At 39.0% G+C, this 72089-nt stretch overlaps 1 long non-coding RNA gene across 3 annotated transcripts; it reads right to left on the bottom strand.

Moving 5' to 3' along the window:
* Positions 1 to 21477: 21477 nt before the first annotated feature.
* LOC140630403 (uncharacterized) lies at positions 21478 to 63374 on the bottom strand. 3 transcript variants are annotated; one of them, XR_012028178.1, is made up of 5 exons: positions 63246 to 63349; positions 59037 to 59120; positions 44384 to 44472; positions 44092 to 44220; positions 21478 to 21752 (listed from the first exon to the last, which is right to left on the bottom strand). It is a non-coding gene; the product is annotated as an uncharacterized lncRNA (long non-coding RNA). The 3 variants fall into 3 exon arrangements; XR_012028176.1 differs by lacking the exon at positions 59037 to 59120 and having other exon boundaries at positions 63246 to 63374; XR_012028177.1 differs by lacking the exons at positions 21478 to 21752; positions 59037 to 59120 and adding an exon at positions 40447 to 40770 and having other exon boundaries at positions 63246 to 63374.
* Positions 63375 to 72089: the final 8715 nt, after the last annotated feature.

Below are 72089 nucleotides of genomic sequence, written 5' to 3'. Positions count from 1 at the left end.
AATCACAAGTTAAAAGACACATGTATACACATACCCACAACCACCTTTACTCAAAGGTCCTTAGGATGGACACACTGTACCCCGAGAGCAGCCGAATAGAATCCTGCAGTAGCTCACTTTTAATAGTCTCTCAGTCCTCAGAATTCCTAAAACTTGCCCAAATGATACCACCATTGGTCCAGGAAGGGGAAAGGAGAACTCTTTCCGCAGATCATGCAATGAAACCGACCATGTCCTGTCTTGTAATTCCATTCGCCAGTCTCTCCCTTCAACATCACTCTCTCTCTCTCTCTCTCTCTCTCTCTCCTTTTTTTTTTTTTTTTTCTTAAACTGATATCTATGTGAAATGAGCTGAAGTTCACGGTCCAGTTAGGAACGGATAATACATTCATTGTCCTGGCAGCAAACTTTTTTTTCACTCCCTGGAAGAATTCACGCTTGCCACAAGAATAATAATTACGGAAAACTAGAAATGCTCTGCTAACGAAGTAATCCTTAACGGACACCACCCTAACGAGGGCAGTGACGATGTGAGGACTCTCTTCCTCACAGGACTCGCATCTCCCGTGACAATAAACCATTGTGCTCCCTCCCAACTCACTCTACCTCGTAGAGATCCAAGATGTCAAAGGTTGTCTGGCCTGGTTGACCATGACATGTGAGTTAACTCATTCTGCGGCTTCATGGTAGAACTTTATTAAAACTTTATTTGGACCCAGAAAAACGGAAAGATAGAGAGTGTGGGTCTTTTCCAACTCAGAGCTAGAGTTCCTTAGGGATTTAAGACCTGCTCTGAGATAAACAAATGGGGGAAAAGTTAGATGAGAGCTACGGGTCCCTGGATGGAAAACAGGGAGTGGGGACCCAGAGTTCTCCCACAGGTGACTTCAGGCACTCCAATTATTGGGCAGGATGGGAATTCACCCAGGGCTTGCATCTCCCCAGCTCCAACACTCGTCCTCAGAAAATACCCCAGCCAAGGAAAAACCAAGCACCCCACAGTCCCTGAAAACAAAAGTAAAGGGGGTTGCAAAGCTAGAGAGAGAGAGAGAGAGAGAGAGAGAAACCTGATGGGGCCAGGACAAATGTTTCTTTTCCTTTTTCTTTTTTTTTTAACCCCAAGACCGACTTGGCTAAAATACCCACCTCCACCTTAAAACTTCTGCTACTTAAAAAATAAAGAAAGAAATAAAAGAATAATAATAATAAAAAACAACAAAAAACAAAACCCAACAATTCTCAAACACTGTCCCATGGAAATCCAGGGTAAGCATTGCTGGGAACTCGAGTCGCAGAGTGGCAGAGAGAGGATGGCAAGAGGAAGCAGTGTGAGGCTGCTTCACTGAAGAGTGTGAAAAAAATCAAATGTGAATTTGATGAATGTGAGGTCTGGGACATTTTGTCAAAGAGGGAGGGAAAGTAGAAAAGGGAAAAAAAAAAAAAAAAAAAAAAGCAGCCCCGGCTGCCAACTCACCATCCACCAAGTTCTGGCCGAGATGTCGTAGCAGAGCTGCCATTTGATGGAGCCGTCGGAAGCTTTCCCTGCCATTACGCTGTCAGCAAGCTTCATCTGATGCTAACTCACGGGAGATAAGACACCTAATTGAGAAAACATTTGCAGTGGCATGTGGGGCAACATGTAGTCCGGTCCATACCATATGGAATCATGGGTAAAAAAAAAAATCTCCTTGACAATGAACCAATCTCTCACAGACCCAGTGGCAAGGTGAAGTGGAGATGAAAAGTCTTCTGCTCCTAGCACTGTCTTCTCTCTCCTTTTTAAAAAACAAGGACCCACTGCTACACATCAAAGAGAGGCGGTTAAAATTAGGGCTTCATCACTCAGATGATTTTGGTCTGCAAGGTTTTTCCTTTCCTTCCAACAACCAATCCCCCTCTCTTTTTTTTTTCCTTCTTTCTTTCTTTCTTTCTTTCTTTCTTTTTCTTTTTCTTTTTTTTTTTTAAGGAGAATAAAGAGATTTAATAGGACAAAGGCAGGTAGTGGACTGCGGAGGGAGATCGCCACAGGCTATTAGCCTAAAATTTCTGCTTGACAGATGGAACTGCTTAGAGACTATCATGCGATGTTTTGGGCTTTTTTTTTTTTCCTGTCCCCCCCCCCCCCCCCTTCGACTTTAGGTCTGATTCAGTATCTGTTTTTCACAGCCACTTCTCTCAAGAACGTGAGCTGTGCATTTAAAAAAATGTTTAGTTCAGTTTTCCTGTCTTACACATCTCATTGGAAGCAAAGCGAAAAGTCTAAAACTAAATCTGGGAACAGCTGAACAGGTTTTCCAAGGAGTGAAAAAAAAAAATTCTAGGGAAAAATATTTCTCCTTTCTTACCTTATTTTAAAAAGATTAACTCATTAGTTAATTTAGTTGTGAAGAATATAAACATGAAACAACAGTGGTTGAGTCCTTTGATTTTTGGTTCGGCTGGCATCGTATTTAGGTGTGTGTTTTTATGTGAGGAAATACATTACTTATATTTCACAAGTTCTAACCTAGGCTAGGCTGCACGCCATCTCTATTTTTTGGTGTTCTATTTTTTTTTTAATTGATTCTGAGCTTTTCTCTGTGAATAAAGTGATCAGTCATTATCAATTCAGTTTCACACAATTCAGGCTAAACTTGACATGAGTACTTCCTTATTCAGGGAAAATCACATCTGATTTCCTTATTGTAACCAAGCCATGTTCTTCACAGGGGTTTTTAACCACACATCCTCTCTTTAGAGGAAAAAAATAAACCACAGCACGGTCCTACCAATAAGAGTGACTGTAAAAATGATTTTTTTTTTTAAGTGAGAAGTTCAGGCAACTGCTGAATTTCAAGTCATTTTACTTAAGGACTAAGAGGGGAGAAGAACTAGAGAGAATACCTTGTATTTGTTATATTTTATTCTTTCAAACTGTGTGAAACTAGGAACTGCAGAAATACCTTTATAAGAGCCGTGTACCAGACACATCCTTTTTTTTTTTTTTTCCTCTGGATACAAGTGGTTTCTTGATCCCCAAGAACCTAGCAGTGATATTACAGTTCTCTACACTGCAGGTCTTCTGTATAGGCACTCCCGAGCCTGGGGGAATTTATCCACAGCATTTTTCAGGGTGATTGAATTGTGATTATTTAAAAAGTTGTACATTTACAGCCCAACTATCCTGTGGATTTTTTTCTAGTCACATTTTCAACTGAATAATATTTAGATGTACTTATTCAGGACACCTTTTATAAAAGGTGAAATTTGGTGGCATTTGCTTTCCTATTTCTAACCTTTTCCTGAGTAGGTGTTATTTTAACCATTTAGCATAAGGTAAATAGCTGTTTTGACAAAAATAACTTCAGTAAAGTGAATTTTATCCTGTTGCATCTGAAATGTTTTATAATTTAAAGCACGATGCACAGACTGCTTTTACCAAATGAGCCGCAAATGTAACAAAAAGACATTTTTCTCTCTCCCATCCCTCATCGTGATGGGATTTTTTTTCCTAATAATATGGGAGTAGGAAGTGGTATTGAGAATTATTATCAACTATGGCTATTGCCGTCACTCTTAGAAACATCTTTACGTTCTTTATTACTCTGGACTTAGCTCTCTTTTCAGAAAGAGTCTGCAGCAGCATAGGAAATGTTAAGTTACCTTCAGTGTCCACAAGCAAATGTACCTTCTGCTAGGATCTTGCCCTGAGCTTGCCAGCCAAAACATTTATTGCCTTGTGTAGCTGCAGTGTCATTAAAATGACCTGGCCTTTCTGCAGTTTACCAGTTAGAGAAAGAGAAGGAAAAATGCTGGAAATTCTACATAGAATGTAAAATAACATAAACCAGAAAAAAAAGGGGGGGGGGAGAGGGAATAAGAAAAGAAATGAAGCAGCATTCTGCACTTGAATCAACCTCCTATTTCATTTCATCTTCTCTTACTTGCTTCTGAAAAGCGGACAAAACCAAAGCGTCTTCGCTTTAGGGTCTTCTCAGCATTCTCCAGGGCATGAAGGCATATGGGCATTTTGGATTCCTGAGCCCACAGCCTGAACAATTTCTAAGTATGTCCTACAGTAGGCTCTGAAATTGGAGGTATCCCTTATCTGAGCTCTTGCGTTTCTGAGACTCGGAACACCCTGTGCGTGTCCATTATTTATGAATGAATGGGGCACAAGGTACACTGGAGTCCAGATTTTACTTTGTGAATGATGGAGGCACCCAGGAAGGCTTTACAGGAGATGGTACAGTAGTTTTGAACAAAGAAATGAGAAATATTATTGGATAATAGTGTTTTAAATCCAGAACAATTAGGTGCATTTAACTTTATCATTGTTCTCTAAGAGGCTGGTGGAAGCTGTCCTTTCTCATACAGCAATCAGTCTTTTCACAGTGTGGCCCGTTGTTAATAGCCTTAAAACAAGATTAAATAAAACATGTTAAATATTGCAATTATTGTGGGAAATAAAATTATTTGGTGAGCATAATAGGGAGCAATTCAAGCATTTAACATGATCCAGGAAATGCTACTCCAAACAATTGCATTTGCTTTATGCATTTTTCCCCTTTGATTGCTGACAGATGCCTTTTTGGAAACAAACATCTAAATGGTTTGCTTTCAGTCAGAAAAAAAATATAACAGAAAGTGGCTACATGTTTTGAATTTAACTCTTGTCATTTGAATACTTCTTTCCACGGCACGTGAATGAATCTGAGGCAAAAAAGGGACCGTCATCAAGAAATAGCCCCATCAGGATTTGGACTTTCTTCCTTCCCTTGAGCAGGTTTTATAAGAAGTGGGAATCCTCTGGCTCCGAAGTCAAGTGGTAGGTTAAACCGCTGGGCATTCCGCGCGGCATGAGGAATACGGCCTGGTGACTGGGGGAGCATTGGAGAGGGAATCGTTTTCTCCTAGCATGAAACCTCTGGCAAAGAGCAAATCACTCTCCGGACTCCTGGCTCTTGTGGCCAACGCGCCCCAAATCGCTACCTCCTTCTGATGAATGGGAAGAACCCCGGACTGCTGAGGGGTGGGGGAGTCCCATCTGTATCTGCTACAGTGCACTTGGATAAAGGCCCCAAAGCCTCCGCTGCCGACAGGTGTACAGTGCTAAGGAGGGGCTTGCGTTTGTCAGATGCTGCTAAAAGGCAACATGAAATGGAATATTAATGATTTTCAGAGGCTGGACAGTAAGTAGAGTGGTTGAGAACACTGTTTCTGAAGTTCAATTGTCCTTATCCTGGCTTGGCTGGTTACTAACTGTGTGACCACTCCCAAATCACTTAACCTCTCTGATTCTCTGTGTCCTAAATAGGAAACTGAAGATAATTTGTTAGTTAAGTAGATAGATGGATAGATAGTTACTTAGCAAAAATATGCATAAATTCAACAGTTCCTCATATGTTATGAGTGCTCAAGCAATGTTACTATTTTGTTATTGATGTTTTGTTATTATTATTCATCTGTTGAGCTAAATCCCCTCCTTTTTTCCTTCTGATCCTGCCTGGTGAGGCTGGGTTAGGTCCCTTCTCTTTGATCTGAGGATCTAACAACAGCCTAATAAATCTAATAGTCTTTTAATTATCTGTACCTTGCCCTGTTGCAGCTCTTAGCACCCTGTATGTATTCTTCTCATATTTACACAACCTTTTCTTTCTGGCTCTAACTATTGCCTCTCCTAGTGCATCGTCTGCCTTTGCAAGTTAACTTCTCTCTTTGAGACCCGGGCCACAGTGATCTCTAGCACGTTTGAATTTCTGTTGCCTTCCTTATCTGTATCATTCATTGGTACTTCATGTAAATTCACTGCATTGTTATTAATCTTTAATGAATATGTCATTCATTCAGTCATTCACTTACCCATTTAACAACAACCTCTGCAACGTAGGCAATTCATGTTTTTTCTTCTTTTTTCAAGCTTTGTTTCTAGAGCCACTGGAAAATTGAAACTCTAGAAGAGTAACCTGATTTTCAACGCATCATATAATGACAACTGACATGTATTGAGTACTTTCCTTTAGAGCCAGGTGCTGTTCTGAGATCTTTTTTATTTTCAGAGAGGTCCTCATGGTGTAGGATCTATCATTAACCCCATTTACAAATTAAAAAACAACAACAACCCAGGCTCCAAGAGTTGAAGCAATTTGTTTAGGGTCCTGGAGTTAGAGATGGAAGGATTTAGGAATTATGACTTTGGAGTTTCACCACTCTGGTGTTGCCTCTCAAACTATGAAAGCGGAAATAACAGAACTTAGCACCTGCTATGTGCCAGGTACTTTTTAAGGTGACTTTGGGTATGATAAGTCACTTAACCTTCACAAAAATCCCAGAAGTTCGTATTATTATTTTGAATTTGCAGATCAGGGTCAAAAAGTAAGAGTCTTGCCTACTGACACCTACTCAGCAGGGAGAGCAAAGATTCAACCCTATGTCTATTTGCCTAAAAGATTTTTCCTACTCTAATAAGGTAGCTCTCAGAAGACTTTAAAAAATTTCTTTCGTAGAGTTGGATGCTAGGCTTAACAAATGTTTATGGCTTTGGATATCTAGGCTGTTGGAAATCATGAAATTGGAAATGTATACTTTTGCTGACACTGTAGAGAAGTTTAGTTTAGGGCAAGGGGTATTTAAGACCTCTTTTTAAAAGCCTGTATTGAAGAAGGATTATCTACTATTAATACCTAGGTCTTTTTTCTAACCTTAATCAGGTGGAAAATCCTAAAATGGTGTTCAGGACATCAGTGTCTAACCCTGAAAATGAATGTGGACTCACACGGAAGCTTTGGAATAAGAGGAAGAATCTACACAAAAGGATAGATAGTCTAATTCCTCCAGAGCCCAGAAAAATGCCAAGGTCTTCGGTGGCAGATTTATCCCTACTTGATGAAAAGTATCGAAGTCTTCTGAACAGGTACACATCATTACTGGGCATGAGTGTGGGGACTTAAATAAAACCAGTGTCCCAAGTCACCTGGCATGGTTTTCTCACCGTATGGCAGAAGCAAATGCTACAAAGCTGAAAAGGGCAGAATTGAAGAAAATGCCAGGGGGTCCAGACAGCCCCATCCGTTTTAATGATATGCCCAGAGATTGCCCAGATTTTTGAACTAGGATATATAGATATTTTTTTTTCTCAAGAAAAATATTGATGTTTTTTTTTTCAGCAGAAACTCACCCTCCATGCCCTGTGAAGAATTCATTTGCTTCCTAGTGGCAGTTCTTATACTTCGTTTTCATTTAGAAATTCTTTGACTTGGACTTTCTCTGCATTTTCTGTTAACCAGCTGCCACCCAAGATTGAACTAAACCCTCTGCCCCCTGTTAAAAAAGAAAAAAAAAGGAAAACTGCATACCCTCTAATAAGTATATTCACAACTTCTATGCAAGGCGCTTAAGAAAACTAAAAGGTTAATATATTCTAACTAGATGTTGGGTGTAGAATGTCAGATCTGTCAAATTTCATTATAACTTGCTGCTCATTGAAAAAGATTTGATTTCTTTTGCCACTGTCCTACTATGTTCAAGTCACAGACTGCCAGCAGCAGCCCACTGAAGACCACAGGCTGGCAGTGAGCGGGCTCGAGTGGGAAACCAGCCGCAAGGACCATCTGTTTCCGATTTCTAGCTGAGCCAAGATGTGCGGTGAAGTGCATTCCATTCACCAGGCCAGCTTCTCCCCTGCTCAAGTTATTAGTGTTACAAGTGAAATTATCTTTTCCAAACAGCAGGGGAGCTATAATCCTTATGGAACAGGACCTTAAAACGCACACTCGCACTCACAAAACACACACCCACATACACATGCGTGCACAACATTCAGACATCTTTTGTTAAAGTTGTGTGTAAGGCTGCTTGTAAATCTAATTACAGTCTTCATGGGGTTTATAAAGTATGTTTTATTAAGCATGATAACCTCTGAGGCAGCAGCTTATACATTGGCCTCATTTAATCTAATTGAATGATCAAATATCTTTAGGATGCTTTTGTGGGCATGGTTGAAAAAGACAAGACGGATGTATTTAAACCATCTTAAAATGTAACAGCTTTCAGAAGCATAATGGGTTTTTAGGAATAATCAATGGGAGCCCTTGCTTGGTGGGCCCAAGTGAGCCAATCATGTACAAATAAGACAGTGCTGAGGCGAATTGGCCAGTTATTAAATCCTCAAGGTGCCAAGTGACTGGTTGTCACCATGTAAGTTGGAAGACTATACGTGTTTGTTATTTGGGGTTGATCTTTCTCAAGGCTGACCACTTTTTAAAAAAATATGGAAGTGAATTAGCACAGCTGATTGTGCGATAGTGTAATAGAAATAGCAAGAGAAGTCAGGAGGGTTTAATTAATTAATGTAGTAAACACGCATCTAGTAACTCATGTTTGCCATTGGGCTAGGTGGTCAGGATACAAATAAGAAAGACTTGGGAGCTGCCCTCAAGGAGCTTTTGGGTGCTTCTATTACAGTGTGATGGAAACATGGTGGTGGCCTAGTGGTGGTTCTTCCACATTTGATGCATGACTCTGGATTGTCACATGCCCTCTACAGGCTGGTCTGTAAAATGGAGATGGCAATGGCTGACTTTTAGGGAGTGTTGTCAGAATTAAATGAACTAACATATGTAAGAGGACAAAGCCGGTGATAAGAATTTAGCCGGTGTTCAATATATGTTAGTTTCTATTCCCTTGTAGTTATTCTGGGAATACTCAAGAACCTTGAGTGACCTTCCAATAGATTTCTCCTTGGTGGATGAGTAGCTCAGTGGATCTGGGGAGGTGGCCTCGGTTGTGGGTCTCCGGTCATGCCAGCTAGCCCTAGACCATTTCAGAAGGCAGGGCCTGCAGAGGGCGCCATACAGAGTCATGAATAATTAGGAAACTAATTTGGTTCATGGTGAATGAGAGACTGATTGAGTCTGATTTCTCCAAAAATGAACTTTTTTTTTCTTTTCAAAGCAAAGACCACATACATTTATTTCACATGAGAGGAGGGAGGTAACATGACAAAACTTGTTAGTTTGTAGATTAAGAAAATGAGGCCCAACAGAGAGAATTACCTGGAATTACCCAGCTAGTTCTGAGATCTCCAATCGAGACATCCAAATATTCAGTGTCTCTGTTTGCTGCTGTATCACTTGTTTCCCAATGTTTGAAGAGCTATGTCCTGAATTCTGTAATCAGTTGGATTCAGATGCACATGAGACCCTGCCACAGCTGCGCCTGCTGATTATATTATACACCTGGCAGTTGCGTCATTGCGCTTTACTTGTGTTTACAGACAGAAATGGAGGCTTCTAGCAAAGCTCTCTTACTGGATCAATGCGAAAACTAAGGACCAGTGTCCTTGGTAGAGTACCCAAAAGCAAACTTTGATTCTTGTGTGAGACTTGGGGAAATTTGTGTGTAAGAATTTTATTGGGGTGGCTGTCAGGATCAATACCTACAGAGAAGTAAAAGAAGGAGGAGTTACAAATCCATGCAGTCCCAACAGAGGTCTAGGTAATCCTATAGGGAACCCAGAGGCTGGAATGGCCCTGCAGAACTGTTCCAAATTGGGCAAGTGGGCCAAGCCTTTGTACTCTCACAATGACTGGTTGTTGAATGTGAGCCATCTCAGGCAAAAAGAAGAGACTTTTGACTAGATGGACCTTTCAGCCAAAGACAAAATCCAGAGGGGTATTAGCTGAGAGCTGTCAGGCTCCAATGTTTCCAATAGCTGGAGGGGATCTAGGTGGTGTGCCAGAGGATCCATTGGTACCCAGAGAAATCAAATGGCTTGCATAAAGACACCTGCCAAGTTAGTGGCGACTCGGGCCTGAAATGAATGGGTCCCAGTCCATACCTCTATTAGATTCCCAAATGACGAGGAGAAGGTTTTATGTCCTATTTGAGCAGAATCTACACAGTATATCCAGGAGCACCCCTTCTCATTGAGGAACAATGGGAGGTAGGGAAAGAAAGCCAAGACAATGAGGACACTGTTGAGCATTTCTTGGCTTTTTCTCCAGTTGTCCAGTGGCAGGTACCTTCCTTGGCATACACAAGAGTTCAGAGAGTGAATGAAAGAGAGATCGGGAGTGTGACTCTAAACTCATGCGGTCAGATCACTATTTGAATCACCAAAAAGCATCCTGGAAGAAGCATTCCAGGATGTGTTGGCATCTCACTGTTTCAGTGGAGAAAGAGTTTGGGTGAGAGAAGGTGGAAGCAAAGGGCAGCAGTGAAGTGAAAAATTGGTGTTTCATAGTCCCTGTATTTTCATCTCAAAGAAGCTCTTCCACAGAGTACCTAGTCAAGAAAAGAAAAGAAAAAACCTGAAGTATGAATGGTGGGGGATGATTAAATTCTTTGCTTTACAGGAGAGCTTGGAGAATAAATCTAAGCTCCCATAATCTTTTAAAAAGAGCAAATTTGCCAGTGGCAAGATTTCATTGTTTTTGATGGCTGAGAATTTTCCATATTATATATATGTGTGTGTATAAAATATACATATACATATATGATCATATATATATCATCTTTATCCATTCATCTGTCAATGGACATCTAGGCTCTTTCTGTATTGTGGGTATTGTGGACATTGCTGCTATAAACATTGGGGGTGCATGCACCTCTTTGAATCACTAGTTTTGAGTCCTCTGGTTAATACCTAATAATGCAATTGCTGGGTTGTAGGGTAGTTCTATTTTTAACTTTTTGAGGAACCTCCATACTGTTTTCCATTTGCAACGATGTGGGTAGAACTAGAGGGTATTATACTAGGTGAAATAAGTCAGTCAGAGAGAGACAGATACTATATGATTTCACCCATATGTGGAATTTAAGAAACAAAACATATGAACACAGGAGAAGGGAAGGAAAAATAAAATAAGATGAAAACAGAGAGGGAGGCAAACCATAAGAGATTCTTTTTTTTTTTTTTTAAGAGATTCTTAACTATAGGGAACAAACTGAGGGTTTCTGGAGGGGAGGTGGCTGGGGGGATGGGGTAACTGGGTGATGAGCATTAAGGAGGGCCCATCACCCAGTGGAATGAGCACTGGGTGTTATATGAAACCAATGAATCACTACTACCGCTGGAACTAATAATACACTCACTGTATGTTAACTAAATTGAAATTTATTTATTTATTTATTTATTTATTTATTTATTTATTTATTTATTTATTTATTTATATTTTATTTATTCATGAGAGACACAGAGTGGTAGAGACATAGGCAGAGGGAAAAGCAGGCTCCCTACAGGGAGCCTGATGTGGGACTCGATCCAGAACTCTGACCACAACCTGAGCCAAAGGCAGATGCTCAACCACTGAGTCACCCCAGCGCCCCCTAAATGGAATTTAAATTAAAAAAAATTCCCCAAAAACAAAAATTTAAAATGAAGCACAAATGCAAACCACCAGAAAAAAAAAAAGTAAATTTGTTTAGCATTGAAAGAAGGCTTTTAGCTCTCTTCTACCCCAACTAATCCTGGCTCTTTCTGTTCCCATTACACCATCAATTGGATTCTTTTATTTGCTATAACATTTAAAAATATATATGAGAATATAACATATTTAGAAGAAGCCATCTTGATTTTTGAGACATTGTCCTTTCTCTGTTCCACTAGCAGAGAACATGATGTAAATGACTTGGGAATCCATGGGGCACAGAAAATCTCTAAGTTGGTACCTTTTCCCTGGACCTTGATGGGACAATTCAAGAGACTTATTTCTGCCTTGTTCTTCACTGTCCCAACACGATGGTCAGCCATTTCTACAGGGGATCGTGGACTGCCCCTTGTGAGAAGCAAATATAGGATTTCCACATGCACTTTGGGAACTTTTCCTTTCACTTCTTTCCTAATGGTTGGTGTAGACTCTTTCCCTACTCTCCTGCCTTCCTATATCCTCTTACAGAGCCTGTATTTATAGTTGAGAACTTTTTTCATTTTTCTCCATCCCTCTCTTCCTCCTTTCCTCTTGTCCTTCCTTCCAACATTTATGGAGCAGCTCTTATATTCCAAATACTGTGCTAGTTACTAAGCAGGTTCAATTATAATTAAGACAGGAACCCACTTTCATGGCACTTGCCCTTAGGGCAGGTTAAGCAAGGCATCCCAATTGCAGTGTGATAGCCACTGTGATGGGAACCTACAGGGTGCTAAGGGAGGACAGAGAAAGGACACCCAGCTTATTATAGGGCTGGTGGTAGGGTGGGTTGGTTGCATTTCCTGCAAGAAGTGACAGTGATGTTTGGTTTGAAGAATGAAAAAGTATGGCAGACAAAGGCAGCTATGAGAAGGAGGATGATGGCAGGAGTTTTTTTCTAGAAAAGAATAATATAGCAAAGACCTGAGGGAGAGCCTGGTAAGCTGAAAATAGCCCAGTGTGCTTGGAGAGTCTCACATTACCTGATCTTCACATTCTCTCTGTAGATGGATCTACAGCTCACCATCTGTTTTTGTATGGCCCACAAGCTAAGAATAATTCTTACTTTTTAAATGTTTGGGAAAAAATGAAAAGAATAATAACATAGTGTAACATGGAAATGATATGAAATTGAGTTTTCAGTATCCATAATAAAGTTTTATTGGACACAGGCATGCTTATTTGTTTGCATGTTGCTTATGGCTGCTTTCGCACTACATTTGCAGAGTAGAGTACTTTAGGGCCATATGGTGTACGTCATATGGCCCTAAAAACCTAAAATATTTACTATCTGCCCTTACAGAGAAAGGTTTGCTGACTCCTGGCCTGGTGGTTGGGGCTTAGGGCCTGCAGTCTGTGGGCTTGGATTCAGACCCTGAGTCTTCAACTTCTAGTGATGTGACCTTTAGCAAATTTCTTAAATTGTCTATATGCCAGTTTACTCACTTGAAAACTGGTAATAATAAAACTTTAAGGCTTATGAAAATTGAAAGAGATATTGCCATGTAAAGTTCCTGAGAATAGGAAATGCTGGAATAAAATTATTTATTAAAATAATTAAAGGGATCCCTGGGTGGCGCAGCGGTTTAGCGCCTGCCTTTGGCCCAGGGCGCGATCCTGGAGACCTGGGATCGAATCCCACATCGGGCTCCCGGTGCATGGAGCCTGCTTCTCCCTCTGCCTGTGTCTCTGACTCTCTCTCTCTCATTCTGTGTGACTATCATAAATAAATAAAAAATAAAATAAAATTTAAAAAAAAATAATTAATGACGATTTCAACCATTTTAAGATATTAATAACATTTGTGATAAGATAAATATGATAACATTGTGAGTTGCCATATTCATTGCTGGAATAACTGCCTTGGGAATTCTCAATTAAAAAATATTTCCTGTTAATAGATTAATGGGGAAAGAGAAAGTCATATTTGTGAGTGAGAAGAGAAAGCTGTGAGTTGCCAGAACTTCTCAAATAATTATAGCTAAAATTGATTGAGAGCCTGCCATGACGTGTGTTACTAAGCACTCTATGTGCATAGTCTTCATCTGATCATCATTTCAGACATATGAGGTAGCTACTCCTGTCGCTCGGTTTTGCAGGTGAGAAGAACAAAGCTTGGAGCAGTTAAGTTAATCCAAGCCAAACAGCCAGAAGGAGGTAGATTCATGATTTGAACCCAAAGTGGTCTGATGCCAAAGTTTCTGTTTTAACTACTGTGCTTTTGGAAAAATCTTCTAATGAAAACCAGTGACCTACATTACAGGGCCCAGAGATGTGGCTGTGGCTGGCACATCGGAGCATCACTCTGAGCTGAGCTCTGCAGAAATGCTGGTTGCTATTGCTACTGCCCAGGGTCCATTCTAGGGTCAATTTCTCAGAAACTTCCCATGAGAACTACAACCAACATTATTCCTTGAGGATTGTCCTATTAGGAGTGGTCCTGCATGTAATCTGTTATTTGGGTACGGGGATATGGGTATGGTTGCACTTGGGGTAGACAAGAACGAGTTTGGGTATGTAATGGGGATAAAATGTTATGATTAACAAAGAAAATCTATTTTCTTTGAGAAAGAAATTGGAAATCTGTTGACTGGTGCTTTCTTTGAGAAAGAAAATAGATTTTCTTTGTTAATCATAACAAAATCTATTTGGTCTTCAAGTATTATTTAGTGACATGGGAATTTGCTCACAAATTCTTTTACCAAAAACCAAACCCATACCATGATTGCAGTTCAGTAATAATGTGTATACATGTATGTATTTTCAAAAAGATAGGGAAAGAATATACCAGGATAATCAGTAGTTTCTCTCTGTGTGTTGAGGGAATAATGGTGAATATAATTACTATTAATCACTACTTTCTTTTTCTGGAATTCTAAAACAATGAAAATAAGAAAATAAGATAAGAAAATAATAAGATAAATGATGTGGAACTATTTATCAAAAAACTTAAAAAATCTTTAAATTCTTCAATGTCATAATTTTACTGTGGTACACTATCATAAACATGGATCAACTATTATATATACAGATATATGTTCATTTTAGCATTATTTGAAATAGTAAAAAAAATTTTAAAAATGTCCTGCATGGCACAACTACATCAAAGCATATTAGGTAGCCATGAAAGAAAATGTTTACAAATGGAAAATGCTTATGCTATTATACTGTACTCCACTTGATCTTAGCCAAAAGGCCGAGAAGCAATTGCTATTATACTGTAAGTAAAGCAGGGTATAAAATTGAACATATAGTATGAGCACAGTTCAGTGAAAGCTCAGTGATCTACTCATTAAAAGACAGAAAGAAAACACATGCAAACGTTAATGGTTGTGTATATAATTGGTAGGATTATACATTTTTCTCCTTTTCCTGCTTCTCTGCAATTTCAAAATCTCCTTTAATAAATGGATATTATTTCTATAATGAAAACAAATAGGCATTAAAAAACTATGGAAATTGGAAATCTGTTGACTGGTGCTTAGTCTTAAATATGTCCCCCTCTCTCCATGACCCACTGCCTGACCCTTTATCTCTCCTCATTTTCCAGATAAGCCTCAAGTGGCTTAATGAGAACTCGAAGAACATCAAGTTGGGAACTGGGAGATGTGGATTCTAGCCAGGAATGCCACTAACTCACCGCATACTCTGGGGTGAGTCCCTTTTCCTTTTGGAGCTGCAAGTTCTTTATCCATAAAAGGAGGAGAGCTTAGATTACATCAGGGCTTCTTAAGGGACTGGGCTGAGAGGGAGTGAGATCTCAGTGGTAGTGTGTGTTGTCTGAAATCTGGATTCCTCTCCTCCAACCCAACACAATACAAGTTGTTCTCCTTTTATAGTTTCTTTAATGAGTTTACTGGACAAGTTAAGTGAAGAATGATTCCAATGTTAATTGAAGTTTCAAAACCATTGTATGGGACACTCTAGATTGTTGATATCTAGATCATCGACTACTTACAGGGTGTAGCTACTGTTCATGACTCTATTTTAATTTTAAATTTTTTATTGTGATAAAAAAACATATAACATGAAACCTAGATTCTCAAGTTTTTTAAGTGTACAGTACAGTATTGTGAGCTATATGCATGGTGCTGTAGATCTCTAGAACTTTTTCATCTTGCATGATAGAAACTCTATACTCTTTAAATAACAACTTCCTGTTTCTCCCTTCCCATAGCCCCTGGCAACCACCTGTTTACTTTCTGCTTCTAAGAGTTTGACTACTTCAGATATTTCACATAAGTGGGATCATGCAGTATTTGTCTTTCTGTGACTGGCACAGCAGAATGTCTCCAAGTTTCATCCATATTGTGGCATATGACAAGATTTTTTTTAATTTTTTTTTTAAAATTTTTATTTATTTATGATAGTCACACACACAGAGAGAGAGAGAGAGAGAGAGGCAGAGACACAGGCAGAGGGAGAAGCAGGCTCCATGCACCAGGAGCCCGACGTGGGATTTGATCCCGGGTCTCCAGGATTGCGCCCTGGGCCAAAGGCAGGCGCCAAACCGCTGCCACCCAGTTCCATTCTTTTACATGTAGATGACCCATTACCCCAGGATCATTTGTTTAAGAGACTATCCTTTCCCCGTTGTATAGTTTTGGCATCTTTGTCAAAGACCATTTGCCATATATGCAAGGGTTTATTTTCTGGCTCTCTGTTCTGTTCTATTGATCTATAGGTCTGTCCTTATGCCAATACCATACTGTTTTGGTCACTGTAGCTTTGTATTATGTTTTGAAGTAGAAACATGTGAAGCCTCAAGCTTTGTTCTACTTTCTCAAGAATATTTTGGTTATTTGGGATCTTTTGTGTTTCCATATGAATTCAAGAATTGTTTTTCTCACTTTGGAAAAAAACCCCAACCATTTGGATTTTGATAGGGCTTGCATTGAATCTATAGATTGCTTTGGGTAGTATGGATATTTTAACAATATTAAGCCTCCAATTTATGAACTTGGGATCTCTTTCTATTTATTTACGTCTACTTTCTCTCAGCAATATTTTGTAGTTTTTAAAGTTTTTCACCTCCTTAAATTTATTACTGAGTGTTTTATTCTTATTATTGCTATTTTAATTGGGATTGTTTTCTTAATTTCCATTTCAGGTTGTTTGTTGTTAACATATAAGAACACAATGGATTTTTGTATGTTGATTTTTGTATCTTGCAACTCTGCTGAATTTGTTTATTAGTTTAACAGGTTTTTTTGTGTGTGTGTATGGAATCCTTAGGGTTTTCTACATATAAGATTATGTCATCGGCAAAAAGAGACAATTTTACTTCTTCCTTCATAATTTGGATGTCTTTTATTTCTCTTTCTTTTTTTAAAAATGATTTTATTTATTTATTCATGAGAGACACACAGAGAGAGGCAGAGACATAGGCAGAGGGAGAAGTAGTCTCCTTGTGAGGAGCCTGATGTGGAACTTGATCCCAGAACCCCAGGACCATAACCTGAGCTAAAGGCAGACTCTCAACCACTGAGCCACCCTGGTGCCCCTTTTACTTCTCTTTCTTGTCTAGTTGCTCTGGCTAGGATTTCCAGTATTATGTCAAATAGAAGTGGTGAGATTGGGTATTCTTGTCTTGTTCCTGATCTTAGATAAAGTTTTTTTTGTTTTGTTTTGTTTTGTTTTGCACTGTTGAGTTTTTCACTATAGGATTGTTATATATGGCCTTTATTATGTTGAGGTAATTTGTTTCTATTTTCAGTCTGTTGGGCGTTTTTATCATGAAAGGATGTTGAAGTTTGTCAAATGCTTTTTCTTCGCCTATTGAGATGGTCATGTGATTTTTATCCTCTTTATGTTAATGTGTTGTATCATGTTGGTTGATTTTTGTATGTTGGATCATCCTTGTGTGCCAGGGATAAGTCCTATTTAGTCATGGGCATTATTCTTTTAATATATTGTTGCATTTTATTTGCTAGTATTTTATAGAGGATTTTTACACCAGGGATATTGGCCTATAGTCTTCTTTTCTTGTAATGTCTCTATTTGTCTTCACTATCAACATAATGCTGGCCTCATAAAATGAGTTTGGAAGTGTTCTCTCTTCTTCAATTTTTTGGAAGAGTTTGAGGAGGGTTGGTGCTAAGTCTTCTTTGAATGTTCTCTGTGGTCCCCAAGTACCCAAGGTATGCCAGTTCCATAAGCACTCTAAGTCAAGCAAAACAAAACAGCCCCCTGAAAAGCTGGAATGTGGGATGTACATTTCACTCTTTTCTTTCCCTCTCAAGGGAGATGCTGCCAGAGTGCCTACTTCTGATCATGATGAACTGTGTTGATTTCTTACTGTTGTATTACAAGTTCCATGGAGTTCCATAAACTGCTGAGCTCTCTTTTGTTCTCCGTGGCCCCCAGGCATCCAAGATATGCTGGTTCCCCATCAGCATTCCAAATCAGGCGAGATAGAAACCAATCCCTCAGGCATCCCTGTGAAAAACCGATACATTGGACATACATTCCACTCTTCTTTTCCTTCCTAAAGGAGAAGCTGTGAGTTGGACTTTTCATCTTAATTGTAAACTGTGCTGTCTTGGGGAGGGGCAGATGTGGTTCCAATGAAATGGCTTTACGTACCCACTTTAATGAAACTGTTCTTGGCTTTGAGATAGCCTGGGGGTATTGTGACTCCCTAACTGATTTTTGGAGCTCTCATAAAGGCTTTTTTGGATCATATACATTATTGTTAAGTCAAGGAATAAGAAGGTCTGGGCCTTTCTACTCTGCTACCTTGGTCATGTTGCTTTCTCATGTAAGTAGTGGAAGCTTGATCACAGTACACTCATACATGCAAAGACACACACCTCCTACCCCCTGATTCTCCTACCTCTGCCTCCCTTATTTCCACAATCCTTCCACCAAAGTACCTTCTTCCCCAATATTGCCTAGCCAGTCACCATTGAGGTTTCATGAATAGATTTTAGTGCTACCTGTATACCCAAGTCATAGGGACTACTTCTCTGAGCTTTGTTTTGGAGGGCTGTGCATAATTCAAACACAAAGGACAGTTTTTTTCCTAGAACATATGGGCACCTCTGTAGCTCAAGATCTGTTGCTGAGGGTTGACATTCACAATCTTTAACTCTCATATATCTGCTCTCATAACGAATACTTTTCAGACCTCAAATAAAAACTCCTTTATATCTCTTGCTGTATGTCCTCTTTAAAGACTTGTGGTTTGTGCCATTGCAATATCTCAGATAATTTCCTCTTCAGAATGTAGGGAATATTTATTTTTCTCAGTTTTATTGAGATATAGTTGACATATAACCTTCTTAAGTTTAAGATATGTAGCATAATGATTTGATATATGTATATGTTGGGAAATTATTACTAAAATAAGTTCAGTTAACATTCCATCACCCCACATAGTCAAAAGGTTTTTTTTCTTTGTGGTAAGAATGTTTAAGATCTATTGTCTTACCAACTTCCAAATATACAATACAGTATTGTTAACTGTAGTCATCTGCTGTACATTATATTCCCAGAACTTATTCATGTTAGAACTGGATGTTTGTGCCTTTTGACCATATTCACCAATTTCTCCTACTACCACCACCACCTGTGTTGGGATACCACCAATCTGCTCTCTGTTTCTATGAGGGTTTTTGTTTATTTGTTTGTTTGGTTTTTGTTTTTAGATTCCACATCTAAGTGGAATCATACAGTGTTTGTCATTCTCTGTCTTATTTTATTTAGCATAATGCCCTCCATATCTATCAAATGGCAGGATTTCCTTCTCTTTTATGGCTCAGTAGTATTCCACTGTGTGTATGTGAGTGTATATCTATCTATCTACCTACCTATATTTATATATCTATCTTATGTCTCCTTTATCCATTCATCCCTTGATAGATACTTCCATGTCTTGGCTATTGTAAATGATGCTGCAATGGGCATGGGGACTCAGATATCTCTTTGGGATAGTGATTTTGTTTTTTAGATATATAACCAGAAGTGAATTTGATGGATCTTATGATAGTGCTACTTTTAGTTTTTTGAGGAACTTGCATACTATTTTCCATAGTGCTGCACCAATTTACATTCCCACCAACAGTGCACAAGGATTCTCCACAGTCTCACCAGCATTTGTTATTTCCTGTCTTTTGAGAATAGCCATCTCAAACAGGTGTGAAGTGGTATCTCATTGTGGTTTTGATTTGCATTTCCCTAATGATTAGTAATGTTGAGTACCTGTTTACATACTTTTTTGCCATTTGAATGTCTTTGGGAAAACATCCATTCAGATCCTTTGCCCATTTTTAATTGGATTATTTAGTGGTTGTTTATTTTTTTTCTATTGAGTTGTATAAATTCCTTATATGTTTTGTATATTGACCGAATATCAAATATGTGGTTTGAAAATGTTTTCTCCCATATTGTGGGTTGTTTTTTAATTTTGTCGATCATTTTTTAAAAACGATTTTATTTATTCATTCATGAGAGAGAGAGAGACAGGCAGAGGGAGAAGCAGGCTCCATGCAGGGATCTGGATGCGGGACTTGATCCCCGGTCTCCAGGATCACACCCTGGGCCGAAGGCAGCACTAAACTGCTGAGCCACCCAGGCTGCCCTTGTCAATCATTTCTTTTGCTGTGTAGGTGATGTCTATGGGGAATATTTGAACAGCAGAAGCACTTAGATGAAGGGAATGGCAAACTAGTCAACTTGTTAGATCTTTCTTTTAAGATAGCTTAAATGTGATAGATTCTTACTCAATAAAGAATCATTTCCTAGTGATGTAGAGAGTCCCTTTTCTTGCATCACTCTCTTCTAATGGGGTTCCTGAGATATGTCAGTATGGCATTAGTGAGTTATTTGTGACAGATGAAGACATTTTATAACAGTTAAAATTCATATTACTCTTAAAATTTTATATAGATATGTCTAGAGGTAATACGTATGAAATATGATATTCATTCTTTATAGGTTTAGATGTTGTTTTAAAAATGGTAAAAAAGAAATAAAGTGGTGCAAACTTCAAGTTACAAAAAATTAGTCACAGAGATGAAAAGTACAACTTAGGGAATACAGTCTATAAAATTGTAATAATATTGGATGGTGACAGATGGTGACTACATTTATCATGTTGAGCATTGAGTCGTGTATAGAATTGTCAAATCACTATGTTGTACACCTGAAGCTACTATAACATTGTATGTCAATTATACTTCAATAATAAAAATAAATCATTAAATAAAAATGGTGAAATGATAATTTACACAATGAAATTAAAAGTTTATAAAGTTTTCTTTGCTATTTTATCATATGTAATCCCAATACCATGTTTGAATATTATACCTAAAATTCACAAATCTTTGTAAATTTAAGTATTGCTTTAATAATTTTGTTAACAATTCCGGTTCCTACTGCCTCTAAAGAGTGAGATTTCTTGAAATTGAAATAAAAAAATTGAAATAAAAATATTATGTGGGAACTGCAGTGACCCAGGAATAAGCGCATCATTTGGCATTACTACTAAAGAAGTATGTGACAATCTTAATCATGATAGAATAATTAAAGATTTGCCAAAATAAAGAAAGATTAATTTTGCAGAATTAGTATATAGCAATTTATAAATTATGTATGCTTTTGCTTTCATACTCAACAAACCTCAACCACTAATTAGTAGAACATTCAGACAAAGAGTAATAATTTAATTCTGTTATCTTTGATATTTTGCTTATTTCCTGTCATATAAAGCCATAGTTTTACATATGTTTTTAGATTTTTTGTATTTATCAAAATATATTTATTAAGGTTGAGAAATAGAATACATATTTTTTAACACTTTACTATCTTGACTATGAATTTCAAATGAGTCATATAGTATATGGGCCTCTAGGTGTATCTTTGTCTTGAACCCACAAATATTTGGGGCTGGTTTAAATAGATTATGGTGTGATAGCCAACACTTGCTGGGCCACTGTGGCATATAGAGTGGGTGGATGAGCATGTGCATTACAATGTGGCACTACACTTCTAGAGTCTCCTGATCATGACTCTGAAACTCTTTGAAGAATCCTCCAGAAGCACAGTGCTTAGTTCACAGACAGGTGGTGGTGAGGGGAATGGGCTAAAGTTTCTGTTATCTTCAGGTTGCAGAGTGTTTATCCTTAGTTACGAGAAAATTTTTTTGTCCCCTCATGACTATTGCCCTTTGGTTGGTCAAGCAATTGTAGACAGAGTAATCATGCAAGCACATTTATAGGTTCATCATTGTTTAAAAGTCTAGGTTTGAGGAGCACCTGGGTGGCTCAATCCATTGAGCATCCAAATCTTGATCTCAGCTCAGCTCTTGATCTCAGGGTCGTGAGTTCAGATCCGAGCTGGGCTCCATGCTGGGTGTAGAGCCTACTAAAAAAAGAAAATATCAGGTTTGAGAAAGTTTGATTGGTATCTATACCAATTCACATTTTCAAAAAAAGTTTCAACACTATCTTTGTCAGTGAAAGAAGGCTCTCAGAATCTTTATGATTTTAACTGTTGCGTTTTTTTTTTTTCAACTAACATCTTTATGCATGGAGATGGAAGCATTTTCCTTTTTTAAAACATTTTATTTAAATTCAATTATTTAACATATAGCGTATTATTATTAGTTTTAGGGGTAGAGTTTAGTGATTCATCAGTTACATATAACATGTTGCACATTTTTAAACAGTTTTAAAAATAGTTTATATTTTTTATTACTTACTCGTGAAAGATAAAATTTCTTCTTTGTAGTAAGTAATAAGTATTTGAAGTGATTATTAGCTTAAGAACCTTGATCAAAGACTGCATGTAGTTATTTCAATCATAAAAAGATCTGGTAATGAAGATTTAGTTATAATGCAAATTCCAGTCTTGCATTATAATTTGTGAAGATAATTTTGAAAGTTTTCTCTAAATTCTAAATTTATAATCATTTATAATATTTTCAATTATTATTATTATTATTTTTTATATTTTCAATTTTTATATCATAACTATGTAATAATGGAAAGATGTTTTCTAAAACCAGTGCCATATTTCCATATACCAATCCCTTAAATCTCCTCTAATATATTCCAGTGTGCTTTATAAATAGTCAATTTCTAGTGTGCTATGACATTAAAAAAAAGTTGGAATCCATATTTTATCTGATAAATAATAACCTTGGCTGTGTTTTGAGGTCACAGATGAACTTTATAAAGTACTCAGCCAGTACTCAGTCCAACCATGAAATTCTGATTGAATAGGTCTGATGTGGGGTGGGAGTTAGAAACTCAGTGTTCTATTTGTTTTGGGAGTAGATCTGGATGTTAGAGTGGCCAGCAGAACTTAGAAAATGCAATGCTTGAGTTTCACTTCAGACCACTAGGCCAGAATATCTGGATCATGGGATCAGGACACCATAGTTTTTCAAGTGTTTGAGGTGCTATCCTGGCCTCTCCATGCATCTAACAAGCCTCATTGCTCAGCCTTCCAATAGAAGACTATAAAGTGAAGAATTGAATGACACTGGTTTAAGGCTTACAAAATACCGGCATTACATCTGATGACTTGGAACTTGGGTCACAAAATATGTAATGACATTGAAAGGCCTCTTTTAAGTGATGTTAGTTGCATAGTATGGTGGTCTAAAGAGTGTTTTTCAACCCTGGCTGTACATTAGAATCACCTAGGAAGCTTAAAAAAGGAAAAAAAAAAAAAAAAAAGAATTAAACAAGCATGAATGGGGCTTAGCCCAGATCAAATTAAATCAGAATTTCTAGGGATTGGGGTCATATTCTGCCTCACTTCTTTTTTTTAAAAAAAAACTTCTCAGATTATTTTAATGAATAGCCAAAATTGAGAACAATTTGTTTAAAGGAAGAATGTGGGATTTGATTTCCACTTACTTCCCTGCTTCCGTTTCTTGAGTCATGTTGGTCTACTCAGTGTCCAGTGTCTGTACCCATCCTTAACTCTGTGGTTTTCATCAACTTCATGATGACCTGTTCTGCCTTCTTTCATAAGCCATTTCAATTTTTTCTCACCCAGCTAACGACTTGCTTTGTCTGCAGAGCCTCCCTTTATCACCTTAACTTCCAATGACTGTTTCTTTTGTAATTTCCTCTAATTTTAACATGACACCTGTCAGTGACAGAAGGAACAATGCTGTACCCATCTTTGTGTTCCAGCACAAGCAATGTCTATTCACAGCAATATTTTAGGAAATACTTCCTGTTGCTGATGGAACTCAAACTCTTTATCTCTCCTGTGTTTCCATTTGAGGCATCTTTAGAGTGAAGGTGTGAGTCCAGACTATTGGAGAAGGATCCAATATTGGCAGAATTTTCCATTTTACCACCCTTCCATGCCATGGTGAGAAGATGTTAGATCAGGTGCAGCGCTCATTAGAATGACAAACAGCTTCAGTTAGATATTACTGTCCTGGTAAGGCTTAGAATAGACCATAGCTTGGAAATATACCTCTTCATCTTAGATCTCCTTTGGCATTTTCTAAACATATCTGGATGTTCTCTTACTTGGGATAGGAATCTTAACTCTATCCTGAATCTCACGTGAACCATTTTAATCTTCATCCATTAATTTATTCATAACTTATTTGTTAAGTATCTTGTGGGTCAAGCCCTGCATCAGGCCCTGTGAAACCTCCATAGGGCCTACAACTTTTGGGGCGGTGGGTGGGGATGGTTAAAGAGTAACAGGATAGCAATTCCTTACAAAGTTCCCCTCCCACTCATTCTGTTTTAAACTCATTTTAGCTTATTTTTATTTTATTTTATTTTTTAAAAGATTTTTATTTAATCATGACACACACACACACACATACACACACACACAGAGGCAGAGGCACAGGCAGAGGGAGAAGCAGGCTCCATTCAGGGAGCCTGACGTGGGACTTGATCCTAGGCCTCCAGGATCATGCCCGGGCTGCGAGCCCCCCCCCCCCCCCCCCCCCCCCCCCGCCCTGGACTGCCCTCATTTTAGTTTATTAGTGAAACACTGTAGCTAAATTATGCAGGCTAAGCACATTTAGAAAAATGAAACTTTTACCTGAAATAAAAAATGTAATCTTTGCAGATGTTTAGGAATGCAAGGTAAATAGATCCATATTCATGCAAACATAGAACTATAAATACAAGGCACAGGCATATCTGATATGTGTTGTTAACGCATATGCACATTCTTGTAACACATCCATTTCAACACTATTTAAATTCTCCTTAAAGATGCAACAGGTTGCCAATTCATGATAATTTCATTCCACTCTAAAACCTTACACAAGTTCCAAGTATAATTCGTTCATAATTTCCAGTGCTGATATTGAAGCCCCAAGTTAGGAATTGGGTATTGTGTAATTACAGGGTTTGGGTGTCTATACATACTGATAGTGGCTGAAAAAGGTCTTGGTTCGTTTTGTACATTTATAAATTATTTACTGTCCTGCTGGAGTTCTTGAATTTGCATTTGTATATTCAAGTAATATCTCATTTTATAAGCATTTGCTCATGGCTGAAAAATAATAGTCTAATGAAAACAAAACCTAGTAATTGGTCTTTGCTTTACAATGTTTCTGAGAAGTGAATCTCCTTTTAAAATTGTCATTTCTAATCTCTAGATCTTTTGGTGAACTAGCCCATTCATTTGAATTTTGAAAGTCGAGATTGGTTTTTTGTTTGTTTTGTTTTGTTTTGAAGATTCTGGGACTGTGACTTAGTCACTACATGTATAATTCCAAGAAAACTTTAAAAGGAATTTACATAGAGCTCTACTAGAAAAATAAGCAAAGTTGCAGCCAGCTTTGATGCTATCATCAGCTTGTATCAAGGATATCAGTAGTTTCTGCTTGCTCATTACCCTTTCTACCTTTGGGGAACCATTCTTCTTTTATGCTGTATTGTCCTGGTGGAAATGCCAACATGGTGCCCTGCCACCCTGAGCCAGAATATAAGGCAGCCTATACTAATCCAATCCCAATGTTACACCTAGGAGTTTGAATACTGAGTGGGATTATGAGGGGCTGAAAACTGGGGTTGAATCACTGTATAGAGACCACCCTAATGCTTGCGATCCCAAAAAGGCTATGATTACTGATGTTCCCAAAGGTTTTTTCTTAATGTTTTCCTTAGACTGGATGACTTTTCATATCCTTTCAATACATCCTTTTTTTCCAGGGGTGAAGTCTTATGTTACACTGAATTTGTCTGTGATCTTTATAGTCAAAGAACCCTAAAAAAACTTGGAATTTCTGAGATAATCATAGATTCATAGAGATTTTATATCTAGAATACACCCAAGAGATCGTTCAAGCCAACCATCTCATTTTACAGGTAAGGAAATAGAAGCCCAGAAAAGTTGGCTGGCTTATCCAAGGTTGTATAGATATTTGGTGGCAGAGCAGGAAATAGAATTGAATTTGGTAAGTTGAACCGGTGTACATTATTGGATTTAAATCCATAGATTTTAAAGATATAAGAAACTTATAGGAGAGCCTGGGTCCATTTATCCAATTTAGATACTGTATTATCACTATCTTATAGGTGAGCTGAGACTCCAAACATCTGCAACTTGGTTGGTTTTGAAGATATCAGATGCCCATTTAAAATTCAGATTTTCTTTGGGGGAACTATCTCTCCCAAATTCTCAGTCCATGTGGTTTTAGTAGGACTAATCCTACTTCTAAGGATAGATACATGAACCAGGTCTGGCTAATCAAAACACTTCATTTCTCTGGCCACAGTTATTGGTGATTGTATGACTAAAGTTATGTATGACATACAAGTCAAGGAGCATGATCCGTGAGGCTTTTGCTGCAACTATTGAGAAAGGCGAGTTCTCCTTTCAATGGTCTATAAACTAGTGTCACAACAAGAAAGAAACGATACGTTCAAATTAGATGATTCAAGGAAGACCTATTTACAAAGAGACTTTTGACAAGAGTACTATAAGATACTACAGTATCCTGAGGCTAGGAAGAGTGGAAGAGCTGTCTTCCTCAGGCAAAGGGATGATGGGTAGAAGTACTTACAAGTAATCAGACAGGAACAGTCGTGTAGAATAGATCACTTTGGTCATGGGATACAGACCATCCAACCTGACCTTTTAAGAAGGGGGGGGAAAAAAAAGAAGGGAGCCAGCTGAATGAATAACTTGCCCTCATTCTCTTTCCTCTCTCCTCCTGCCATGGCTTACTATTGGTCAAATTCAGCCCACACAATCTTTTGACATCAACGATACAAGACAGCCTTCCAGGGCACAGACCAGAGTGGATAAGGGTGGAGAATAGATATAAAAGGGCAAATTGGAAGATATCCAGTGTAACTAGAGAAACTAAGCTGAGAAGATGGATTTTTTCTCTTTTTTGAGGAAACTCCACACGTTTTTTTTTTCCTACCTCTTTTGAGGTATAATAAGCAACTTAAATTGTAAGATATTTAAAGTATACAATGTAAGGATTTGATATACATATACAGTGTGAAAGGATTCTTCCCTCCCTCTACTGAGTTCATTAACACATCCATCTCCTCACATATTTATCCGTTTTTTTCCTTTGGTGAGAACATTTAAGGTCTACTCTCTCAGCAAATTTTAATAACATAATTATGTAATACAGTGTTATCAGCTATAATCATCATGTTATACCTTAGATCCTCAGACCTTATTTTATAAGTGGAAGTTTGTACCCTTTTACCAAACTCCCTATTCCTCCCAACCATCTGCCGCTGGTAATCACTTTTCTACTCTTTGACTTTTATGAAGGATTCTATGAATTTGATTTTTTTTAAGAAAAAAATTCAACACATAAGCAATACTATAGTATTTATCTTTCTCTGTTGGGCTTACTTCATACCAGAGTGCTTTTTGCATTTACCATATCACAAATGACAAGATTTCCTTCTTCTTTTTTTTTTTTTTTGATTTTCTTCTTTTTAAAGGTTGGATAATATTCCTGTGTGTGTGTGTGTGTGTGTGCATGCGTGCATGTGTGTATGAAAATGGACTCTACCTTGATGTAGGAACTTCAAAGAGTTTTAGCCACTTTATTTTTTCCAACTGCATACTCCCTGGCCCTTTTTTTGGTTATCCATACATCAGTTTAGTATACCTCATGTTCCCCAACTCCAGGAGCAATTGTAGAGAATTGTAAGGCTTGAAACAGTCTCAGATAGCATCTAGTATAATCCTTGGATTTTATAGATAAGGAAACTGCAGTCCAGAGTGACACAGTAACTACATAAAATAGGTATTATCATTCCATTTTACAAATGAGGAAAGACAGAATCATAAAAGTTGAACAAATTGCCCTAAACCACACAGCCAGTTGGTGGTAGGGCTGGGATGAAACCCATATGTGTCTGCTTCAAGTGGTCTTTTAACTAAACCATTTCAGTTGAATCCCCGGGATGTCATTTCAACTCCTGACAAGAGTTGTGTTTTGTGTAGTGCAAAGATTCAGCCCACGAACCCCAAAATTAGGGGTGGCAAGAGTAAAGATGAGCAGTTCAGAAGTATTTACTTTCCTTCCTGTTAGAGACCTTCCTCTTCTTAGCAACTTTTGAATAGTCAGCCACGTAATGGCTGACATGAATTCCATGTTGTCACCTACGGTTCTCGCGTTCCAGCCGTCCTTTGAATATGTTTGATGGTATCCTTACTCCTTCATAAGTTTTTGTGGCTATATTAGATTGTTTATTTTAGGTCTCTTTGAAGTCACTTTGATTCTAGTTTAACAATTTTTCCAGAAAACTTTTTTGGAATTTGAAAATTCCAGTTTGAAATTACTATGCCTTTTGTGAACATAGCTCATCTCCTCTTTTGTTGTAATGATTTAATTAGTTCCCTATCTATAGCTTAGACTATGAACACCTTTATGGCAGGGTTTCTGTTTTCCATCTTTGCTTCCCCAGGATTAAGACAACACCTGCTCCCAAATGTGTGTCATAAATATTTATCAGTGTGAATAGACATAAAGGATACACTCAGTTGGAATCAGTCCGGTAAATATAATAAACTTAATAGTAGAGTACTCACTCTCAAGGGTTATGCACTGTTCGAACCTCCTTATTCTATAGATGAAGGAAGTGAGACTATAGCTAAAATGAACTGCTCAGAATCACAGAGCTATATTTTAGCAGAACTGGGATGAGAACTTAGCATGAATCCTTCCTTTATTGTAGGACTTTCTACAGCAACTGTGGTTTTCAAGCACTCTTTTAGCTATAAAAGTCATTGTCAAAATAAAATGGGATTCAGCCCACTACATCAGATTGTTAGAACTGCTTTGTTATTGTTGGTGTGTTGACAGGGACAGTAGGGGGAAGACAGAAGATTTGGTGCTTTGTCTGCTGCTCCCACCCACCCAATCCTCTACCTCTAGTCCCTAGAAGGGTTCCATGGAATACAGTTTGAAAAACGCTGTGGTACACTCTGCCCCCTTTCTTTTTGATTTAGCTCTATATATAGCTAAACAAATTCACAAAGGAACAAAACATAATCATAAATACATCCACTGCCCACAGCTCCTCATCTAAACAGGAGGTTTTGCCCACTTGGTAACCCCAGTGGGAATCAGAGGAGCAAGTGTCATTTTCAGCCCAGCAAGTACAAAATGTCCATTCTTGCACTTTGAGCAAAGGCAGCACAGCCAGGCGGGGCTCCCATGGCACATCTGCAGGGCTGTATCTCACAGGAAGTAGTGTAGCTCTTCAGAGATAAGTTTCACTGGGGAACAAAGAGGGATTTTGTTCACTGGCTCAAGAATGATGCATTGAACCTGGACTCCACTTTTCAATTCATGTAGCTGGAAACATGGCAAAAATGACCCAATGTACTCATTTTTTCTCCTTCCTAAGTGAGGCAGAGTGGCAACCCCCTCTTGTCTTCCAAAGAGACTTAGAGGTCACTGTCTCCCTTTTTCTATACCAATCATTTCCACTACCCCACCACGTTCCCTGAAATTAAGCTAGAACGTTTATAATTGTGCTTATTTCACACATCCCCCCCCCTTTGGGAACCTGAGTAGTTGAGCATATTGGCAGTAAGATGCTATAAACAGTAGAAACTATTGTCGAGAGGTTTCGAACCTAATAGTTCTAGCAAAGTATCACAGAGTCACAGTGCTAGAGCTTGTTCATTTTTGGAGAAACATGCTTCTGAATGAAAAGGGACAATCTTGGGTTTGATGTTCAGTTGCCATCAACTAGACCTTGAGGAGTTTTCTGACTTGTTTGTGCCTGACCTTCCTCATTTGCAAAATGAGGGTAACGATAACTCTGTTCCCATTTCAGAGATGGAAAACTGAATCCAGAGGGGTGGCATATTCTGTGGAATGTCCCCAGCAAGTTAGTGCCAAGAGTACATGGGCAAGGCTCATGATTGCACTCAGAGGCTGGCCTGCTGGTATAGCAAACACCCGACTCTCAGCTTTGTGTCTCCATCCTAGCTTCAGGGGCAGAGGGCTGACCACATCTGACTTTCCAGAAGTTGTACATTTCCTGTGAGATAATGAGGTGTGGTATGGAGGCAGGCAGGATTTATATGGCAGTTAAATGTAGTTTGGTATCAAAAATATGATTGCATTATTCACTGTGGCATAGCAAAGATCACCTCTGCCCCCTTGCTTTTGGCTGGATCAGCAGATATAGACCACGATTAAGGAAACACTGTCAAATATTTCTTTATAGTTTAATTTCCCTCTTACTCTCCACTGCTTGCAATGCCCTTGCCTTTGAGAAAAGTGATAGAATAAACATGGCCTTTTTTATTTTTTAAGTCAGTTTGTCCTTCCTGCTTTTAGGAATTGATTTAGGGATACTGGTTGGCTCTGGCAATGGAATGTGATCTTCAGTGTGTTGCGTGTGGGAATGGGATGCCTAAATAGGGACTGATAATCTCCATCCAAAGCAAACTCAGGGCCATTTGGCAGCTGAGAAAGTCCTGAGATGGGAAGACCACTGCCTCATGAAGCAGCCCATTTCATTTCTGAAATGCTGTCATTGTTGGGAACAAACACTTTCTAACAATCAGAGAAGTTCTGTGATGGGTTGGGTCAAATATGGATTATGAATTCTTAGACCCAGGAAGTGGCTAAACATAAACTGAATGTTACCCTTTCAGGGAACCTATCAAAGGTGTTCTCACCTGAAAATTAGGCAATCCTGGGTTTAAATATTAATTATGCCACTTTATACTCTAAACTCTGAGTCTCAGTTTTCTTATATGGAAAATGGGGCCAATAATGCTTTCCCACTGTGTTGTTCTGGGGATAAATTGTGATGATCTATATAAAATGCCTAGCATATGATAGGTCTTCAATCGATGTACTTTTATGCTTGCTTACTTCTTTAGAGACATAGGTATTGGATTTTTGGAAGAGTAAACATCTTTACCAATGGAAAGAATTTGTGATGGAAAATTTTAGGCACTGTAGGAAATGGGTGGGGAAATCATTTTCGGAATGGTAATATGAATGCCTTTGTGTGAGGTCAAGTTTCTATATTAGAGAATGGTTCATCTCTCTCTTTTTTTTTTAAAGATTTAATTTATTTATTCATGAGACACACACACACACACACAGAGAGAGAGAGAGAGAAAGAGAGAGATAGGCAGAGCCACAGGCAGAGGGAGAAGCAGGCTCTATACGGGCAACCTGACGTGGGACTGGATCCTGGGTCTCCAGGATCACACCCTGGACTAAAGGTGGCCCTAAACCGCTAAGCCACGGGGGCTGCCCCCTGAGAATAGTTCATCTCAATGCTCTAGGTCAATGAGGGGTTATGTGAAGCTCAGGAGAACATCAGTGGTCCAGAGAGTCAGAGTCTCTGTTGAGGGATTCGGGTATTTATATTAGCAGTGATACCATGGACATGGATTAGATTGAATTGGGAGAAGATGTGAAGTGGTGAGAAGCAAGGGTCCAGGATTTTGTGAACTTAGTAAAGTCTTATACTTTCAAGAGAGAACACCAATCTTTGGTGTTCTTGCAATATTAAATTTTATATTGACCTGTGTCTTCTCTACTCATCTGTGGGCTCCATGAAGGTGGGAACAGCGACCTATTTACCGTTGTACTTCTAGCCTTTATCACAGTGCTTGATCCAGAGGCGCTTGATTGTTGTTCAACTGCTCTGCAGGTTAAGAGAATGAATTGGAGTGTTGAACTGTCTGTGTTTGTAACCTACATCTTCTACTTACTATGTAACTGTGAATAGGTTAGTTATTTAACCTCTTCATGCCATGGTTTCCTCATCTATAAACGGGGGCTAATAATTGCAGCTATAGTGTTTGAGGACATAAGGTGATTAAATAATATGTGTAAAGCATCTAAAATAACCTGGAAAATAATGAGAGATTAATAAGATTAGTGCTAATGTTGCTATAATGATAAGCCTCAAAAAGGCAGAACAGTGACCAGAGGTTAGCAGCAACATGGGGTATATTTCAGCATAAGAGAAGAAATAATTTTCTAATGAGGGTGGGGCATATCTGAAGGCTGAATAGGCTACTTTAAAAACATGTGAGTTATAGTAATCAGAACAGAATGGTGGTGGCATAAGGCTAAACATATATAGAATACAATGCAGAGTCTAGATATAAACCCACATATATATGGTCAATTGATTTTTGATGAGGGTACCTGGCCATTAAATGGGGAAAGGACATTCTCTTTAATAAATGGTACAAACAACTGGATACCTATATGCAAAAGAATGAAGTTGGACCCTTATCTTATGTCACATACAAAATCAACTTGAAATGGCTCAAAGACTGAAATATGAGTCAAAACTATAAAACAATAAAAAGGAAACATATGGTTAATCTTTATGACTTTGGCTTTGGCAATACTTTCTTAGACATGACTCCATAATCATAAACAACATAAGAAAAGATAAAGAAGTTGGACCACATCAAAATCAAAAACTTTATTTCACCAAAGGACACTGTTGAAAGAGTAGAAAGACAGCATGTGAAAAATATTGGCAAATCATACGCCTGTTAAGTGTCTAGTATTCATAATATATATAGAATTCTTACAACTAGACATTTATATAGGAAGGTATACAAATGGTCACAGTAAGCACATGGAAAGATGCTCAATGTCATTAGTTATTAGAGAAATGTAATCAAAAGCATAATGAATTACCGTGGCTCTAATTAAAAACAACAGAAAGTAACAGGTTTTGACCAAGATGTGAAGAAGTTGGAACCTTCATATATTTCTGGTGGGAATGTAAAATGGTGCAGCCACTATGGAAAAAAGTTTGGTGTCTCCTTAACAAGTTAAACAGAATTGCCATATGAACCAGAATTCCCACTCCTATGTATATATCTCAGATAATTGAAAATAGGTGTTCGAAAAACATCTGTAAGAATATTCACAGCAACACTATTCATAATAGCCCCAAAGTAGAAATAACACAAATAGCCGTCAACTGACAGATAAATAAGATGTGGAAAATCTCTACTTTGGAATCCAGTTCAGCTATAAAAAGGAATGAAGTATCGATACATGCTAGCTCACAGATTAACCCTGAAACCATAAAAGGAGCCAGACACAAAGACCACATATTGTATAATTTCATTTATATGAATTATCCAGAAAAGGCAGATCATAAAGACAGGAAGCTGATTAGTGGCTGTGGGGAAGGGAACATGGAGAGTGACTGCTAATTGGGTATGAGTTTTCCTTGTGGGGAGATAAAAATTTCCTGCAACTAGACTGTTATAATGGTTGTACAACCTTGTGAATGTACTAAATGCCATTGAACTGTATGTTTTAAAATGGTTAAGATGGTAAATTTTATGTTATGTGTATTTTACTACAGTAAAAAAGCGGGGGGGAAGTAGTGAGATTCTTTTTTGTAGCAGATGTTTGAACAGAGAAAAACCATTCACTAGGGATGATGCCCAGGGAACTTCATAGGGTGAGGAAGGCTGGGCAAGATGACCGCAAAGAAGTCAGTGACTTGTAAGTGGTCCTTGACAAGAGCGGTCCTTGTTGGGAGGCTGGGGTGCTACTTCCAGGCTCTGTGACCCTAGGCACTACTTAACCCTTTCTGAGTCTCATCTGTAATGTGAGGACAATAATTGCTGGTTGCTGGAAGGATATATAGTGAATGCACAATGCCTGACACATGTTAAGTGCTCCATAAGGCCAATCCCTTTACTGGTTTTGGGATTTTATAATTCCTTAATAATCAAAAATACATTTTCAAGATAATCAAGAAGTGTTTGGACTGCTGTGGAAGATCCACAGGAATAAAAAAAAATGTGAAGGCAGATCCCTCCTTTCCTATCCCCTCTCTAAGAAAACCACTGCCACCAGACCACTTCCTTGGCCTTGAAGGGTTTTGTTCCTCATCTCTGTCTTAGCTCTATTTTCTTCAGTATCCATCTCTGAATAGGAAGAAAAACTGAACCAAGCCCCTGTCAAGCCTATGAGAATACCTTCTTAGTTCTTTCCTAATATTTCCTGGAAAATATTTCTACGCTTTGTGGGTCCCAGCCCTCCCTGTATTTTGGCTCCATAGTTTCTGTAGTATTTCAGTTTGTTGGGATTCTGACTGTAAATGGTCAGTCACCTTCTACTTACTTTTCTCTAAGTAATTACATCCAGAAGGATTTCCAAGGCTGAGGTCAGCACTTCCACAGGCCTGTGGCATTTTCAAAGCTCACACTCATGGATTTGCCAGAAGGCTACAATGGAAATTCAAAACACAGGCATTTCCTGACCTCTGAATATCTAATTTACGAAGGTCAACACTCCAGGAAGCCTGGGGTTCCATGCCAGGCAGGGAGCTGTGGCAGATTCCCCCTTGTGGGCCCTAGAGAGGGAGGAGGAGTTTCAACTCACCCATCTTGCCTCCTTACAATGGATGCAGTGGCTGGGGGATCAGGGAAGGGGTTGGGACTTGGGGTAAGAGGTGTGTCCTTGAGAACTCTATGTCTTCACAGATCAGGTGTGTCATGATCATATATTCCAGAGTCTGGAATCGGAATCAGAACTGGATTAGAAATCTGGCTCTACTTCAGTTTCTTTCTCTATTAAGTGGAAGATAAATTATCTTGAGGGTTCATAGCAAAGATTAAATAATATAAAATATGTAGCACAGTACCAATAACAGCTGACATTTATTGAGCACTTACTACATGCCTAGAACTGTTCTATGTCTTGAAGTAATAACTTATTTAGTCACAACTACACTAAGACTACAGGCATATCTTGGAGATCTTATGGGTTCAGTTCCAGGCTACTGCAATAAAGTGAATGCACCAATGAAGCAAGCCACATGATTTTTTTTTTGTTCCTCAATGTATATAAAACTTATGGTTACCCTGCAGTGTGGTCTAATAAGTGTGCAAGAGCATCAGGTCTAAAAAAAGTACATACCTTAATTCAAAAATATTGCTAAAAATGTTAATCATCAGAGTTTTCAGTGAGTCACTGGTCACAGATCACCATAACACATTATGATTATAATGAAAAAATTGAAATATTGAGGGAATTACCAAAATATGACACAGAGACACAAAGTGAGCAAATGCTGTTGGAGAAATGGCACCACAGACATGCTTGAGGGCAGCCACAAACCCTCAATTCATTGAAAAAAACCCCCAATATTTGTGAAGCACAATGAAGTGGGATATTTACCCATACTGTGCCTGTACTGTTTCTTTTTTTTTAATTTTTTAAAATTTATGATAGAGAGAGAGAGAGAGAGAGAGAGAGAGAGAAGCAGGCTCCATGCACCGGGAGCCCGACGTGGGATTCGATCCCGGGTCTCCAGGATCGTGCCCTGGGCCAAAGGCAGGTGCTAAACTGCTGTGCCACCCAGGGATCCCAGCCTGTACTGTTTCAATTTCCATTTTATATATGTGGAAATGGAGGCACAGAATAAAAGAAGTACCTTGTCCAGTGTTCAGATCTAGTAGGTGTTTGGAGTCAAACCTAGGTAATCTGGTCCTAGTGTCTATGCTATTAAATATTAAGCTATATTGTCTCTCAGATACTATTTTCTTCATACAGAGGCTGAATTCCTGCAATTATATGGCTTTCAAAATAGTTATGAGAGAGAGAGAGAGAGAGAGAAGGAGAGAGAGAGAGAGATGAAATCTGTTTATTTTTTTTAAAGATTTGATTTATTTATTCATGAGGGAGAGAAAGAGGCAGAGACACAGGTGGAGAGAGAAGCAGGCTCCCCATGGGGAGCCTGATGCCCCAGGACCCTGGAATCAAGACCCGAGCCAAAGGCAGACAGACACTCAACCATTGAGTCACTCAGGTGCCCCTGAAATGTGTTTCTAAGTCCTAGGATCTTGCCTTAGGGCTAAAGCACTGCTGCTGTACATCACCATCATGGCTTGAATTGGTCTTTGAGGGTCCTATTGGGAATCCAGTTTTTGTTCACAATATTGTCGCTGTGGAAAAATATATTCAGCATTCTAGAGGATAGATTTACACGAGGATGTTTTTCACTAGTACTTATAGTAGGGGAGGAGGTATAGTAGTAATTTCTCTCATTCTTAAAGAAGGTCGAAGTGCTTGACATCTCTTTTTGTATTCTTAAAATGTTGGAGATGGAGAGGAGAATTGGAATATTGGTTGGGTTTTCTTTTTTGAAAGCAGAAAACAATGTAATTAGTGGGAAATTTACCCGTAATCTTGATCTTCAAAATCTTCCGCCCTTTCATTCCATTAAGATTGCCTTTTTTTTTAAAGGAAGGAAAAAAATGCATAAATAGCTAGGCTACTAAATTCTCTTTAATGACTGAAGCTAATAAGAAATGGCTCTGGTATTTCATCCAGCCTCTCAAATAATGGCTCTGTTGTTTTGATCTCAGAAGTGTAAGGGAAGCTTTAATTTCAGAGATGGGCGTCCCTGTCTGAAGCACCTGAGAGACTGCATTATATATTTGAAAACCATTTTACAATGTCCCTTCCCAGAGTGTGAGGCCATTGATGCTTTGATGTGGTTAAGTAATTTCATACAATCATGTAATAGATTAAATTAGATTTCAGCTTCCTTGACATTTCTGAAGAATGCACACGAAATGAGTGCGTCCATAATCTTGCAGCATTTCCCATTTTTCTGCTTTTATTTTTCCACAGTAAAGTGCTGGTAGAGAAAGCAGCAGAGTCCCTTCCCTTAATCTTGAGTAGAAGTGGAAGAGAAATTGCTGAATTTTGTTCTGACATATCCATGCCTGAGTGGGAGAAGAAATGATGGGAGAAGGCAGAGGGAGATATTTTTTTCTAACATATAGAGGAAGACGTTGCTTTATTTCTCATAAAATAAATGATATATATTAGTGGTGGTGGTGGTGGTGGGGAGAACAAAGATTTTGCAAGAGATTTATAAATAGCCAGATCTGAGTTTTAATCTTTATTGTACAATTTCCTCGTTTTTTTAACTTAATCTTCCTGAGTCTGTTCTCTAATTGTGAAATTGGAATCACAATATTATAGCTGAACCCATAGTGTGGGGTTAAATGAGTTGATGCAGATAAAATGTCTGTTAGAATACCTGGCTGAATCAAATCTCGATAAATGATTGTTCCTCTCTGATTCCAAGTTAGTCAGTTAACAAATATGGATTGATTTTTTATTTTTAAGCATACACTGTATGGGGTCCCAGATACTGCATTGAATAAAACATAAACTAGCCACTTGACATCTCTAGCTGGAGAATGTAGTGTCACTCAAACTTAAAAGATCCCCAAATGAACTCATGGTCTTCCCTTATGCCAGCATCCCCGAGCTCAGCACAGGGCACCCTCTTTTCCTGGCTGTCCACAAAAGAAAACTAGGAATCATTCCTGAAATCTGCCTCTCCTTTGGTCCTGACAACCAATTTGTTACCAAGCCCTGTCAATTTTCTTCTAAGATATTTTCAGCTCCTTTAATTTCAGAGAAACATCTGGAATGTCCATCTCACTAGCCATGCCCAAACAATCTTTATCTTTCCCCTGAATCAGTCGAACCCTCCTGTCTTGTTCTCCCTGCATTCACCATGGATCTTCTCCACCTTGTCCCTTACAGAGAATGCTTTTAGAAATGGAAGTCTTATGTTACTTCCCTGATCAAACACCTTTCATGATTTCCTGTTGCTTTTATGAATAAAGACAAAATCTGTTTTGTTCATCACCTTGCATGAATTGCACATGGTCTTTAAACAGTTTTTAAATTTAAACTTAATTAACATATAGTTTATTACTAGTTTTAGAGGTAGAGTTTAGTGATTCATCGGTTACATATAACACCCAGTGCTTATTATATCATGTGCCCTCTTAATGCCCATCACCCAGTTACCCCATACTTCTACCCACTGCCCCTCCAGGAACCCTCAGTTTGTTTCCTAGAGTTAAGAGACTCTTATGGTTTGTCTCCCTCTCTGATTTTGTCTGATTTTATTCTTAACTCAATAAACATTTGTTGAATAAATGATTTTTTTAATCCTATGGGCTGGCTGCTCTGTGTAGAATGAAGTGGAGGAAATAAGAGAGCAATCGATAGAAGGTATTGAAGACTAAGGACATTAAGGCATCAAGAATTGAGGATATTGGGTCCCTGGGTGGCGCAGTGGTTTGGCGCCTGCCTTTGGCCCAGGGCGCGATCCTGGAGACCCGGGATCGAATCCCACATCGGGCTCCCGGTGCATGGAGCCTGCTTCTCCCTCTGCCTGTGTCTCTGCCTCGCTCTCTCTCTCTCTGTGACTATCATAAATAAATAAAAAAAAAAATTAAAAAAAAAAAAGAATTGAGGATATTCCAGGAAGAAGGAACATCATGGGCAAAGGATGGAGTATGGGTAACAGAGATAAGCAAAATGGAAAAAAAATTGAAGAAATATTATAGGCAGGACTGAAAATTGTACTGGGGCTGATACATAAATAGCTTTTTGAGCATCTTTAGAGCAGTGACCATCAATATCTTAGTTATGTACCACTAAGCATATATTTCAACTTCTTGACTAAGATTTTAATGCTAATAATCTGAGAGGACTGTACAAAAATAAGTTATTATTTAACTTCCAGTGGGAAATATGAACTTGCATGCATACTATAATATTATAGCACAATGCCCAATGACCTCAAGATAACTCAATAATTACATTATATTAAGCTTTGCTAGTTGTTTTCTATTTGTTTCCTCTGATAGTTTCTCTTTTCCTCTTAGTTTCTTTTGGATTCTTTGACTATTATCTTTAGAATTCAATTTTAATTTATCTCAGTGTCTGGCACATGGCAGGGGCTCAGTATATATTTGATAATTAAATCAATGAATAAATATTAAAGCATCTAAAACATAAAATTCATAATAAATGGAAGCTTCTTCCTTTTCTAACTAGTGGATGAGGTGGTAGGAGGGATGGAGTTTGGGCAGGCATTAGTAGGATTCACTTAGCAGATGTGAGAAGAACCTGGCTATCTTTCAAAACTCAGGGTGGGAGGCACTTCTATATATCAGGAGTGAAGAAGGCAGAGATCTAGAACCATGGGGCTGGCCTAAGGCAATATTTTGATAAATGCTCATCATTATTATTTTTATAACACCTTGCATAAGTGTGTTTCATGTCTTTCAAAGTGTTTTTTACATCTATGATTTTGCTTGTTTTTTGGGGACAGTTCTGAAAGAAAGGCTGCTGATATTTTATGGATGCTAATTATATGTCAGGCACTATATGTATGTGTGTGTATACACATGTAAATTATATATCATATACAAGTTATATACATAGCACCTAATGTAATGTACTTGTATTTGCCTGCTAGTCCTATGACGTATGCACAGGATTGAAATCAGAGAGCCTCAATTTGTTTTGCCCCTAATAACTTTGAGTTACTCATTTGATGTTTATGGGAATGTTTCTTTATTCTGAATTCTGGTTCTCACTACTAAATATAAAATCTTGGAAAATCCATTTCCTTATCTGTAAACTACAGATAATAGTATATATCTAATAAAGCATTCATTCACTAACACGTATTTATTAAGTGTCTATATATACCAAACTATGTTCTAGGAGCTTGCAGCACATTGGTGAACAAAAGAAATGGAGACTATTATAAGGTTGAAACAAGTTAATACATGCAAAGCAGTGCCTATCATAAAAAGAACAACCAATCAGGGTGTTATCTTAAAAATGTTAACTCTTTGTTAATAGTATTTTCTATGGTCACAGCCAGCCTGAATTTTCTTATGTGTAAATGGCACTGTTATAGTTTAGATATTTTTCTTCTCATAAATCCTGGCTTTTAAGGCTATGGATTTATCAAGGATTCAAGAGTCAGCTCTGAGTTGACAAAAGATCCATTTTTTGTACATTGTTTGTTCTTTCCTTGGTTGATCTTTCTTGGTTGGCCTTAAGTGTAGAAGGCTGTCAGAGAACATGATTTCCAGGGCAAAGTGATTTATAGGGGAATGAGAAATACATTGGTTTAATGTCATATCTATTATATCAGGCACATAGTAAATGTATAATAATTAATTATTTATGATTATTTATCTTAGAGATTCCTAAAAATTTCTTTTCTTTTCTTTTTTTTCTTTTTTTCTAAAAATTTCTAATAAAAAAAGCTAAGTCAAACAAATGACTGGCCAGTGACAGGACCCTTTGGCAATATAATTTGTTGTAGATGGAGATCACGAAAGGTAAGTAAATATTTATAGGAAACCATAAAACATATACTATAAAGGCCAACAGTCCAGGTAAAATCAGGCCGTCCTTGGAAATGGAGAATCCAAGGGATTGACGAGGAGTGTGTTAAACAGACAGAAATTTCACAGGTTTGGTGATTGTTAGAAAATTGACTCCCCCTTCTATATCTAGGCATTTCTGCAAAACAGAGTTAAAGTCATTATTCTGAGATTCTTATTCAACACAAATAAAAATGTTCCTGAACAATTTAATATCCATATCCAAATGTAGAAAGATACATATGAGTGTTTTCAGCAATGGGAATTTAGGGGTGTAATTTAGAATGCGCAGTGATGATGAATTTCAATGTATTTCTCAGATATACTTCTCATTATCTACACAGTAGAAGCATTTGTGATCTATGCATTTTATTGGAACGCCATGAAATCTTCTAAATGCCTCTCTGTTAGCCTGAGGGACTGGAGTTGGCTTGGTTGGCAGGCCTACTGCTATAGGAGGAACTTTTTCACTCAAAGCTGAAAATCTTGGCAGTTGCACACGTGTAGGGTAGATTTGAGCAGGTCATTGGGTGTAATAAGTAAAAGAAGTCCCTGTGTACTTGGAAACTGGAATACGATTTCCAGATTGGGAGAACTGTACAAACCAGCGAAGACCGGCAGGTTGAAATATGTAAGGGATTTTTACAGATATTTTTGTGGAGCAGACATTAGAGTCATTGTTGGTCTTCATCGATCTGCTTCAGCTTGGTATCTGGGAAAGTAGGCTATAGTTAATGGTCTAGGCATGAAATGGACACAATAGCCATTATTCTTATTTAAAGATTGTCCATTCCACTATTCTTTACCACCTCTAAAAACTAATTGCAATCTGTGCCTCTTTGCTATTGTCTATGCATATGTTTATTTAAAAACAAACACAAACAAAAATAAGGATCGGCCTCAAATCCCAACTGGCTGTGGAAAACAAAGTCATTAGAACAATGCCTTATGCATGAGGCCTCTAATTGGAATATTGGATGGCAAATATTAGATGGCAAAATCCTTCCACTTGTGTAGGAAAATAAGTCCAGTGTGTGATGGCCTTGAATGATTTAATGTAAATTAGCTACTGAAGTCAGAGTGGGTGTACCACAATCTTGCAGCATAGACAGAGTAATAGTTCCCAAACCTGGTTAAGCATCAGAATCACCAGTGAACTTATTAAAATGAAGATGTCACACCCAATTCACTGAATTAGTGTCTCTTGGAGTGAGGGACTCCTAAATTTGTAGTTTGAATTTTCTTTATAGTTTTTATTTTATTTTATTTTATTTTATTTTATTATTTTAATTTTTAAAGTAGGCTTCATGCTGGACATGAGTTCAATGTGGGGCTTGAACTCATGACCCTGAGATCAAGACCTGAAGTGAGATCAAGAGTTAGATGCTCAACTGACTGAGTCATCCAGGCACCCCTAAATTTTCCTCATGTTTTAATCTTAAGCACAGAAAAGTTTAGGAACTATTGGGATGGTGCATCGGAATGATTTCTCTCTATCAGAGTTTATCCAAGTGTGGCCTGCAGTCCAGTTGCCTCTGAATCTTGGAGTAGTAGGGTGTAAAGAGTAAGGAAAGAATGCACATTAAAATACAGATTCCTGGGCTTCACTCAAATCTGCTGAATCTGCATCTAATGAATGCCTCAGGTAAGTTTTTCATTAAAAATTATTATTTTTAGATCAGTTTTAGGTTTGAAGCAAAATTGAGATAAAGGCAGAGAGTGTTCTCCTATACCTCCTCCCCCCACACATGCACAACTTCCCCTGTTATCAACCTTCCCCACCAGTGGTACATTTGTTACAATGAATGAATCTACACTGACACATCGTTGTCTCCCAAAGTTCATAATTAATCTTAGAGTTCACTCTAAGTGTTGTACATTCTGAGGGTTTGGACAAATATATGATGACATGTATCCACCATTAAGGTACCATCCAGAGTACTTTCACTGCCCTTAAAGTCCTCTGTGCTATACCTTTTTATCTCTCCCCACTCTCCCAACCCTTGGCAATCACTCTTTTTTTATTGTCTCCATAGTTTTGTCTTTTCTAGAATGTTATATAGTTGGAATCATACAATGTGTGGCCTTTTCAGATTTGATAGCTCATTTCTTATTAGTACTGAATAGTATTCCATTCCTGGATGTGCCACAATTGATTTATTCACTCACCTATTGAAGGTCATCTTGCCTAATCCGTGTTTTGAAAATTAGGAATAAAACTCTATATGTAGTTTCAGGTTTTGGTGTGGACATAAGTTTCAACTCCTTTGGATAAATACCAAGCAACATGATTGCTATATTATATATTAAGAGTATATTCAGTTTGATAAGAAACCTCCAAACTATCTTCCAAAGTGGCTATGCCATTTTGCCTTTTCACCAAAAATAAATGAGTGTTCCTATTGCTCTACATCCTCATCAGCATTTGTTGTTGCCAAGTATTCTGGGTTTGGGCTATTCTAATAGGTGTGTAGTAATATTTTAGTGTTGTTTTAATTTGCATTTTCTTGATGAACTATGATATGGAGCATCTTTTCATATGCTTAATTTTCCACTTGCATATCTTCTTTGGTATGGTGTCTGCTAAGGTCTTTGATCCATTTTTTAATTAGGCTGTTTGTTTTGTTATTGTTGAGTTTGAAGAGTTCTTTCTATATTTTGGATCAATCCTTTACTATATGTGTCTTTTGCGAGTTTTTTTCCCCAGTTTTGACTTGTCTTATTCTTTTCATCAAATGATTCTTAAGTCAAAATAGCTTGAGCATTGCTGTTGTATATTCTCCTATGAATGGACCATAATTGTAGGAAGTTCACATTATTTAAATTGACTCTAACAATCAGTGTGGTGGGAAATCTATCAAAGAAATGGAAAAGGGAACTAGCCATACTGGGAGCCTACCTAATCCTAGGTAAGACACTTGGCAAATTATCAATATAATCTGATTTTTTCCCTTGGTAGGTATGTTATGAAGCATATATTAAGATACTTAATTAAAGAGACCCTTACTTGAAGTTCCAGAGTTAAGAGAAGTAGGAGCAAGATAGAAATTTGGGTCTAATCAACATTTAAGCCTTCCTTAAGCTTGACTATACCTGTACCAAATTGCCAATAAATCTATACTGAATTATGTGTAAGTCAGGAGAACTAAACTTTAATTCCCACTCTGATAGTATCTATCTCAGAGATAAATACCATGTTTCTAGTCCTGTTTCCTCACTCTTTATAGCTTAAGTGTCATGTAAAGATATGGCTCTGTTTCTATGGTGGTGTTCCTTCTTAAATATCTAGAAGATACTGGATAACAGAAAAAATGTCTATGGGAACTAAGCCTGGCATCTGAGGGTCACATGTTCTCTTCTTTTCTAAGTAACTGTCTGAAGTCAATATTTAAATGTTTTTTAAAAAAGAATTCTTAAGAAAGAGTTCTATTTTCTTCATATGTGCAGGCGGACTGAGACAGAAATCCAGTGTGTTGAACATGTATTGGCATTATTATTTACTTACATAATTTAGAATGCTCCCAGTCACCTGCCCTCAGAGTAAGGCCATATATATTAACACCAACAGAATCTCAAGAGACTTATTCAGTGAAACTAGAAAAATAAAAAAATGGTCTCATGTTCGCATGGCTATTTGCCTTCTACATTCTTGGATAAATGATGTCTAACCTCTGGGACCCTCTGTATACCAGTAAAGGTTAAGGGCTTTTTTTTCTAGATGGCTGTTCTATTTATAATGCAGTCTGCCTCATTCTGGAACTAAATCCTGTGGGAAACATTAACACTGGCATCCAGGCAGCCAGGAGATTTTTGATGGTTCTTTAAGTCACCCATACCTGTGCCCACACTATCCTTACAGGCCAGTGGGTAAGCTATGACATGGGATGCCTGCTTGTATGTCTTTCAATGTGACTAGGCTTTTCTAAATTATTTCCTCTGGCCCCAGGTCATGTTGCATCAGAGTAAGGTCTGTGGCCCCTCTAGACTTAGCATTTATACCCCAGGTTTTGTCCAGGTCCTTGCCTCGACTTACTTTTTCACCTCCTTCTATCCAGTTTCCTTAGCAGCAGCTCCACAGGATGCTGTTCATGGCATTCAGCACTCAACACTCAGGTGGTGACTGGCTTTGTTAGTGCCCCACCTCTCCACAGCTCCTTGATCACTGTAGGACAAGATGAACAAGGGCTTTAATAAAGATTAGGGTGACCACACACTGGTTTGCTAGTAAACATCCTTGTTTTCTTCCTTATCCCAGTATGAAAATTATTATTTTTAAGTATTTTTTTATCTCACTATAATTATGAATAATGTTCTCTTTCACTTACAAAATGGCCCAGGTTTGAATGATTCAATTATATTGTCACTGCATGTATAATGTTCTCTATCCCATGGAAGTGGTTCTGTAGCGTCACACCTGAAAGACACAGAATTACATACCAAATAAAAAGCTGTCTTTGATGACTTTTCATGTATTATGGAGCTTTTCAAAACAGAGTTGCTCCTAGCACATAGGAGCATAAATAAGCATATGCTGGGACACCATAGGCATAAATAAATGGAAGTTTCATATTATCAAGTCTGATCACTTGTCACATTACCTGAGTTAGTGTGGATAGTAAATGCACAGTCAGATCATCTGCACTCCCCATAGGACTGCCAAACTCTATGTTAAAGGGGGTCTCAGGGCATACTTTCCACTTTGAATCCAAGTTATAGAGTTCTCTAACCAGCTCATATTTTCCATTTTCTATTGCCTGATTGCCTTACTTACCAGTTCTGTAACTCATTTTTAGATAAATAGAAGTGTTAAAATGATAAGAGATGCTGTTGCAGAAAAGAAAGAACTGAGAAGTCTGGATATAATAAGTGTTTGTAGCTGAAACAATCCAAGGTAAAGGAGGAAAGATAGCACATGAGAAACAAGGTCTACAGGAGTTTTACAAGTGTCTCTAATTTTATTCAAAAAGAAGGGGGTTATGGGGTCAGAGGATGGGAAAGATTGGGGGGAGCTCTAAAAGTTTTTTCAAATTATTGTTTCATCGCGTATGGCCACAGTGAAAGCCTCTGTTTCAGATGATGTGGGAAAAGTGCTCTCCCCTTCTGGGCCCAAAGGAAGCATGTAGTCTCTGAGGCGGCCAGATTCCAGGTCTTGGAATGAATGGTAAGCCTTGGAGCAATCACATGTCCTCTGCTGGGAATGCATTCCTGGGGATTTGTGGTCTCCCCCATCTGGGCTGCAGGTGATGGAGTGGCATTAGATTAGGGAGGAAGAAAAGGCCCAAGAAGGGATCTGAGACCTTGGGCTCCACAGGAGCTTTAGCTGGATTAACACGAAGGCTGCAGTCATGGCTAGGCCGAGGGATTTTCAACTCTCAATAGCAGCACACTTGGGTATGGTGCTGGGGGCAAGTGGAGGGAGTTTAAACTATCATAGAGGAGCATCTGAGTTTGAAGATGAAGACGAGAAGAAAACTTCTTAAACAGCAAAGGTCAGAGGAGCCAACTACATAGATAAGAGCAAAGATGAAGGACAAGGAGTTGATCATAAGTAAAAGGAACTCTTTTGGCATGAAACTGGTTGCTAAGTATTTGAGGAAAAAGATCCAAGTCTATAACCTCTTAAATACATGAAAAGCTTGTAAAGGAAGGCCCAGGTTTCTAAATAGAAGTACTATGTTCTATATTTTGACAAGAGTGGTTGATGGAGAGAAGGTTGTACTTAAAAAGACTAGGTTCGAGTCCTAGGTCTACCCTTAACTTCTCATATGTGCTTGGACATGTTCCATTTTGCCTCCATTTCTTCCCTTAAAAAATTGGACTCAGTATCTGTGCTAACATGGTAGCCACATATGATGACTTAAATTTAAGCTAATTAAACAAAAAAAAATAGTTCTTCAGTTACACTAATCACATTTTAAGTAGTCAACAACTACATCTGGTTAGTAGCTACCATTTTGGACAAGGCAAATATGGAAGATTTTCATCACTGCAGAAAGTTCTTTTGAAAAATGTCACCAAGATGATCTCTGAGGCACCTTATAGCCTGAATTTTCTCTGAATGAGTTTGGGAACTGTAAAGAAAGTCACTGTCTGGTCAGGGATGACGCTCGATGCCATTTCTGCCCATTCCAGGATGTTCTGTGAGCAATCTTTGCAACAAAGCTCCCGTGGGGCTGGTGGAGTCTTTCTCAAAGTTGAACCACAGTCTGAGGCTCTTTCTTCCCAAACTCCGTCTCTCCTCTCCTTCCATGGGTATCAGATCTGCATTGCAGCTTGCCTACCGCTTCTCCTTCTCTATCTGTTGCAGGCATTGTCCTCAATCACTTGCATTTCTTTTCCTTTTTTTCTCTGTTTTATTTTTATTTGATAAGTTTTTATTTAAATCCCAGTTGGTTAACATTCAGTGCAACATTAGTTTCAGGTGTAGAATTTAGAGATTCAATACTTACATATGACATCTGGTGCTGATCACAACAAGTACCCTCCTTAAAATGCCCATTACCTATTTAACCCATCTCACATCCGCCTTCCCTTTGGTAACCATCAGTTTGTTCTCTATGGTTAAGAGTCTATTCCTTGGTTTTCCACTCTTTTTATCCCCTCTCTGCTCATTTGTTTTGTTTTGTTTTAATTCCACATGTGAGTGAAATCATATGGCATTTGTCTCTCTGACTTTTTTGCTTAGCATAATACTGTCTAGCTCCATTCACATCATTGCAAGTGGCAGGATTTCATTCTTTTTTATGGTTGAGTAATATTCCATTATATATATACCATCTCTTCTTTATCCATCCATCGGGTGATGGACATTTGGGCTCTTTCCATAATTTAGTTACTGTTGTTAATGCTGCTAAAAACATTGGTATGCATGTACCCCTTCAAATCAGTATTTTTGTATCCTTTGGGTAAATACCTAGTAGTGTAATTGCTGGATTGTAGAGTAGTTCTATTTTAGCTTTTTGAGGAACCTCCACACTGGTTCCCAGAGTGGCTACACCAGTTTGCATTCCCACCAACAGTGTAAGAGGGTTCCACTTTCTCCACAACCTTGCCTACATGAGTGTAAGTCATGGTCTGAGTGGGCAGCCAGGCCTCCTTTATGTTAGAGTCTTTCCTAGCTCTCTTCTCAGCCATAAACTTCCTAAGAGACATCCCATAAAAGATTTTTTGCCCTTTCTAGTCTCTACCTTCTGGGTTCTCTGACTGTGCCCTGTGTATTCTGTTCGAACAGACTATAGTTCAGAGCTCGTATAGGTCAGATCTTTTGCCACTATCTTGAGCTTGATATGTTTGACCACACTTTTACTTAAGTCCCATTCTTGCTCAGGATAGAGAGTTTGATTCTCCTTTCCTCTGTACTCCATGGCCTTGGCCACCTAACTTATTCCCAGGCTTGGATTTTTGAATTTCAGCCTAGAGAAATCAGTAGGTACCTTCTTGCCTGGAAGGTAAGGTGGATAAGACAACAAATGAAATGTTGCAGGAAAGTGGGATATTCCAACAGGAAGAAGTTAGATCTGCCATGTCTGGGAGCCTAGTGGAGTTGCAGAAGGGTACCCAGAAAGGTAAAGAACAGTCAATAGGCTTCCTTGACAGTCTTGGTCTATGGAGTAGAAGCTTGGAATATAGAAAAGGCTCCTAAGAGGCCAATGGTAGAATATATTGTATAATTCATTCACTTTTTTCCCCTTTAATATTCAGCAACTATTTGTGCTGTGCCAGGTCCTGAGCTAGCTGGGAAAGAAAACCTGCATTATCAAAGCCCCCACGCCTGAGTGCTTGTGGTCTAGACTGAAGACGAAATAGGGATTCAGGACCTCTCTCAGCAGAAAATCAACTATAACACTGAAAGAAAACATCCTAGTCAAACTATAGACAAGAGTATATTGAAGCTAAGTCCTTGGAGGTGGCTCTGGGGCTACTCAAACTCTCCTGCTTCGGATAGCCCTGTGATTTGGACTTGGACTCAAGCAGCTCATGCTGGGAAGAGAAAAGAACAGTAGGGTGTGGGATTCAGGAAGAGTCCAAAACTGGCCTCCCTAGATAGAGACTTTGTCCATTTCAAGCTTCTATGCCCTTGAATAACATGCAAGCCACTGGAGGACTCACAGAAGTGCTCATTATTTTAATATTGATTTTAATCTGTCATTCCATAACAACTTGTATTTGTAGATGTCTTCTGATAGACATATTGTCATTTGAAATATATGGAATTCATCCAGACAAATCACTTGCCCTATAGATAGGTGTAAAAGGATATAGATATGGCTGCATACAATAGAGACCCAAGATAATAGAGGCATATGTGAGACAGACACATTTAATTCTCTCATTTAAACATACTGTGGCTCTGCTTTACGAGTTCATGAGGGAAGGACTCAGGCCTCTTCTCTCTGGTTGCAGTGACATTCTTAGATCATGCTGTCAACCACATGGTCCAAGATTGCTGACTACCATACCTGGATTCCATACAGAAGGGAGGGGGGTGGAGAAAAGGGTGAACATGCCTTTTCCTTCAAGGCAGAGCCTGGACATTATACTTACACTCATATTCCACTGGCTAAAATTTACTTCCAGGCTCCCTGGAAAAGGCTATGTGCCAAGGCAAGGACAATGGATACTAGGGGATAATTTCCTTCAATCCCATTTAATTTACAGAGCATGGACCATTTCTAGCACTGCTCAGGTGGGGTTTCTAAACCTTCTTTTTTCCATCACCATCCCTCCAAATTACCTCTATTAATACTTTTTTTTTTTCACTGTGGCTTCTAACTCCGTGTTTATTTGTATCCGTTGAGCTTCTTGCCAAGCAAAAACTATTCATATCTATTATGTGCCAAGCCTGGCACAAAGTAGATGCTCAAAACACTGGATGTCTGGCTCAGTAAATGCTTGGTGAATGGATGAAATCCTTTAGAAATGAAATGTTACTAAACCCCTGCATGAAAAGAGACATTCAACTATAGGTACTTTTTTTCCTCCCACGAGGACAGGCCAGGCTTGTACATTTTTGTTTGTTTGTTTGTTTGCAATTTTTTGAGATGATTACAAAAGTCTATTCACATTAGGCATGGTTTACTGAGGAAATGACTAAACAGGTGTAGAAGTTACCGATTTAGCAATCGCAGATGCAAAAGTCCCTGTGAATTTCAGCTTCTGGTCTCTCTAAGCCAGTAGCTCTCTCCAGTCCTCCGTGGATAGGAACTGGACAACCTTTTCTGGCTTGGTTATACCAAGTGGAAGTAACATCCTTTCCCACCCTCTGCCACATCAAAGGGGCCCTGGGAGCAGGGAGGAGTGTTATTGTGGCTTTTCACTTCAGGAAGCAAGCATAATGATGCTATTCATTGCATTAACTGCAAAAATCTATCATTAAGTCTTTGAATGTCTTATAATCATGGGGAAGGGAACTAATACTTTGAAGCTTCAAATATGCCCAGTGCTTAGTGACCACCTTTTCTTTTAATCTTCTCAATATTTTATGAGAAAGGTCATTTGAATCCCCATTTTACAGACAGGAATCATCTCAGAGAGATAAAATAATGTGCCCAATGTGATGCTGGGCTTGAAACTGGGATCTGTCTGTCCAACAGCCTCTGCTCTTCCTATGATGCCAGGTGGCTGTCCCTTATGTTCATAGACACTTTGTAATGCATAAAGCGCCTTCATAACACCATCCCTATGAGATGCGGGAGGCAGTGGTTTTGCTCCCTATTTTGCATGTGATGAATAGAGAGAGGTTCACAGATCTGGATGACTTGCCACATGTCACATTGCTATTAAGTGAGAGCCAGAGCTAGGTCTTCAAGTCTAGGGCTCTTTTGCCTTGCCCACACTCACTCTGTGCAGAAGTCTCGCAGTTGGCAGGAGGAGAGAAAAGGAGTTGATTTCTTAAAGATATCAAACACGGTCATGATGGAGCTGTGAAAATTAATGAAGGGAAACTGCACTGGGGTGGAGTCCGGAGGTTTGGTAGGGGGAACTCTCCTGTGCTACCACTTATAGGAGATTGCAGACACATGGGAAGAGAGCCTTGAATATGGAGACTACTTTACTACCCCAGCATGAAGAATGAAGGCTTTCTCCTTACTCCGGAAACAGCCCAACCAATGAGATAGTCACAATTCAGCCAATGAGAAACCGGTATACTTCCAGCTCTCAGTTTAATCCAATGGATTCTTTCTTTCTTTTTCCCTCCCTCCCTCCCTCCCTCCCTCCCTCCCTCCCTCCCTCCCTTCCTTCCTTCCTTCCTTCCTTCCTTCCTTCCTTCCTTCCTTCCTTCCTTCCTTCCTTCCTTCCTTCCTTCCTTCCTTCCTTCCTTCCATTTATTTGAAAGAGAGAGAGAGAGAGAGAGTGCGTGCAAGCAGGGGGAGAAGGAGCGGGAGAGGGAGAAGCAGGCTTCCAGCTGAGCAGGAGCCTGATAGGGCTCCATTCCAGGACCCTGGGATCTGACCTGAGCTGAAGGCAGACCCCTATGGGACTGTTCCATCCAGGTGCCTTGAGCCCATCTTTTGCTGGTAAAATAACTGGCCATTTTATTTTGGAGGTTAATAGAGTCCAGGAGAGATAACTGACTTGTCTTGATTTTCCCAGGACTTTTTTGGATTAAATACAGAAAGTCCTATATTCTGGGAACCCTTGGCCTTAAACAAACTAGGACTCTTGGTTCCCAGACCAGGTAGGCTTTCTTGAATTTCGTAGAAATTAATAATTTTCTTTGACAATGTCATGCCAAGAAGATAGCATCATAATAACAGTAGATAGGTGAATAAAAGTATGATCATCATTGGTTCAAAATTGTTCATTAAAAAAGTTAGTTCTAGTGGGGAATTCCAGAGTCTTGGAGTTCAAGAACTTGTTTCAGCTGAGCTGTATCTTATGATTATACTTCTGAGCTATCCTCATGTTAGCACTAAGACCCCTCTGCTCCATCTGTGTATTTAGCTAGCAGTGGTTCTCAAAGTTTATTATCCATAGAATCACGTGGGTAGCTTGTTAAAATACCGATTACTCCAGCCCCAGCAATTCTGATTCAGTAGGTGGGGGCTGGTGCCATGAACTTGTACCTCTAATGGGATCCCAGGTGATGTTGATGCACCCAGTTTGTAGAACACACCTTGAGCAGCACCTGGTGAGTACAATGCTCCCTAAAGTGAGGGTGCAAAGTAACCTACTGGGGTGCAGGAAAAGAATTGAACATTTATATATATATATTTATTAAATTTTTAAATATTGTGAATTTTTAAAATAGTAAATAAAATGTATTATTATGGTAGTAAAAGTAAATAATTTATGTAAATAAATATGCCTATTGTTGAGCGTGCCTGTCAAGAAACTCCTTATTTGTTTGTTTATTTATTTATTTATTATTTTTTAAGAAGCTCTTGATAGAATCAACCAATTGGCTTCTCTCCAGTAAAGCAGGGTGTACCTCCTACATCAGAGTCACCTGTATGCATCTGAAGTTGCATTCTGGGAGGAGGTGGGAACTGCATATTCAACAGGCTACCTAGGTGATTCTTGCACTTACCATTGGAAGCCCTGACCTAAACTCTGGGACTCATTCTCTGAGCCCATGGTTCTCAAAGTGTGGTTCTGAAGCATTAGCATCATCTGGAAACTTGTTAGAAATGCAAATTATTAGGCCTCACCCCAGACATACCCAGTTGAATACTCTGGGGGTCCAGCCAGCAATCTGTGGTTGAGCAAGCCCTCTAGGAGATTCTGATGCCTGACAAAGCTTAAGGAACACTGCTCTCCACAGATCTTTAAGAAGATGGAGGTAGTGACTCAGTAATGGGTTACTCTCAGAGTCCCACTGTTTCTGACTTTTTAAGCTGCAGACAGATTTTTCTAGAAGCTTGAGTTCCCTGAGAAAATGGATTCCTACTTACTTTCTTCTCTCATGCAATCAGATAAACTAGGTCGTAAACTCAACCTCACTGAATCTTAGCTTTTGATCTGTAAAATGGGTGAATCCTAATGATGTCTTGATTGTAGAGAGCCAATGGGATGATGGGTGAAAAAGGGGTTTTGCTGATTGTAAAGAGCTATGAAAATCGTATTTAACTTTAAATTTTTGAGCTCTGCTTGAATTTGTTTCACAAGGTTTGTTCAGGCCTCTCCTCTTGTTCATAATCGGATCCAATCACACTTGCATTTCTTCTAACCACCCACCTATTACCATTTACAGAGTACCTGCTGTGTGCCAGGCAAGCTTTGTTCCTGCTTTACACACTTTATTTTTAATCCTTATAGGTCAAATAGTTCTCCTCATTTTGCAGATAAGGAAACTGAGATCCAAAGAGTTTACATAATTTTCCTAATAAGTAGCAGAGCTTGGATTTAACTCAAGGCTGTCTGACTACAAAACCCACACTTCTTGAATCATAGTGCATTAAATCCTCATTCTTGTCTCGTCTTTAAAATTGACCTTTGTTTGTTCCTTTTGGGCCCCAACCTCCCGTAAGGTAGCTTATCTCGCCTGGCCCTGAGCCCTGGTTTAGACACTGCTCCAAGGGGCTGGCAATATCCCACTGGAGTCAGCCAATGCCAGAGGCACACAAGAGTCTGTAAATATCACAGCTTCACCCCAAAGCAGATTCATTTCTGGTTCTGCCTCAAACATCTGAAAAGTTAGCTTTTAAATACTATGGCTTTCTATTTCCAACACACACTCATGCAGACTAGACTGCCTTAGGAGCCTGTCCTATTTGCTCCCTTAGTATCTCAGGCTTACTTGTCTTATATTCATTCCTTAAAGTGGTGAATTGTGTGCTGTAGGTGCTGGTACATGGTCCACCCAACACCCATTCTCTTTCTTGTTGTAAGACTGATTATTCAGCCACCTACTTCTCCGTGGTACTCAGGAGAAGCAGCCCATCCACCACTCCTTACTCTAAGGGTAAGTCATGATTGTCTGTTCACAGCAGCTTGATTCCTCTTTTCAGTCATTGGTTTCAGGAGGGGCATATTACACAATAATGGCCAATGACTGAGGAAGAAGTCTCCTCGGGGCTCTGGGAAAATGTTCTTAACTGACAGTGATATCTGTAAGAAGCCATTCCCTTGCTTCCTCTGCTGCATGAGGTTGCTTTACATGTGGGTTCTTAAAATTACGGCAGCCATGTTGTATCTATGAAGATAGCCAGCATGTGGCAATGCCAATGTGTTAGGAATGGAAAGGAGCTGAGTTTTTACAACAGTATTGAGACACTGTATAGAACATTCTTGAAAGAATCCTACTGTCTGTTTGGGCTGTTATAACAAAGTGCCACAGCCTGGGTAAGCCTGTAAATAACAGAAATTTATTGCTCACAGTTATGGAGACTAGGAAGCCCAAACATGGTTGTGTTTGGTGAGGGCTTCTTTCCTGGTTCATAGTCAGTGCCTTCTTATTCTATCCTCACATGGTGGGAGGAGCTCAGTTCTTTCTGGAGCCTCTTTTATAAGGCACTAATCCCTTTCTTGAGGGCTCCACCTTCATGACTTAAGTGATTTCCAAAATCCCCCTTACCAATACCATTACCTATGGGGGTTAGGACTTCAACATATGAATTTTGGAGGGCGGGGGATACAAATATTCAGAACATAGCACCTACCTTGAACTTCTTGTTGCATGAGATAATAAACCCTCCATAGATGAAAATTCATGTTTTGAATTGGGGTTTATATATTCATTATTTGTAGCTGACAGCACTGTAATGGACATCTTGAAACTACTTCTTTTGTCCCTACACTGGAAGGTGGAGATTTTATTTTTCCTGTCTAAAGTTATATTCTTAACATCTAGCCTGTAACTGACACATAGCAGTTGCTCATCAAGTGCTTATTGACTGAATGAATAAGAGCTCTATTAGGGAAACTCACTGAAAGTAGAAATGTAATATTCTTGCTTAGAAGGCAGCTTAAAAATCACAACTTGAGGTGACACTGTGTATGAACCAGGAAGAATTTCTTCTGGATCATACCCACTCAGAGATAGAATCCTTGAATATCAGAGCAGAAAGGGGTGTTGGACACAGCTATCCCAAACTGCTTTCTCTCTTTCTCTCTCTTTTTTTTTAAGATGAGGAAAAGAAGCCCCCAAAAGGCAAGCAATTTATCTAAGGCTCCTGTCATGGACCAAATGTTTGTGTCCCTCCAAAATTCAGAAGTTGAGCTCCAGTCCCCAATGTGACTGTATTTGCAGAAAGAGTTAAGGTTAAATGAGGTTCTAAGGGGATGGGAAGTCCAGTAGGATTAGTGTCAGGAAGAGAGATCAGAGACAACCCTCCCTCTTGCCTTCCCCAACATGAAGGCGTAGTGGGAAAGTGGCTGTCTAGAAGCCAGAAAAAGAGCCCTCACTAGAAATCTAATTGGCCAGCCTGTGATCTTGGACTTCCCAGTCTCCAGATTCTCTGAGCCTCTTTCTAACATAGGTAGCAAAGGGGTAATGATTCCTGTTGGCTGACTTCCGAGGTTCATGGTAAAGATAGATGGTGTGATAGAACTGGACAAGTTCTGCAAATTGTATAATTCAAAGCAAATTTATTTTGCTCTTATACTAGATATCAAATATGGATGTATGGAGATGAAGTGAGAGAAAGCTATAACTAGGGTGCTAACAGGTCTTGGTGGTGGGTTCATAGGGAACACATACACAAAAGGATTCCAATAAAAAGGAGGAGAATAAAAAGGTATTGGAATGCAAAATTGCTAGTTTTCAAGAGCTGGCTTGTGCCAGGCACTGTACTACATATATGCATCCATTATTTTGTATGGTCATCACATTAACCCTGAAAAGGTGGTTTGGTTTTTACCAGTGAAGAAACCAAGGCTGTGAGAGCTTCAGTTGGTTGCTGAGGTAACAGGTAGTCGAGCAAAATTTGTATCTAAATCACCTGGCTCAGCATCCATGCTCTCTGTCGCACCATGGGCCACTCCAGAAACTTGAAGGCATCTGTCTGGATGACCCACTTTGAGGTCCTTCTGCCTCTAGCATAGCAATACTCCTGTTTTCCCAAAGGTCCTGCCCTGACTGAGCAGTGGAACTGTGCCAGTAAGGTGGCTTAGATAGTGGAGGTTCAGAGGTCATTGTGTAGATGATCATGGTGACCAGCTACGGCAACCTCCTCCTGCTCCATCAGCCTAGTCCACAAAAGACTAGGCCTGGATAATTCTTTATTTTAATTTTGGTGTATAGGCCATGTAATTTGCCTTTGCTTCAGTTGTATTTGGACTATAAATCTGACCTCTGGGATGAGGGCAACAAGACCTAGTAATATATGTCTCCAAATCAGGCTTGGGTTCACAGCCCCGTTGTACCACTGCTCACATGTTGGCTTTGTGCAAATTTCTTCTAGGTCTCAGTGTATTTACCTGTGACAGGAAGATAACACCTTACTTGTAGGATTATTGATATATAGTGATGTTGAATGTAATTTTCCCATGCAGTAGATACTGCGAATCTGATAGCCATTCCTTAAATTCATTTATAGAAGAAAGAGAAAAAATTAACTTTTCTTTCTCCCTATTTAGTATTCCACATCCTTCAAGTCCAGTCACTATCTTTGTTTTCTTTTCCTATACCTTTCACGTGTCTTCTCAACTTAGCCTCTGTTTCCTACAGTTATATTTCTGATACAGCCTACTCTACCTTTTTATTCCGGTTTGCCCTCCCAGCTCTGTTTATTTCTCCAAATGGATTCTTTTGCTATCTGCCCCGCTCTCTTCCCCTCGCTTCCTTTCTCCCCTCCCTCTGTCCAGTTTGAATCCCAGAATTGCTATACGAAGTAATAGAGGGCTGTGTTTGCCCTGAGTTTGTTTCCAGCTCCATTCAGTATCTGTCTCGCTCCAGGAATTTTTGAGGCCAAAACATTTGGCTGTGGAAGTGTCTCCCTATGGCATCCATTGAGGTGCATCTGGATTTTGCAGCCAGCAGCCTTTGAAGCCCTATAGTGCATCTGGTAGAAAATGTTTTTGGCCAACAAGGAGCTCAATTATCTATGCGCTTTCCCCCCAATCTCTCTTTCAATCTGTTAAAAACATCCAGATTTCTTGGGTTCCATTTAGAAGGGAAAACTATAACCACTTGGGAACTCTGATAGTAAAATCCTTTGCTGGCTCCCCATTGCCCAGGGAATGAATGCTAAAGCACTCTGCAGGCAATCAGGGCTCTCAGAGTCCAGCCTCAGAAACAGCCTTTAATCACTGGTTCTTAATCTGGGGTTTGGGAATCCCTTGAAGTTCCAAGCAGAATTGTGTATATGTACTTTTTCCCCCCTTCTGGATAGAAAGTTCAAAGCTTTCATGAGTTTCTCAGAGTTCCTCAAATCAAAATGATTAAGTACTCATCAATCCATTAGGCTTGCCCTTAAGTCAAGTAACTAGCGCATCCAACTATCCCTTTCATAGCCTTAGTTCTGAACTTCTTGCCTTCTGTGCCCTTACCTACTGCCTTCCCAGCCCACATCTTACATCTGTTCTCACTTTCCTACTTACTGGCTTCTCTCTCCTGTTTTCTCTTTGTAGCATTGTCCTGATCTTCAAAGCTGACCACTGGTTTTTTTTTTTCCTTGATGATGACTTTGCTTGTCTTTAAGGATCATTTTCTGATAGTGTCTTAGTTTGGCTTCCTCTCAGAAGCAGACCCTGACACTAAATCCAATGTAGATGGTGTATTTTGAGGGTGATCCCAGTAAGAAAGTGACAAAGTAAGACAGAGTGGAGAAGGGAGCTGATAGAGAATGATTATCAAAGAAGTTAAAAACGTGGGCAGCTGGAGCCTAATTTTACAGGGAATCGCAAGTTTCAGGCTTTTCCTACCTGAGGTAAGTGAAGGGAGGTATTTTTTTCACCATTAATCCTTGCTTGGGGAAGGTGGGGAGCAGACCTCAATTCTCTAGCTACCTGGCCTGCCTCACATGCAGGCAGGGTGGGCTATACCAGCTAGAGGGTTAGAGGTGACAACAGTGGAAGTTGAGCAGGCTTGTACAGAAATGGTGGGTGATGAAGGAATATAGATGGGCCCACAGTGTCTGCTACATGACCTCAGCTCTACTTAATTTACCTTATTCTAGGCTTTTTGTAGCTCTAGCTTTTTGTAGCTCTCAGTTTTGGGGCTACCTCTCCTTATAGGACTTTTGGGGCTACCTCTCCTTTCATGTTTGCTGCATCAGACCTCCCCGATTCCCAGGTGTAGACACTGTTGTCTTGCTTCTGTCTGATTTCTCATTTTGTTCCCATTGCCTGTGATGTCCCTATCTTCTGCAGAAGACTTCATCATAATTCCAGGCTAAGATAACATGTTCTCATTTTTGCAGATCTAAGTTAGAATCAAGTACCTACTCTCATTTGGTCCCTTAACATTTTGTGTTTGCTCCTATGAAATTGGCAAAACATTATGGGTGGATGTACTGTCTCCTTTCCTAGGAAATGGAGTTGGAGGTCAGGTATCGGTTTATCAATCTTTGCATCTCACAGATGAATCAAATGTTTGGCACATTGTAGGTATTTGGAAAAGATTTGCTCAGATGAAGTTCACAGTATCTAAGAATACATTTCATCACTACATCATGCCATTGGACATGGACTATTTTGTTTGGCCTCTAAAATCTAACTCCCTATGTGGTTTATTTGAGGGACAGTCTTTTTTTAATTTTTCTTGAATTGATGTATTGTGATATCCTCACTGCAGTTGCCTTTCTGGAAATCAGTGCTTTAGGATTACCCTAAAATTATCCTATAGAGAGACACCTGGGTGGCTCAGTTGGTTAAGTGTCTGCCTTCCACTCAGGTCATGATCCTGGGGTCCTGGGATCAAGCCCCACATCAGGCTCCCTGCTCAGTGAGGAACTTACTTCTTTCTCTGGTTTGCCTCCCGCCTCTGCCCCTGTCCCCTTCCCCCCACCTGGTCATGCTTGCTTTCTCTTCCGCTTTCTTAAATAAATCAACAAAATCTTTAAAAAAATTATCCTATAGAGAAAGATGCTAATTAACACAACAAATATTTACTGAGCATTAATTATATTTTAAGTACCAGAAATACTCATCTAAATATACTGTCAGGGAACTCTCAGTCTTGCTCCACTACTTCCTGGCCATGTGCACTTGGATAAGGAAATTTGTCATCAGCTGCCTCAGTTTTCTCTAAGAGGATTAGATTCATTATCTTTAGAGGAGCCCACTTCTAATTCTGTGATGCTCAGACATATTTTGGATGCTAATGATAAAGATAATTTTTTGACCCTTTCAGATCCTGCTTCTTCTCCCATACCAACACTAAATTAGAACTAATATAGTTGGAACCACAATGTCTAGCCTGTATTTACAATCTTGGAGCAATGCCTGTGTCTGTTCTGTATGCATGGAGAACTCCTCTCTATGACCAGATTGTAAAGTCATTGCAAAAGTGTCCAAGTCTCCCTGCCTCAGAACATGTCTGTGGGATTGGGTTATTATAAAATAATGATGGACTAGTGAACATCTTTTGGGTAGTTTCAGGCCCATCTTGATAATTCTTACTCAGCCTTCAAGGGTCAGTTCAGCTGTGTCCTTCAGGAAACCTCTGAGCATTCAGCTTGGGCTAGTGCCCATGCAGTGGTTCTCTAGCATCTGGTGCTTGTCATATTATATAAATATTATTAGCTGTGTTTCCACCTAATTGACTATCAGCTTATTGAGGTCAGGGGCTGTACTTTGTTTGGCTTCTTCTCAAATGGAGTGTCTGATATAAAGAGAGTCTCAGTCACTATTTGTAAATGGAATAGAACTCACATGTACATATTTTCCTGTTTTGGGAAACAAACCATGGATTACCATGGATTCTCCTTCCAGAGGTAAGTGACTTTCCCAGCAGGCTTTTCTCCAACATCTTCTTTTTCCCCTCATCTATTCAGTCTTTCATTACCTTTCTTGAATGATTTATAGAATAAGTTACATACAGCTCTAATAAAGCCAAAACTTTTTCACAGTACTTCTGGGGCTTACTGTACTTACTTAGCTTCTGGAGGTAATTGTTCACTCAGGCTCTTACTTCACTTTTTCATTCCTTTGTTCAGAAAAGGAGGTGATTTATGCTTTCTGGAGGGTGAAAGAGGCTCCAAGTTATTTAAGTCAGTTAGCATAAAAGTTTTGTGGAAATAGTGGGCAGGAACATGCCATGTCCATTTTCTGGGAAGTATTAGTAATTGTAGAAAAGCATTGGATAGATTTTAAACTCTTGATGTGTCTGATCATTTTTATGCCCTTTTTCAGAGATTTCCTTTGATTTTAATTTACTTTCCACAGATTTTTCCTGCCCCCAAGCATTTTAGTGCTGTATTATCAGAATGGAGCTTCAGGAGTTCAAGGATATGTCCAGGCCTTGCCTGTACCAAAGGATGAGATTAACAGGGGTCCTTTCCACAGGGAGGGAAAGAGGGCTAGGGCTGAGAAGCAGGCATCAGTTATCCAGAACAGCCAAAAGTAAGGTAGCCATGCCTCCACCAATGGGGGAGGCAGAACAATCCGTGTTTAGAGCAGCCTGGGTTCTACACTATAAAAACACTGCAAGTGGAATTGGGAGGGGAGACAGGATGCAAATGTGAAAAGGTAGGCCATGGACGAGAACACTCTAGATCAGACAGTGTGAGATGTGAGCTACAGAAAATAGAAAATGGCTAAGGAATGAAGTTGTCAGTAGAAGAATCCACCAACACCAGCTGTCTTAACTGATGCCTCATGTATGATGTAGGGACAGGTGCAGCACCTTAAAGAGGTTCCAGTTATCTGGACAGAAGGTACAGACAAAAGGTCCCTATTAATAGGGTTTTACCTTCACCTATAACACTTTCCAATCCCTGGAAACTTCTGGAGTAGAATTATACTATCCGTGGAGAGAGTAAATATCTTAGGCAGTCATGCCTTTTAGGATTTTCCTCCTACGTCTATTTTCCATTCATTTGGATTTTACTTAAAAAAAAAAAAAAAAAAAGAGTCATTCCACAGACCTACCATGCCTGTACTTCTGCTGTGTGGTATGTGAACTTGTGGGATAGTTATGAAAAGCCAAATATAAAACAGGTGTCCAAGCACTGGAAACAACAAGAGAGCAAGACCAAATTGATTCCAGTACTATGCAAGAGACACCCCCTATCTCAATTCACCCGTAAATGCTGACTCTGTAGCCACCAACCCTCTTGTTGTGGCTTCGACTCTCCCATGCATCTGCCACATCTTATGGAGTTGTGGCTCCAGCAGGAAAGGAATGGTTTCCATGCAGTTCAGCTCACAGCCCCCCTTTCTCCTCTTTCACTGATATTTCCACCTGTAAGTGCACTCTGTAAACCCAGAGAGAACACAATGCCCTATTACTTTTTAAGATTTAAATTCCTTACTCACAAAATAGTTGCCAAAAAGCAAGTAACCCTTACACTTATTCACTGCAACCTTGGTGGACTATCCATTGAAATTAACTCTAATTAGCAATTCACTTAGAGGTACAAATTAAAGTTTAATGACTGAAAACCACGGACTGAAACTCAAGACCCTCAATTCAATAACTATCTCTTGGTCTTATAATGGAATTGAAAGAAATAGAAAATTCATGTCTGTCCACAGGAAGCTTAGTGTCTAAAGTGATTCAAGCCACATTTGAAATCAATAGCATTTGGTTCCATGAGGACAAGAGATATGGTTGAGACATTCTTCCTGGTCTTAAGGAGGTCAAAGTCTAGTGAGAGAGATATTCTGGGGTATGATTTGTTGATACAGTATGATTCATTCTATCTCTTTTGAAGGTACAAATTAAACATTTCCAAATCTCAATCCCGTTGACTTCAATGAGACCTTTCTTCTCAATTCAGAGTCACTACTGTGATTGAGTCAAGGATTCTAAGGAACTTGAAATAATTTCAAGGGGTCAGTCCTGATAACTATTGCCCTGCAGATAAAAAATAAGAAATTTTGATCTGTGGCCTCCATGGTCCTGTTCTCTGCTGTAGTTATTCTCATAGGACATTGTCACTCAAAACAATTATTGAGTGACTTGACCACTGCAGTAAGTGCTGCAGGGTTTCAGACATAGTCACAGAAACCAAGTGTATCTGTTTGCTGGGAGGTCAGGCTCTCAAGTGCAAGGAACAACTGAAAATACAGGCTTGCCCCCACACCCCTGCTAGTAGTGGTTAAAATGGCATGAAGCTGTCTTTGGTTTGGAGTTCAGACATGAGAAGTTGGTGTGTTTGATGCATTTTCCAAATTAATGTTTGAGATTCTCAATTTGATAGGAATTTTGGGATGGAATTGCTGGGAGTTTTATTTTATTTACAAAACTAGAAATAAAGGAGAAGGTGCAGAACTGAGGGAGATAGTTGTTAGTTCAGCTTTGGTCATGTAGATTCTGGGGCTTCTGTGAAACATCTGAGAGGAAATTTTGATATAGGCCTTTGGGTATAAAGGGCTGGAGCTATGAGAGTGGTCAGACCAGAGATATAAATTTGTGTATCACCATCATCATCATCTTATTATTATTAATCCTACATTGTAAATGAGGTTAAAAACTTGCCAGCGTCTCACCTCTATCTTATCTGGTCTCTTCCTGGTACTCTGTCTCACTCTCATTTCTGCATCCCTCTATGCCTAGTCTTGTTCAAATGAGGTGCTCAGTAAATATTTTCATATATCTCCAAAACTCCCTAGATAGACATCTCAAATCCACTTAAATTCTGCTGGCGACTCTTGTCATTTGGAAGAGTGTGCTTTGAAACTGTGAGCTCTCTGATGACTGCACTCTGGGAGACAACAGGCGAGGAAACGCGCGGTGAGACTGCTAATTGCATTTACTGGACCACACGCCTTCCCTGGCTCTCAGAGGAATACATGTTTCCAAGAAATATGGGGTTTGTCTGAGGTCCAAGGGCACTTAGACAATGGAGAAAACAAGTCCCTCAGGTTGTGGTTAATGCCTCTGCCTGTCTCAAGACCTGACTCCCTGCTGCCTTATTTATGTCTGAACAACCAGGACTTCAGGATATTTGTGTTTAGATTTTGTGTATACAAATATAAGGCTCTTAGTTGGGGTGAATAACACCTTGTCCAGGGTTTCCAGTGCTCTTCATGTGAATTGCATATAGGGTTCTAGATTTAGAGATTGAAGTCTGGGCTCTGATTGTTACTTCTGACCCTTAGAGGCATATGACCTTGGGCAAGTAACTTTAATTGTCTGAGTTTTGTTTTCTTTACTCATAACAGGGAATTAATATCACCTGCCTCCTAGGGTGGTTGCAAGGGTTCAGTGAAATGGCCAGTGTGAAAGTATGTACCACATGTCCAGGAAAAAATACCTGGTGGGTGTTAGCAAAACATATTCCTCCAAGTCTTTTGGAGGCTGGAGACTTCTTGCCCATCTTCAGCTGGGGAGACCCTCTCATCCCACACATCATGCCATCTGTAGTTAAATGGAACTATTCTGCTTCAGAAAGCACCCCTGAAATAATATTTTAAACCACTGTAATAGATGCGAATTTCTTTGGCTCTCTAGAACAGCCACTTTTCTTGGGGTAAATCTCTCTTGCTAATGATGTGTTCTGGTGGAGGCTGCTTATCATAGATCCTGCCCTTGGCCAGAGAAATTGGCTCCTGGGTTAGGCCATCCCTAGATCTCCAGTCCTTGAACCATAGTTATTAACCTAAGAATGTGTAAAGTGTCCAACTGGGCCAATGTCTTTCTCTTGAAGTTTAAATGAAAACTGACCCATGGAGGGACAAGTTTTCTTTCCTGTTAATATAGGAAGAGAAGTAGAGGCAACAACTTGAGAGAGAGAGACTTCTGATAACGAAATCAGTTCCTAAGCTATTGTCCAGCTTCAGACCCTGCTCTTTTCTGATGCATGAGTCTGTAGATTGGAGTTTTGCACTTATAACCATCACAGTTGTTTCTGTTTATTATTGCATGACAAACTACATCCAAATTTAGTGATATAAAAGAAATCCTTCAGATTGTGTCCTGGATTCTGTGAATCAGGAATTCAGACAAGATACCAGGGGAATAATGTCTCTCTGTTCCATAATGTCTGCAATCTTGGCTGATAAGACTTGAATAGGTGGGGTGACTCAAATAGCTCAAAAGCTGAGGCTACCGATGGGGTTGAAGGTCCCACCACTAAGATGGCTCCTTCACACACATCACTGGCACCTGGGCTGGAATAACTTCAAGGCTGGCCTCACCTGCAACTGTTGCTTGGAGCAGCAGCATGTGGCCTCTTTTGGTAGCTGAGTCTCCTCACAGGATGGTGGCTGGGTTTTAAGAGGGTGTCTCAAGGAGAAGCATTGGGAGAGAAAGTGTTCAAAGACAACAGGTGAATCTGCATGACCATTTGTGATCTAGACTCTGAAGTCACATAGTATCATTTCTGACATACTCTGTTGGTAGAAGCAATCAAGGAAAGGGGAGGACATGGACCCAACTACTTGATAGAAGGAATCTCAAAGAATTTAAGGCCATTTTAAAAATACAAATAAACATAATGATAATTAATACACCTGTCTTCCTTTTTTTGTATCCAGCCTCATCATTCTAGCCCCTCATCTGTGTCAACCCTACTGATATCTTTAAAGTTTACCTCCTCAAGGAAGCTCTCCTTGAGCTTCCTTCTTTTAATCAAAACTCTCTTTTGATACTTTGGTATAGACAAAACATTTATTTGAACTAGAGAAAAACCAGATTATCTCCTTGATACTGATGTTGATTATTTATAATATATTCTTAGGTACATCTATGCATCACAGAGCCATAGATGTTGAAAGCTGAGGGATGTGAGAAATAATCTAGTTGATACTTTTAATTTTGCATATTCAGTTCAAAAGACTTTTATTAAATTCAACTCTATGCCAGCTATTGTGCTTGGTACAGAAGATAAGAAGTTGAACTAAGTGCACAGAATATCCATATAAGAAGTTTATAATTCAAGGGAAGCATTTCCTAAAGCATCTTCTGAAAGATTAGGTTCCACTGAATGTTAAGCATTTTATGATGAATAAAAGTTATGTTATTAAATATTCGAGAAACATAGGGTTTAATAAAATGAAACATGCTCTTCATGATAAGATTTTTTAGGGCTATTAATTAATAGCCCTATTTTTAGGGCTATTAATGTGCATCTATTATCTTTGAACAAATGTTGATCAAATGAAGATTATTGGATGAAAGTGCATCGTGCATCTCCAAGGTAGGGGTGAAGTTCTCTGACCTTAGAGCCACTTTCCTTGAAACTTACACCCAAACCATTTTTCTGTGGAAAAAATTTTGGGATTGACAACAGAAAGAGAAATCAAACAATTCCTTTTCTATTCTTCTCTTTGCCCTTCGAGTTGGCTTTGTGCAAGGGCTGGGCTTCTGCCTTGTTGTGCATTTATATGCCGTGATGAAATATAGACACATCCCCCATGGTCTGCTGGTTGGGAAACTCCAATAATCTAGCCTTACTCTTGCTAGGACTCCCATCTGGGGGCTGTGTCTAGTGCCAGACACCTGATGGGAAGACATTCTGCTTTGAATGGACTAATGTTTCAAGCCATGATGCCAGTATTCACTATTTTGAGAATCCCCCCTCCCCCTGATCCATTAGATTGGACCCAAAATGCGGCCTGACAGACATGTATCTGAATAAGCTGCCCTCTTCTTGGCAAGTGATAATAAGACTAGTTACTATGTACCAAGGATTTACCTTAGACCAGGTCTTTGGTTAAAGTATTCTCAATCCTTTTATTGGGTTGAACCATGCCATATTACCGTATTTTTGTAGGTCAAACCTGGTAAATATTGGCAATCATGTGGTTGTACCTAATATCACTTAATATTTATAACATTTCTATGAGTTAAGCCTTAGCTGAGCCAGGACAAGGCACATGGATATCATGGAAGCTGATAATTTGTGTTCTTTTAAATTGATCATCTTTAAATTTCTAGCACTTCTAGAGAGGCTGAGGGTAGTGTGAAGGGAGGTGGATAAAGGGTATTCCTGTTGGCCAGGCAGCCATTCTTCTATTTTACAGAACAATTATACTCTGGCCCAAGATTTCATAAAGTACTCTGCCAAACAAAGTCCTACTGCTAATCAGACGTACCTGTCCTTAGAAGGTGGTTTAGCAACTATTTATTTATACTTAATGTTGCTTTTCCCTCCCCTGCAATTGATTAGAATATTCCTCCTAGCTACATATTCTATTTTTTTGTGAAAGAAGTTCTGGAAAATACTTTGTCCTACTTCATTTTGTTTTCAGTAATGTTTTGATGCATTACATATAGCTGCTTGGAAGTCTTGATAGATTTCATCTGGCTCTGGATATATTCTCTCTTTTTCAGATGAGCAACTCAAAGCTCAGATAAGTTAATAAATGTGTCAAAGATCACACTGCCAGTATGTGCTAGAGCTGCGATTTGAACTCACATCTAGATTACCCCACATCCAGTTGTCTTAACCACTACAGAGTCCAGCTCTTGTTGCCCTCAGGCATAGTTTCCCTAGTTAAGTTAGCTAAAGACATAGTGCTTAAGAGTATGGTCAGCCTGGGCTTGAATACTGCTTTACTACTCACTAGTCGCACATGTAGGGTAAATTAATCCTCTGTTTTCAATTTCCTCATCTGTAAAATGGAGATAAAAATGCATCCTTAAAGACATTGTGAAGAGTCAATGACTTAAGAAGAGTAGCTATTGCTTTCATTTATTGTATCCTATCCCCATACAGTTAATTTCTAACTCCCTTGCCTTTCCATTGGCCTGTGTTGCCAAAGACCCAGTGTATCTTGGACTAGAGTTTACTTAATCTGGAGCCAGCCTATCTAAAAGTCCACAGAATCTGCATCCTCCTCTCCCTGTCCACTTGGAACTGGTGCCCAGAAAATCTAAATGACCAACATTAGGGGATTAAGTGGTACAAATTTAATAGCCACCAATAATCCCCTAGTGTTAGATATTTAGATTGTGCCAAACTTTTGCAATTATAAACACAAAGAGCAGGGACAATTAAAGGAAAATGAAATAGAAAATTTAAAAGGTCAAGAGACTGATTATATAAACAGACAATGGCCACACCATGTATCACAATAGAACTCTGACCTACGACCTCTGCAACAAGCAACCTGGGAAGACAAACCACACCTCTGCAGCAATCTGTCCAGAATTTGGTCAGTCACTGCCAACTGCTCTATTCTGTGCCCTTACTTCCAACTCAGAACCAAGCAGAGAAAGCCAAATATGCTCCCCAAACTGATCACATTAGGTGCCTTTTTTCTAGTTAGCCTGACTCTAGCTTCCTCAAAGCATACCTGAAACCTTCCCATTTTTCCTTCTGAAAAGTTTTTTCCACCACCCTGCCTGCCTCTGAATTTCTACCAAATGTTAAGTAATAGCAACTAACTCCTTGCTACAGCAAGCACTGAATAAATACCCTCTGCTTGTTCTCATTTTGGTGGGTTTTGTTTATTTTCAGTTTTTCTGGAGGTTCCACTGAGATATTGTCTTTGCTGTCCATCACATGGATGCCAGCCTTGAGCAGATGTGATACCACAGAGGCCCCTTGTGCCTTGCTGTCCATAGCTTGTAGACTCAGTGCCAATGTGGTAAGTGAACAAACATTGGATCTGAACTCCATACCCTTGTGTTGAGGTTCTTGGCTGTCTCTCTCAGTTTAGTAAGTGGCATTTGTTATTAGTTCTCATTTGTTTAGCATCCTTGGTGGATTCAGGCCATTCCTTTTTATTCCTTTGGTCTCTTTTGTGCTCTTACATAGGCTTTGTAGGCCTGTTGTTTGTGCCACCCCATAGACTGGTGAATTTGAGGTTCTCACCAGACCAGCATCCATACAAACATTGCTGTGGGTCACCAATAGGTAAAGTTCTCCTTCCATCTAAATATTTGTCCTAAGAGCTCAGCTTTGATCCAGAGAGACTGTTTTCTCGTTTTCTCACTTCTGGGGTGTGCTGTCTGTTTTTGGAGGCTTCCAACTGTCAGATTGGGGCCCTGAGACATAAAATGCACGAGCATCAATTTCAACTGACAGTTGCCAGCCCTCATGGGATTGTTTAAGTATAAATCCTTTCCAGGTCTTGGGAAAAACTCCTGTCTTATCTGTACTCGTTAGAATCCTAATTTTTTTCAATTATCTCTCTACATGATATAACTTCACCAAAGATGATTTAGGCTTTCAGTGGCTACTCTGGGGAATGTTTGAACTTGAACAAAATTATTCATTTGAGAGATGCCTTGGAAGATAAAAGGAATTAATATTTCTCAGGCCCAATGGTAGCATTTTTTGTTTTTTTGTTTTTTTTTTGTTTGTTTTTGTTTTTGATTGATACACAGAAGCCTTCAAAGAAAATTCTGATTAAAAGAATTGCTTTATTAAATGATGTTTTGGCCAAAGCTAATGAGTCATTAAGTAATGAGTCAAACTTAAGTAACAGCATACTATACTTGCTTTCTCTAGTGAATCATTTCCTTCCTTGTCCTCCGGTTGCCTTCCTACATCCAGTTCTCTTTCCTATTCTTCAGATCTATCTGGTTCTATACCCCTGTTTACTCTTCTCACCTTTACACCTTGACAGGATGCCCCTACCTTTTCCCAAAGGCCTTATTGAAGACCTCAAAATGTCAGTTGCCTCTAAACATCCTTCTTGCCTATGAATCAGATATACTGGCTACAGTAGAATTGAAACCATAAATCCAAGCTGATTAAGAACTATAAGGATTTCCCTGAACCCACACATAACCAGCAACTATTCTTAGAAGGATTTAAGAATTTAATTAGTTAATTAATTTAAAAAAAGATTTTATTTATGAGAGAAAGAGAGAGAGGCAGAGACACAGGCAGAGGAAGATGCAGGCTCCGTGCAGAGAGCCCGACGTGGGACTCAATCCCGGGACTTCAGGATCATGCCCTGGGCCGAAGGCAGGCACTAAACCACTGAGCCACTCAGGGATCCCTGAGAATTTAATTTAATTTAGAATCATTTTGGGTGTATAGCACCCAGCGTTGCATGACCTATATCAACTTTTACACAAGTTGGTTGGAACCTGAGATGGCAAAAAGACTTGAACTGCCCCAGGAAGGAACCTATAGGATCTCTCTTTCCACAGTAAGCCTGAGGATCAAAGAAAGCCCCCAAAAGTAGGGTAAGGTCTCCTGAAAGTTGTTCCTTAAACATTTCCATTAAAATTAAATGGATCATAATTTGATCATGCAAGTAGCAAAAAGAAGAATTTTTTTTTTTTTTAGAAAAGAGGAAATTATAGGAGATTTTGGGATAGACGAGAAAATAATTTCTGACATCTATCAATTAAAGCACCAATATAACAGCAGCCCTTTTATTGAAGACTTACTAAGAAAACAAATTAGAAGGGAAATAGCCCTTTCTTACTGAATGACAACACCTGATAGAACAGTTTGAAAGTGCTCTATACAGAGATGAACCAGGACCTCAAATAAACATATAGTCCTACAGAGCAATCAGTTGGGTGGCCCACTTCCTAACAGATAACCTATTGGCAAGAATACCTGTAGAAATTCTTAATAGAGGGAACAATGGAAAATAAGTTATCCCATCTCGGAGAAGAAAAACCAAGAAAAAGAAAAGTCTCTCAATTCAGATCAATGAGATTGCTCCAGAGAATGAAAAAGTGCCCAGTATTCCACCTAGACTAGTCTTAAACATGCAAGGTAAATTCATTATGAATATAAGTAGTCAGCCTGTCCTATTTCTGGTAGATAAGCATGCTATTCTTTTTCTGTTAAAGTCTGCCGCCTTTGATCAACCTCTTCCTTGCATTAAACATATCACACAGATAATAGGTTTTTCAAGTAACTCACAGCTTCCTTATCTCCTGGCCTTTGACTATACCCTGCTCTATGATATTGTCCTTGTAAGTTTAATAAGAAGAGACTTACTTTGCAAACGGAATTGCAATTAGCATATGAGAGGGATAATTTCTTGAGGTTCTAGAGGTCTCCTCTATTTATAATCAAGTTGTGTCTGCTTTGGATATACTTTTGCCTTCTCCATTATAATTGATATATATCTCAGAGATCTTGACAATTGATGAATTAAAACATTAACTGACATAGAAAAAATAATTGGTGCAGAACCTATTAAAGTTCAGATAGATCCTACCAAACTTTTCCAATATCCCTTGAAGCCAGGGTAGGGAAGGACTCAAACCTATAGTTTATGACTTTTTATCCAAATATATTCTTATAGCCTAAACTATGTCTTGTAATGTTTCTATCTTTCCAGTAAATAAACCAAATGGATGAAGAGAGTGATTTTTAAGATCTCAGGGCTATCAACAAAGTTGTAATTCCTTGATTTTTTTCAGTAATACCTTACCCAAATATCATCCTTAAGACATTGGATGCACTGTAGTAGACCTTTGTTCTGCTTTTTTTGGTTTGCCTCTAGTAAAAGACAGACAAAACCTTTTTGCCTTCATCTGGGGACAAAAAAAGATCCTGGGCAGCGAGTGAAGCATCCTTCTATTTTCCACAGGTCTCTGATCAAAAATTAAATGATTTACATCTGAAACTAATGATGTGCTATATGTTGGCTAATTTAATTTCAATAAAAAAGAATTAAATGATCTAAATTTTAGAACAAATAATTAAACTAAAAAAAAAACAAAAAGCAGTATCAGACCTATAAATTCAGAGAAGAAAATAATGGTTGACAGAGCGGAAGGGGGTGGGGAGATAAGCAAAATGGTTGAAGGGCAGTTGGAGATATAGGCTTCCAGTTCTGAAATGAATAAGCCATGGGAATAAAAGGTAGAGTATAGGGAATAATGTCTATGGTATTTTAATAGGATTGCATGGTGACAGATGATAACTACCCTTGTGTTGACATAGCATAACCTATAGAGTTGTTGAATTATTATGGTGTACATCTGAAACTAATGTTACATTGTGTGTCAACTATATTCGAATAATAAAAAAATCTAAATTTCCCCCATGATTCAGTTCTGATACAATATATAGATGGTCTACTTTGTTCAGAGAACAGGTAAGCCTGGAAAAAGATTTCATTACTTCTTCTTAGTGCATGCAGAGAGAAACATAACATTTCAGAAGATAAAATTATAATTTTGCCAAAACATAGTCCATTATTTAGAGTAAGAGCTATCCACAGAGAGAAAAATATGATCTCCAAATACACTAAAAAATATGCAAACTTTCCTACATCCCTCACAACATAACAATTGAGAGCATTTCTCAGTTTAACTGGATGTTGCAGACAATAGCATGCCATGTTTTTCTGAAATTGCAATACTTGTTCATGAATTAGCTAAGTCCTCGTAAGATTTCTCTCTCTGGGAGCCCAAACATGACCAGGCCTTCTGGAACTTGAAAATATTTCTTCAATAGCTTCCTTCCTTAGGCAACCCTAGCTATGAAATGCCCTTTGTCTGTTTATGCATGAACAGTCTGGACAAGCCCTTGGGTTTTAACTCAACTTTATAGGATAAATAAAATACCTATCATATACTATAGTTTCATTCTTGATCCAGTTACAAAGGCTCATCTCCCTTATCTTACAGCAGGAGCTGCTGCAGCAAAACCAATCCATGCTTCTGACAACTTAGTTCTAGGTTCCCTGCTTGACCTCTTGGTTCTTCATCCAATATAGATACTATGACTGACTGAGAACACTCAACACTTTTCAGTGAGCAGATTAACCTTTTATGAGAGTGTATCACTCTCTCCCTCTCACATTACTGTTCACCACTGCAAAACCCTGAATTTTTCTATTCTCCCGCCCCAAGCAGAAGAAGGACCTCATCATCCTTCCCTGTTAGGAAAATGTCTCACTGAAAGTTATAAGAGGTTTCCATTCAGAACTTTGTTCTAATGTTATTTGTTAATTAATCATTAATTCCTGGGCCAAAGGCAGACACTAAACCACTGAGCCACCCAGGGATCCCCAGTTAAGGAGTTTTTAGATGCTACTTCTACTTTTTAGAAAGATAGCTGTTATGAAAGTTGAGGTCCATGAAAAAGTGAAATCCTATCCAGCTTCTACCCTCCATGGTCTACATATGTTTTAGCTATTGTATGTCTATTTTTGGGATGTACTGATGTTGAAATATTTCCTTGGCAAAAACCAATAGTCCTTACAGTTGCTTGATTTTTTGTTTCCAACCTGGGATATACTAACTTTTAAATTAGATGATTGAGACACACTCTTTATGGGAACCATTATTTAAAAACTTTGTAAGTTGTCACCAAAACCTCAAAAACTGAACTGCCTGTAACACTGTAACATCCAGATCTGTAATGATTAAGAGAAACAATGGCATTCTTAAAATTAGCATAATTATCAAAACCTTCAGTAACCCTTGGCCAAAGGTAATTCTACTAGGTCTTTTGGCCATATAGTCCATTTCCTACATAGGCCATATAGGCCATATAACACATCAGTTATCCATATATGAACTGGTATATGGAAGGTCTGTACATTAAGGGATTTCATCTCTAATACTAGACCCTGCCCTATTGCATGAAGATATGGTAAAATATTGCAAGGGACTCCTATATTATCCCTAGTTCTTTCACCAAAAGTTTAAGGCGTCCCTCTCATGATATCTGCCTAAACAATCTTTTCATGATTTTCAACCAGGGCATTTCATCTATTGGAAGAGACATAAGAGGAAGACTACTTGAATTTCATTGGAGGACACTTTTTTTTTTTTTTAAACTAATTAAGCCCTAGTTTTCATTTTGCGACTCAGAATTTCCACTTAATTTTTATTTATTTATGATAGTCACACACAGAGAGAGAGAGAGAGAGAGAGAGAGAGAGGCAGAGACATAGGCAGAGGGAGAAGCAGGCTCCATGCACCAGGAGCCTGATGTGGGATTCGATCCCGGGTCTCCAGGATCACACCCTGGGCCAAAGGCAGGCGCTAAACCGCTACACCACCCAGGGATCCCTGGAGGACACTTTAATAACAAATAGAATGGTGAAACTCTAGGGGGTCAATCCTTGGAATCATATTTCACAAATAAAGAAGCAATATGG

This window comes from Canis lupus, chromosome 3 (genome assembly GCF_048164855.1).
Source record: "Canis lupus baileyi chromosome 3, mCanLup2.hap1, whole genome shotgun sequence".
Taxonomy (NCBI): Eukaryota; Metazoa; Chordata; class Mammalia; order Carnivora; family Canidae; genus Canis; species Canis lupus.
The sequence above is the reverse complement of the archived record's forward strand: the minus strand, read 5'-3'. Positions and strand labels throughout refer to the sequence as shown.